Source organism: Aegilops tauschii, chromosome 1 (genome assembly GCF_002575655.3).
Source record: "Aegilops tauschii subsp. strangulata cultivar AL8/78 chromosome 1, Aet v6.0, whole genome shotgun sequence".
Classification (NCBI taxonomy): domain Eukaryota; kingdom Viridiplantae; phylum Streptophyta; class Magnoliopsida; order Poales; family Poaceae; genus Aegilops; species Aegilops tauschii.
Window position 1 is genome coordinate 474662376 of NC_053035.3, and position 72089 is coordinate 474734464.

At 44.3% G+C, this 72089-nt stretch overlaps 3 protein-coding genes, 1 non-coding gene and 1 pseudogene across 4 annotated transcripts; 1 reads left to right on the forward strand and 4 right to left on the reverse strand.

The window, feature by feature from the left end:
• Positions 1 to 8000: 8000 nt before the first annotated feature.
• LOC109750868 (ervatamin-C-like) lies at positions 8001 to 11063 on the reverse strand (annotated as a pseudogene).
• A 7429-nt stretch (positions 11064 to 18492) lies between these two features.
• On the reverse strand, positions 18493 to 19683 carry LOC109750863 (fruit bromelain-like). Its single transcript, XM_020309801.2, has 2 exons — positions 19200 to 19683; positions 18493 to 19085 (listed from the first exon to the last, which is right to left on the reverse strand). Exons 1-2 carry the CDS (start codon positions 19681 to 19683, stop codon positions 18493 to 18495), a joined length of 1077 nt encoding a protein of 358 aa, XP_020165390.1.
• A 5852-nt stretch (positions 19684 to 25535) lies between these two features.
• TRNAE-CUC (transfer RNA glutamic acid (anticodon CUC)) lies at positions 25536 to 25608 on the reverse strand. Its single transcript has one exon. It is a non-coding gene; the product is annotated as a tRNA-Glu (tRNA).
• A 70-nt stretch (positions 25609 to 25678) lies between these two features.
• LOC109750866 (photosynthetic NDH subunit of subcomplex B 3, chloroplastic) lies at positions 25679 to 27255 on the reverse strand. The gene is made up of 6 exons (XM_020309803.4): positions 26978 to 27255; positions 26781 to 26894; positions 26610 to 26663; positions 26393 to 26455; positions 26157 to 26219; positions 25679 to 26069 (listed from the first exon to the last, which is right to left on the reverse strand). Exons 1-6 carry the CDS (start codon positions 27194 to 27196, stop codon positions 26034 to 26036), a joined length of 549 nt encoding a protein of 182 aa, XP_020165392.1. The 5' UTR covers positions 27197 to 27255; the 3' UTR covers positions 25679 to 26033.
• Positions 27256 to 48918: 21663 nt separating this feature from the next.
• Positions 48919 to 49435, forward strand: LOC109750854 (uncharacterized). Its single transcript, XM_020309794.2, has one exon. The coding sequence runs from the start codon at positions 48923 to 48925 to the stop codon at positions 49433 to 49435; it is 513 nt and encodes a 170-aa protein (XP_020165383.2). The 5' UTR covers positions 48919 to 48922.
• Positions 49436 to 72089: the final 22654 nt, after the last annotated feature.

Consider the following 72089-nt stretch of genomic DNA (forward strand, 5'->3'; position numbering starts at 1 on the left):
CATGCTCAAGCTAAATTCCTGAGGGTTAATAGGATTGACATCTTACTATTGTCAGGAAAACAACAAGTGCAGACTTGGAAACGAGGGAGAATAGAACCCGGAAGTTAAGCGTGCTCAGGCTGGAATAGTGAGAGGATGGGTGACCGTCCGGGAAGTTAGATGATTTGGAATGATGAGGGGGTGATTAGAGATTAGAGGTTAAAATAATTCAGAAATTTGAAAATCAAAAAAAAATTCAAAAAAAATCATAAAATTTCCTTTAGTATCGGTTGGTGTTACCAACCGGGACTAAAGGTGGACCTCCAGGCAGCGGCCACGTGGAGGGCCTTTAGTCCCGGTTCGTGTAACACCGGGATTAAAGGGGGAGGCTTTAGTAATGACCCTTTAGTCCCGGTTCCAGAACCGGGACTAAAGGCCCTTATGAACCGGGACTAAAGGCCCTTTTTCTACTAGTGATACTAGGGCATCACTAAATCATCTATTCTCAGCACTGTGTTGATATTGTTTTAGTTTTTATATCATTTTCATTCTTCTTTAAGGGTAATATCAATGACACTAATTTATTCATTTTTAGAAAACTCTTTTATTTGTTTAAAATCTACTATTATATTATTGTTGTTGTATATTATAAATAAGACAATTTATGTGTCAATTTTGTGCAATTTTTTCATTATTTAGTTTTATTTTTTATTATCTTCTTATTTAGGGGTAATTTCAATGACATTTATTCACTCTTCTCCGAGAAAACTACATTATTTTAATTTTTTAGTATTTATATCATTTTATTTACTTTTTAATGGTAATACCAATGCCACTAATTCGTTCCTTCTTAGATTTTTTTCTTAAAGGGTAATGCCAATGCCTCTAATTCGTTCTTCCTTAGAAAACTTAATTATTTTGATTTTGTCTAAATTTTTATTTCTTTTTCTTTCTTATTAGATGGTGATACCTATGCCACCAATTCATTCTTACTTATAAAAATTCATTGTTTTGATTTTTTAGTTTTATTTCATTTTCTTTCTTCTTAAAGCCTAATACCAATGCCACTAATTAATTTCTCCCCTATAAAATTTCATTGTTTTGATTTTGTTTTAGCGTTTATTTTATTTTCTTTCTTCTTTAAAGGGAATACCAATGTCACTAATTCCTTCCTCTTAAGAAACTTCTTTTCTTCTTAGAATCCACTATTTATATGATTATTCTTGCATATTATAAAAAGCGCAATTTCTTTATAAATTGTTTGTTAATTTTGTCACCATTTGTTTTCATTTTATTTCTTCTTGAAAGGCCAATATCAACGCTGCTAATTCATTCTACCTTATAATTGGTAAGGGTAGGTGTTGGCTACCATCCACCTTAACTTGCCAATATTTTTGTCATGATTATACACTTTAGTCTTTTTTCGGGATTATAGCCAATTTTTGGGCACGCCAATGCTCCTTCAACCACTCTAGTTCAATTTTACTGCCAATATTGGTCAAATCATAGACTATAGAAACGTTGATAAAAATCTTGCCTAGCCAAATATTTGGCAAGGCTAGTTGGGCTAAATTCATATACACCCGTTGTATTTATGTTGTCGTCATTGTTTCAACTAGTTCAGTCTGGTGTATTGTCTTGTCCTTCTTTAATGCAAAGTCATCTCGTTTCTTGAAGAAAATAGACCACATATTCTGTGAACATTATTGCTGACGTCGCTAGTAGCATGCGTACATTGATGCTTTCTGCATGTAATCAAACCACCGAGTAGCTTGTTTTGCTTAGGTTATACTAAAAAAGTGACTTGTCCAAAATAAAAATTCAATCACCTGACCACTAGCCATTACAAATCAAACCAGAGCATGGTCTATAGCCTGATGGCAAGTACACACAGCAACCATAGCTCAAAGGTTAGGTCTCAGAGCACAGTAGGGAGGGGAAACAGAGGGCTTACCTATTGGAGTTGTAGCCGGTGCTGCATCACATAACAAAAGCTGGAGGCAGGGCCAAACTCATGTCGTTGCATACTCCGGCAACCCTAAACTCCCTAGGTTTCTGTCTAGTATTTGTGAAGCAGAAAAGCTAGAAGTTCAAACGGCATGGAATACTATGCAACAATACAACAAGCTCAAGATCATTAACAAGAACAATGGGTCAAAATTTGAAGCTTAAGAATAACGAGGACCTTACCAGGTCATCGCAGTCTCCCCCTTCCTTGAGCTTGACAACCCAGGAACTACACGTGCGTATCAGCTTCCCTTTAGCTATCATCTCATGTGATATTCAAAGAACCGCCGAGTTAGATCTCTCTAATAAATGGACCACAACACAAAACAAACCAAATTATAAGTGAGAAAAGTTTCACGGTAGATAAACACTATGCATCACTCAGGAACCTAGTCAAGAAAAAAACATTCCTCATCATCTAAGAATGAAATACACGTAATTGCACATCACCTACACTACACATGCCTTGGTAAAAGGATCAAATAACATGTAGTCTAAGTAAACAGTAGCAACTAGAAACAAGCAACTAACTTCCAGTACCACACTTCTCATCTAATTTTTGACATTGAGGACCTGATTGTTATTTAGCAAGCCTAAGTAAGCAGTTGCAATCTTCAAATTGTCATCATCTTATATCTTGTATTTACTAATTGGAGGCACCACGTTAATCCTTAAAGTAATGGAATTTTGACCATTTGATTAATATATAATCTATATGTAGCCATTGGATGAATGGAAAGACATAATGTCCTATACTACAAACGTACATGAGTCTTCCTCCCTTGGGTCTCTCTACTTTTCCTAAAAAAGGGAAGTATTTCTTTACAACAATGTACATGAGTCTTCCTCCCTTAGGTCTCTCTACATTTTCTAGAAAAAAAGGAAATATTTCTTTAAAATAACAGAAATCTGCGCGACTTCTTTTAGATTTGACGTATGCTCTCTGTTTTCCCTTAAAAAAAAACTCCTAGATTTCCTCCTACAATTGACGTATGCAAGTGCTCCTCCTAGATTTCCTCCTAGAATTAACGTACACGAGTGCTCCTCCCCTTCAACCCTCTCTATTTTCCTGGAACCTCGGATTTGAAAACAAAAATTGACAACCTACATCCGATTGAATCTGGCTCCCCATGGCCTCTCTTTTGCATCACATAGATTTTTTTGGCTCCGAAGCTCCATACCAGACAACACCAATGGCTGAAGTTTGCATCATATCCATGTCAGATTTGCCCAACCATAGCTTTGGCCGGAACCCAATACTCGGCACCAAAACAAGTTTCACTGATTTTATTGCTGCTCTCGCCGTCACCGGGTGCCTACCATATCCGCCTATACGATATTGGTAGCCTATGCTGATCGCCTTCCTCCCTTGCTCAGCATGCATGTTTTTTATTGCAGCCAGATTTTCGCAGGGTTTTCACATAATTTGTTGACCGGAGTCAATCCACCATAATCAAGTACTGCATCGCCCTCTATCCCTCAGGTTTGTCTTCTTCCAAACTTATTCCAAACATAATCCCATGTGTTTTTCAACTTGACACTGCATGTATCAAATTAGAAGATAGAAAATGCGGATAACCCTGAATAGGATGCAGTGCGTATCCACATAATGTCTACGTCCATATTTAGCTAGAAGATGAATCCATCAGAGTATCGCGCTGCAGCCCATTGCTTTTTCATGTCACTATATTAAGAAGGAGAAGCCATAGCATGTAATGCATATCAGCCGGCTACTAATAAGCTCCATCATATCCAAGCTGTGCATGGCTTCTTCCTAGCATGTGGCCAAGAAACGGCAGGAGTCACCAGCCCATCGAGCATTGATGTATGTATTGAAGTTCATCTATGTGTGTCGTTTCTTTTTTTCTCATGCCAATGAAAATCCCATGGTCTGTTTCTTCTTTTTTCTTAGATTATGAACCTCACATGTTCTATTCCATGTGGACGCAACTGATGTTTCTTTTTCACAGAAAGCACCATATTAGAGCATCCACATATGCATGTTCGAATACAAGGCTGTACTCGCCTTACCTGTCTCTCCCTGAGCTCCATCTCATCCCTGACATAATTGATCACAAAACATAACTTAGATGCTTCTAGTGAATTCTACATTGTAACAAAGCCATGTAGAAAATTCCCTGAAAAAAAGGTCATCTGGAAAATATCCTGATTATGACTTCTGTAGTAATTAAATCCACATTAAGCAAACTGAGAAAACACTATAATTTATGTAAATTATTAAGTCTGATCGAGAATATCACACCATGAAGAGAAAACATTCAAGTACTAGGAACCAATCATTTCAAACTGTATAACCTTCAGCAAGCGGCGACCGCCTTTAGGTCTGTGCAGGTAAGCTAAGCGCTCACCTCTCCCTACTAGAGTGCTAAATCATGTCATGTCTACAGAAGTACTTTGCATATTACCGACCATGTGTTACTTATATCTGATAAAGTAAAGATACTTGGAAGTTTGAAGTTCAGGACAACCATTTTGGGCGCAGCAGTTTCAAAGTAATTATCATCACACAGTCTGAAACATTGCTATGCACAGGCTCATCCCTTAATTTTAGAACACATTATTCAGTACGTAGACCTGATATGGCAAGGATAGTCTTATTTGTAGACCCTCACATATACCTCTGTTTGGTTGCATATCTGAAGGCAAAGGCTCTTTGTCTTCATGAGAATATGAAAAGTGAAAGATTGAGCTTTCACATGCTCACGTGCTTTGCTTATATTAAATTCCAGATTATTTGTTTTCTTAGATGATTCCTTTGGATGGCGCACATGGGTAAATATATGAATTTTGTAGAACATGACGTAGTGCACATGATTGTTTTTCAGTAATAATTGTTTACAGAGCAAAACAAAATAATGCTACAGAAGACCAGAACCCAGTACCATAGACATTTATTAAGAAAAACAAGATGGTTGTAAATTGGACAGAATAAATAACGAAATGCTTATATTACATGAAAACATTTCAAAGTATGTCCACGCAACATAAGTGTGTTGTTACCGAATCTGATTATTTTCTTTTATGTATCTGCAGACTATGGTTGTTAAGTATTAAAATGATGTCCATGGTTGTTTTGATATGTTTTTGGATACAACGAGGCTTAAGCATAAAAAGTTATTTATTAACAAGAACTCCATAACAAGAAATAATATAAGAAATTTTAATTAAATGAAATTATTCTGAGTTTTCTTATATTGTCTTTCAATATGAAGACATTTGGGTTATATTTCAGAACACTTGCACAAGTTGGCGCTTTAGTCTACTCTGATGTTCATTTTTGCAAGAAATCTCTGTATCCTAAATGATTTTTTTGAGAGATTATTGCCAAGTAAACATATCCATCATGCATGTTTCTTTCACGAACAAGGGTTTACCTATTGTATTGTTCTGAAAACTAGCCCGTGCAGATGCACGGGTTGATGACTAGTAGATGATAACCATGACATCTAACAGAGCCTAACCATCCACAAGCCGAATCCATGATCATTAAAAGAGAGCAAATCAATCTATAGCATTAACATGTAGTGCCATACGCCAGACAACCACCACAAAACACAAGCACTAGATCATCGGCTCGATGGCCGGAGCGGAGCACGGTATCAGTATGGCCATAGCTCGAAGAATGGGTCCCAAGTAAGTGGTGCAGTATGACCAAGCAGACAGGGAAGAAAGAAGAGACCAATGCTCACGAGTGAATTGCAAAAAACCACCACATTGAAGCCTAGGTTTGCAGAAAACATTCTTCTACGAATTTGAACCAGAAAGCACTGACTTTGAGCCTAATCTTTTGCAAAAAACACTAATTGATTGCTTGTAACATTTTGATGACGATTATGACATGTGGGTCCCATACTTGGTGACTTGGCGTAATGATTCACAATATATGACGTTAGACTGGTCTTTTTTGGAAAAAAAACCTCCATCCAAAAACCGAATATCCCTCCCCTCCCCTGATCCAGATCGGATCTGCTCGTTCCCGCACGTCGTCGCCCTTCCATCCTCCTGCCATTTGACGTCGTCGTCGACGGTGTTCGCCCCGCCAACTGCTAATCCTGATCCTGGGACGCGTCGCTCGCCACCGAGGTCCTGCACGTGTCACTCCGCCTCCTCTCATTGGTGGACCAGCGGCCTCCTAAACGGCTGCTCTGGACGCGAAGGGAGCGGGATTGGTAGTGTCGGCTGCATGCGGATGGGCGGCATGGCGAGAGGACCTCGGGGATGTCCATCACGGAGGCACCTACGGGAGAAGAGCTCAGGGTGGGAAGAGGGGATATGAGAGAAGGAGCGGAGGAGAAGGTCAGGTGGCATGGCGGTGCGGGGCACGGCCGACGTCGTCGTGCGCTGGCAGAACGGTTTGCAGACCTGTGCCGAAGTTCACAGACGCCGCCCCTCCGTCCGCCTCGTCCGTTCGAGGGGTGCCGAGCTCTGCCATGGCCATGCCACTGGTAAGCAAGGAGAGCTCCTCCACGACCACGACCTGAGTACTGTCTCCGCCACCGGCCATCTTGCTCGCACTGGAGTCGCGGTCCTCGCGCGATGAGTGCCCGCGGGGAGCGCTTGCAGGGCCAGCAGGGAGCGCGTGCGGGGGCGGTCGGCATTCGGGTGCCTCACCGGCGAGATGCGAGCTGGGAGGCTGATTGTGTTTTTCTATTATGAATGAAGGGTGTCTATGCAAAATATCAGGGACTGTTTTGTAAATTTAGAACTACCACCTTCTAACGCCATCTGTACTGAACCGTTATGCCACATCAGCAAATATGGGACCCACCAATCGTAATTGTGCTGAAAACAACCTAAGATGTCGATCAGTGCTTTATGCAAAAGATTAAGTTCAGAATCAGTGCTTTCTGGCAGAAATTCGTAGAAGAGTGTTTTCTGCAAATCTAGGCTTCAATGTGGTGGTTTTCCGCAATTCACTGAATGACTCACCTAGATAAGTGATAGCCGAGGAGGCAATCATGGAAGCCGAGGCTGAAATTACGGGGCGTCATTTTTTTTCAAGCACACGCAAGAGAATTGTGTGCTTTTTATATTAAGGAGAAGGAAGAAATTTACAAGATATTATAGCAGCGCTGATAAAACAGCACAATCCACAGATAGAAAGCTACTAAGCCCTAAGTCACTCCTCTCGATTGCCCACCTAGCTTGGCTCTAATCCACATTTGAAATTCCTCTTGGATATGCCGAATCACCACATGAGGCATGGTAGCAACTTTATCAAACACACGTTTATTACGCTCAAGCGAGATGAAGCGTAGCACAAGGCATATACCATGGTGTTGATTCTCCTGCGGCTTCCACTGGGAGCTGCATTGCTTAATTACGGGGCGTCATCAACCCCGCCGTCTTGTTGGCACACCACCGTGCATACATCACAAAGATCTAGTAGTTTTGTGATGCTCAATTCAAACAAATAAACTTAAGCAAACAACATTGCAATTCCTGTCAGAGGCCATCTTGCCTCGTCTCCACCTACCCTCGCTCCATAGTCCATAGTCCATACTCGGGCTCGCCGGGGACACCCCGTTTGGTCGCAGCGTGCCCTTCTCAGCCTCGGGGCTGCATCTTCTTTCTTGCAAAATCGGCTGACGCAGCGAAAAACAATTTCACCCACATGTACAATTAGTAGCAAATGCGAAAAAAAATGAGCATGATATATGGTTTCACGTGCAATGCACCACGTACAGTATGTTGTATTACGGTGGAATTGACGATGATCTGTACGTTGTATTACGGTGGAATCGACGATGATACGTACTGTACGTTACCATACACTTACACACGGTGAAGTACATCAATGCTGCTGCCTCCCACTAGGTGAGCTTACTTAATTCCGAGCGTACGCATGCATCCAGATGCATGCCGTAGGTACATTCACCTCGCCATTTTTGGGTAGGCGACGTCGAGTGCGATGCCGCAGAGCCCCGGGCCACCGACATCGCGGCGCATGCAGATGTAACCGCCCTCGCCCCATGTTTGCCCCCACGAGTTCTTCACGATCCATTACTTGACCCCCGCGTCGATGCCGTAGCCGACGATGGTAACAGCGTGAGCGAGTGCTGTCCCGCAGGGGCCTGAGTAGACGCCGCTCCTGTAGAACTGCATGCCGCTGCCGACCTCGACGGCCACACCAATGGGCTGCCCGGCGACGGCGCGCTGCATTTCGGGCTCGTTCCTGGGCGGGATCACGCCGCTGCCGCTGATCTGGACGACGTGGTGGGCGGACTTGACGCGGTTGCAGGCGCCCCTCACCGCCGTGTATGGGTACTCCGCCTCCGTGGTGAGGCCACTGTTCTCCACAATCCACTTGAAGGCCCTGTTGTAGGAGCCGCGGTTGCACCCACCGTCGTACTGGTCGCAGTCCACCAGCTGCTGCTCCGAGAGGGCCACCAGCTTCCCCGTCCTGATCCAGTTCAGGGTCTCAATCGTCGCAACCGTCACGAATGCCCAACAGCTGGCTGCATTCATTCATCCAGGGACAAAACAATGGTTAATCAGGGTGCATGTTTCACAAATCACAAGCTAAGGTTGAATTGGGAGGTTTTCAGTTTTAGAAAACTTTCAGCACCAACCGAAATCATTGAAATTCAATGAATTTTGGTTTGTGTTCTGGCCAAAAGGCCGAAATATTCACTTGAAGTTAAATAGATACTTCCTCCATTTACTTATACAAGGCCACTATAAAATCTATGTTTTGCATCTATACAAGGCCACCAACAGTAATCAAGGAAAAAATTAATGATATTTTCTCATATTAGCAACTTATTTACTACTTGGATGCTTGTAGTCATAATGACACTAGTTACTTCCTCCACTCAGTTTCCTTGCATGCATGTTGCGTATTAATGATCCCAGTAAACGAAAAGATAAGTAAACTTGCAAAGTATGCATTAAATTTTATCTTCGTACCTGTATTCTTATTTTGTGGCCTTGTATATAAAAATAGAGGGAGTATTTGATTTTCATGTCTACTATAGAAATTGCTGAAATATTTTGGCCTAAAGGCAAGTATTTTAAAGACAAGTGAAATCAATGAAATTCAGTGAATGTCATGGAAATCCAACTGAAAGTGAAAACCATGCTGAATCAAGTTGGGGATCTATCTTTACGTACAGCATGATGAGCTTTGAGACTTGGGCGGCGTGACCGCGCCTTTGGCCCTCTAGTCCATGCTGGGTGGAGGCGGAGCCTCCAAGGAGTTATCCTCGCCACCAGATGACCACAACTCGGCGTCGCTACCGGTCGCGGGCATCGTGATGCCCGTATCATCACCGGCGCCATCACTACTAAAAAAACAGCTATAGCCAATATGGACACTAATGACGCACCGTGGGTGTGGTGCGCCATTACTAGCCCACGGTGTGCCATTAGTAATTTGGCCCAAACATTCCCCCGAATGCAACCCCCCCTGGACCGCCTTTTCAGTTTCAAAAAAAAAAATAAAAGAAAATGATAGAAATGTCAAAAAAATAAAAGAAAATAAGATTCCCATGTGATATGTGGTCTAGTTGTTAGCAAAATTTACAAACATGAATTTTCGACTTTTTTGCAAAATCTCTCGAGAATTTGTAAAATGGGCATAACTTTTGCATGCGAACTCGGATGAAAAAGTTTTTTATATGAAAAATCATCTACTCGAAAAGTTACATCCGAATTTAACCTAACAGAAAAAAAGATACGGGGCTTTTAAGATCTGGAGAGGCAAAAAAATTCGAACTTACTAATGGCGCACCTGCCCATGGTGCGCCATTACTATCTTCCCGCCTTCAAAATTCAAAATAAAAATAAAAAATAAAAAAATAGTAATGGCACACCTGCCCACGGTGCGCCATTTATATGCCGTATATATGGCTGGGCGTGGTCCTCTCCTCCTTACCTCTTCATTCTTCTCCTCCACTCCACCTCTCCTCCACTCCATCTCCTCCTCTCCTCCACTCCATCTCCCCTTCTCTCCTCCACCATACTACCCTCCTCCTCTCCGGCGACCTCCTCCTCCTCCTCTCCGGCGACCTCCTCCTCCCTCCTCTCCTCCCCTCCCCTCACGGTTTCTCCTCCCTCCTCTCCGGTGATCTCCTCCTCCCTCCTCTCCGGTGATCTCCTCCTCCCTCCTCTCCGGTGATCTCCTCCTCCCTCCTCTCCGGTGAGCTCCACCTCCCTCCTCTCCTCTCCTCCCCTCCCCTCACGGTTTCTCCTTCCTCCTCTCCGGCGACTTCCTCCTCCTCTCCGGCGATGTAGGCGAGCGCCTCTCCGGTGACCTCCTCCTCCTCCTCTCCGGTGACCTCGGCCCTCCTCTCCGGCGAACTCCTCTCTAGCAAAAGAACGTACAAGATACAAAAACGAGAACAAAATTTGAAAAAATATCGTGCAAAAAAAAGAGCAAAAAATGGACAAAAATCGCGATCCAGATCCAAATTCAAAATTCAAAAATAGCAATGGCGCACGGTGGGGTTAGACGGTGCGCCACTACTATTTTCCCGCCTTCAAAATTCAAAAATACTAATGGCGCACCGTGGCCTATACTAATGGCGCACTGCCTGGTGCGCCATTAGTATACCAGATACTAATGGCGCCAAGTGATGTTTTGCCCACTAATGACGCACTACGGTGTCAGATACTAATGGCACCAGTGATGCGCCATTAGTATTAATTACTAGTGGCGTGGTACTAGTGGCGCACCAGTAGTGCGTCATTAGTAGGCAAAATTGGTGCGCCACTAGTAGGCATTTTCCTAGTAGTGCATCGTAGGATGAAGCGTAGCTCGCCAAGAACTCCTCCTGGGTGAGGTCGGCGAACTCGTTCTCACCGAGCTCGTAGGTGAGGTCGCCACGCCGGTTGGTGGCGTCGATGTACTCCATGTTGTCGCGGTACACCTGGAAGCGCCGCAGTCTCTCCTCCACGCTCAGGTACGACCGGTTGTGCGTGGCCTGCCACTGGCGGAACCTATCCATCATCAGCATGTCGCCCACGTCGACCGAAGTCGCCGGGAAGGCGGCAAACAGGCCGCGCACCAGCAAGATTGCAGTGATCGCCGGCCATGCTCCTGGGGAGAAAGCCATGTCGACTGAACGATCCACGCACACTGGCTTGTGCTCAAGCATGCATGTGTAGACGTGTTTTTATAGCGCTCGCCGGTGGATCGCGGGAACATGTCTTTCGCCGGTGTCGGGATGAGCTCATCGGCCGGCGACGAGTGCATGCAGTGCATGTTTGCAGGTGCTGGCGATGCACGTAGCTCGTAGAGGAATGGTAACGAGCCACATTTTCTCTTGGTCTCATCACGCAGCGGTGCATACATATGTGCATGTGTCTTGGCACACGAAATGGTGTTGGTTCGTTACGTTGCGTTGCCGTGCACACTAGCCAACATATGAGACAGCAATGTACCGGTTTGTGTACCACCTTAGTGCACCTTCGCCTTCCAGTTCTGTCGAAGAACACGTCGTCAGCTTCTTAGTATTAATATTTAGAGATAAACGTCACAGGATCTTAAACCTAGCACTAGAACACCTAATGTACATATGACAAAGAGATTTCGGATTTCCTACGGTATTAAGCGAAGCCTTGTTTTCCTCGATGCAACCACCTTGCGTTACCTCGTTGGCAGGAGTAGTGGCTGGCAGTGGAGATGGTCTTCGCCTCTCTCAACACCACATTAGGATCGACAGTTAGAGGGTACTCCACAACTACCGTGTAGAAATCATTGGATTAAAACGATGGGGTCCTTCTCCTTCTCTATTAGGTGTCAGAGAGTTGGGACCAAAACTAAAACGGTTGGTTGGCACCTCCGATCACACGGTACATCCGTACGTGGGGTGTGGTGGGCCACATCCCATTAACTTTCTCTCTCTTGATTGTTAGCAAGATCAAAATCCAACATTCTCCCCCTTGATCGTAAGGCTAACAACCATCATAATCCCACTCTCACTAAAAGAACACACCCAGAGCGTATGTGCCTATAGTACATCGGGCCATCTCGAAATAAAAAACATACCTCTTTATAGGAGTTGGTTTATTTAAGGGTCCAGCTTTCCAGATTAAAAGGATTTCCAAACCCATGTCGACAACATAACCATAAAAAAGGGTAGTAAGTCATCAACAAGAGGAACTGCAAAACTTATATAAATATTCATCATATATCTTTGATCCTGGACTCTATCTTTCACAACATGGAACATACTGTCAATGGTTTTGGTTACACCGAATGACTTATAGTTACTCACATAGAGGACTGCGTGATCATAATCGTAGTGAGTGGTTTAGAGTTGTTGTCTATCACTATTAACTTCGGGAATAATATTCTGTTGACATATAACCTGCTCAGTAGCCTCTAACATGCCAAAAATAGTTTGCATCGAGGATGATGTCGTGGTTGTCCTTTAGGAGCTTTTCCACGATAAAGCTCCTTGTGTGAGGGTGCGGATGTAACATGGCGTGGAATTCTTAATATCCACATACCTCGCCAAAACCATGTCTGAGTAACCCACAAATATGACGTTACCAAACTCATTATAAATGAGCATGTAATATTCATCGCCTTTAATATACTGCAAACCTTGACAACGCTTTCTAGTGGTCTAGTTCTGATTAAGTACAATTTTGCCAAGTATCCCAATCACAAATGAGATGGTTCGTTCATGCTTAAAATGTAAGGTGCTTTTGTCAGATGAAACATAAGGGACCAACATTGTCTATAATTGGTGCCCTGGACACCCAAATGTCCAACTATATCACCCTTTAAGTTTAGGAGCAGGTGAGGCAGAGTACTTGCGCATAATGTATGGCTTTCGTATTATGTCCATGTATGTAATCATAATAGGACTTATACTCCTTTGGACCTATGTATCGATGAATCTCCATACAAACCCACGAGACAACACCAAGATCCTTTGAACTTAAAACTCATGGTTTAGCCAGTGAGCTTTCATCTACATGAGGCGGTGAACTTACACACCCGCACTTAGTTTCAACGCATGTCTTATAACAAAAAAATACTTCTTCATACAACACGCCTTATCTTATTTTATTTTCTTTCATGACAAAACCTTTTGGTTGGGCCAGATAAACATTCTTAATTGAGTCAAAATAAGCGCATATCATCAGTGGCGGAGACAGGGGGTGGCCAGCCAGGGCCAGGGCCCTCCCCGTGGTCATGGTTTTGCTTGTATCATGGCCATGAACAGTGAAATTTATTTTAATATTACTCTAATTGCCCCCCCCCTTAAGGTGAGATTTTAAAGGATCCTGCCTCCGCCACTGCATATCATGATGGTAACACAAACATCTTAACAATTCCTTAGTCCAGACAAGAGTAAATATGTCATATGACAAATCTCAATCATTTTAACCTTTCAAGATTTCCCTCAGAGTCACATTCGAATTTGTAAACCATTTTTAGCCTACCATATTTAACCCATTGAGGAAACTATATAAAGTTTCATACACCGTAAGAGCTCATAGCCTTCATCCCACATGGCAACAAGCCAATAAGATGAACATTTACACACATTATTTATCATAGGGAAATGATGAGGGTGAAGACTAGGTGTTGCATTAGTGATTTCATACTCCTCAATCCACTTGATGAGTAGGAATAAACATCTGACTGATAGTCAGTTGCTCCTCAAGATTTGTGTTCCTGGGCTCAGGTTCCGAGTGATTACTTTATTCTTATAGAACATATATTATGCTCCAGAGTCTAATGTATTAACAAGCATACATTTTCGTTCTAATCCACATCACCGTGGGGGCAGAAGATGAAAAATAACTTAATGAAGTGGGACACATGATTATAAATAGCTTTGGTCACAAATATAATCATATGCCACCTACTACAATAATATCATAAGTTGATAACTGACATAAGAATGACAAACTTGCCACTTTAGCATCTGTGGTTCATATTATTCATAAAGGGGTAAGTACTTGACAGGGTCACCGAAACAAAGATAAATAGGCTAGAAATTGCCATAAAAATTAGAAACATCTGACTATTTATTTTAATAGACTAAAATTATATAGTCATGGAAGAAGATTTCAAGTAAAAAATTACCAACCATTGCCATTATATTTATAACGGAAAAAACAATTCGTTCATGCTTCTATCCCTTTTCTTTTTTAGCACCATGTGGAAGTTGAATGGGTTCTCTAAAAAACGCTAGACACGTTCCTCTAAAAAACTGTTGTGGCCGAAGCCAGCCTAACTTACCCGCAAAAAAGTCCAGCCTAGCTTAATGTAAAATTTATCTGATATAGAACACTCATATTGATAAAATGGATTGAACTATTTACTAGAAAAAGGGGGCGCCCTGCCCATTTTAACCAATCCCGAATTGATGACCTATGTATAGGAAAGAGACAAAAATTGGATTTGAAGCAAAATAGAATTATATTAATTCCCATTTTCCACTTATTTAGATAGTTTTTCTTAATGAAATTGTTATATGCACCTATCCTAACCCATAAGAGGCACGAAACTAATGCACATTCTCCTTCGGTCACCATCTTCCTTCGTAAAAGTTACACGTGCGCGCGCACGCACGCGCGCGCGCACGCACGCGCGCGCGCGCACACACACACACACACACATCCTATAGGCCATACATTGTAGTTTGTTAACGAACGCTTGCGGGTGCTTACGAGCTTAACAAGCTTTAAACAAACATAGCCAAACATGTTTTTTTGCTCGTTCAGCGCAACGAGCTTAACGGGTCGAGACGAGCAGCTCATTAATCCACCCCTACACCCCACTAGTAAGAGCTTTTTTCATAAATATTAGGATAGTTAATAGCGGCATGTATGACATGGTGAAACACTGCTAGTAATTGGGTTACTAACGGCGTGTATGTCATGGTGGAACCTTGCAAGTAGTTGGGTTACTAGTGGCGTGTGGGTTACAAAGCACGCTGCTAGTAATTGAGTTACTGACGCTTGTGAGGTGCGTGTAGTATTTCTGTTATTAGCAGCATGCACATAACAACTTACCAGCGACACCATACTAGCAGCATGTGTGCTGCATGGCTCTTGTAAGGGTTTTAGCACGCCGCTAATAAGGAGGTATTGTACTAGTGTAGCATTAGACACATAGATTTTGGGGTTTCTTACTGGTATTGAGGGGAGCCTTGTTTCTACTCGATGCACCCTTTGTGTAGCTCATGGTTACACCTCATGTTCTCCAACAACATGGAGATGGTCGGGGAAAAAGAGCAGGAGCATGGAGACGTCGTTAGCAGCAGTAGCGTCGTTAGTACTCACCTTGCGGCGGCTGGCGGTGGGGGTGGTCTTTGCATCTCTTAGCACAACATTAGGATCGACAGTTAGAGGGAACCCCATCTACCGTGTAGAAATCGTTGGATTAAACCGGTGAGGTCCTTCTCCTTATATATTAGGTGCCAAGAGAGTCTGGACCCAACCCAAAATTGTTGGTTGGCACCTCCGATCACAATGCATTCGTACGCAGGGTGTGGTGAGCCATATCCATTAATTTTCTCTCTCTTGGTTGCTTGTCAAGATCAGAACACAGTCGTGGCTTGCCCTAGTGTGGCATGACTAAGATGTGGCTTGAATCAAACACTCATCTAAGTTATTCAAACTTGCTTAACCTTAGGTGTGACAACGGCTACATACACCAGCCAAGTAGCATATCGTTCTGCCCACAATGCCGGCTGCGGTCACGGGGGCCAATGAAGCACCTGGCCGCCAAGAGGTTATCTCCGCGATCTAGTTGGTGCATCCCTTGTCGCATGCCCCGGTGCAATCTATGTGGATGACTATATGGCCATGGTTGACGTCCTAGTCGGTCTCAGCGTGGTGCTTCATGTTTGCGGCCACGATCTTGACGACCTACATGATCGGCCGGGTCAAGCATCACTGTTGCACTAGCCCGGCGCTTCTTCCTGACATTCCAGAAGTCCACCATGCCTGGTGCCTCAATGAAGGAGCACGCCGGCAAGCGCTCCCACCGTAAAACGTACCCATCCAACTCCATTTCAGGCCAACCAAGCCATCCTTGAAGTGCCTTGGAAGCGTGGCGGCCGTCTCCATGTCTCGGCGGCATAATATCGCCCATCGTTAGAGTTTCTTTTAAAGGGAGAACGGAGGCTAGACTTTCTTTTATAGTATTTCCTTACCGATTTACACGTGCTTTTTCACTGAAAGATCTGCTCGTAAGTTTTTCTTTTCTAATGTGTACGTGATCTTAGATCACTAAAGTAGTGATCTAAACGCTTTTATATTAGTTTAGGGGGGAGTACTTTGGATATGTGTCCATGTTGGGTTCATATTGCACATATCATTGGAAAGACCTGGACGTATGTCTTTTCTTTTTCTAGTGTGTACGTGGTCTAGTTTAGGTGTGTGTCTATGTTGGACTCATATTGCACGTGTCAATGGTGTACTTGTTTGTACACCACTATATTGTACTCCCTCTGTAAACTAATATAAGAGTGTTTAGCTTACTAAAATAGTGATCTAAACGCTCTTATATTAGTTTACGGAGGGGGTACGTACCATTATTATCTTTTAATCTCAATCATCATAACTACGACCAAGGATATATTTTTGGCATACGTGGAGCGGAGGAACATGGTGGCTTGTTTGCCTCTTGCAAGTATCGCTCAAAAAAAATTCTAATGCTATAACCATCAAAGTTGATCCTATGATGCCTCAAATTATTACTGATTGTCAAAGTGCCTTCATTAGAGAGGTAATTACACCACTGGTGCTTGAACTTGCCACGAATGTGCACTTTAGTGCCTGAACTTGAAAAATACATTGAACTGGTTCCATAACTTGGCATGGACGTGCAAATACGGTTCACATCTTATATGTATACGTCCACGGTCCTGACGAGGCACCCCAAGTGTCCTGGTTTATGTGAGAAAAAACCTGGAATTGTTTTCTCCTTACATAAAAGACCTCGGTGAGAAACAAGTATATATTCACACGCTTGTGGTGAGGGATCGAACCTGTTAACTGTACCTTTATGTGGGAGTGGCTAACCAGCAGACATGGTGAAATTTGTTGTCATAAACAAATTCCAGCAGGTTGAACAACATAAACAAATTAATTTATTCGATCAAAAATAGTGCCGGGTCAATTATTTGAACCTGCACCCTAATACTATATAGCGGCCACAAATACCACTCCAACCAAGAACATGTAATTTTACAAAGAATAAATTTCTCTTTATATAACATAATGCGCTCGTGTGGGTAAAATGGACCATTTTCAACATTTCAGTTTTTTCCCGTTTTTGTAAAACTATGTAAATTATAATTGTGTGTTATAAGTGATATATATATAATTAAAGTAAAGTAAATTAAAAATTCATATGATTTAATAAAATATCTCCACAAATAATTTTAAAAATAAAAATATTAAATATTAAATGAAATTAATTTTACAATTTTTAAAAGTTCTCACATTTTTAATGAAATATTAAAGTAATTTAATAAATTTTTGTATATTTAAATAGATTCCCATATAATTCTAAACATTTCCATGTTATAAATAAAATGTATGTAGTACATTAAAGTGTTCATACTTTAAGAAAAAAAAGTGTTGTTTTAAAAAGTTTATATAATATATAAAAGTTTGTGTGTGTTTTTAAAAAAAGCGAACCTAGTGCGCCCTCAGATTGCAGATCCTCACTGAATAATATTTGAATAAAATAAACATTTTTATAATTCGTAAATATTTAAATTGTATGTTTTAAAATAACACATGAATTATTTTTAAAATGACATGTAAAATTTAAATTCTTTTTGAAATCATGTTTGTTATATAGTCATAAATATTAATTATACTTTAGAAACATGAGACCTTTTTGGTAGAAGTGGTATCCAAGGCTGATATATAACATTTTGTCGGATGTTTGGATCACAGACCCGACACTATTTTTTGCTGGATTAATAAATTCCTTTAATTTATGTTGTTTCGCCTAGTGTACATAATGGTCATGAATCCAGTTTTGACTATACAACTGTGCTGCGGTCGACTGGCTAGCCGCGAGCTAACAGTAATTCACTGGTTCGATTCCCTACCAGTCTAGCTTTTAGTTTTATTTCAGCCCTTTATCTGTGAGGTCCTATTTCTAGGAAAATAGTTTAAAGGGGTTTTCCAAAAAATAGGCTGCACGCCCTGCTATTCAGTAGCTGACAGCGGGCCCCATGCCATGCCGGAATGCCTTGTCAGCATCGTGTGCGTATGCAGAAGAGATTTGAACTGTATTTGCACGCTCATGTCAAGTTATGGAACTAGTTTAATGTATTTTTCAAGTTTAGGCACTAAAGTGAACATCCGTGACAAGTTCAAGCACCAACGGTGTATTTACCTCTTCATTAGATGGATAGTGTTATTGCCGCATGAGGTATTGAAGGAATACAAGTTCAGCAAACAATAACGGGTGGTCCTGAATCAATCCGAGTAGGCGAGCTCACTTAATTGGGAAGGTACGCATGCAGATGCATGACATAGGTACATTCACATTCACGCTTTCGCCATTTTGGGGTAGACAACGTCGAGCGCGATGCCGCAGAGCCCTGGGCCGCCGACGTCGCGGCGCATGCGGATGTAGCCGCTCTCACCCCATGTCTGCCCCCATGAGTTCTTGACGAGCCAGTACTTGGCCCCAGTAGGGGCGTCGACGCCGTAGCCGACGATGGTGACGGCGTGAGCAAGATTTGTCCCGCAGGGGCCCGAGTAGACGCCGCTCTTGTAGAACTGCATGCCGCTGCCGACCTCGATGGCCACGCCGATGGGCTGCCCGGAGACGGCGACCTGCATTTCGGGCTCGTTCCTGGGCGGGATCACGCCGCCGCCAAGGATCTTGACGGTGTGATGGGCGGACTTGGCGCGGTTGCAGGCGCCCCTCACCGCCGTGTATGGGTAATCCGCTGCCGTGGTAAGGCCGCCATTCTCCACAATCCAATTGTAGGCCCTGTGAAAGGACCCGCGGTTGCACCCGCCGTCGTATTGGTCACAGTCCACCAGCTGCTGCTCCGAGAGGGGCACCAACTGCCCCGTCCTGATCCAGTTCAGAGTCTCGATCGTCGCAACCGTCACGAACGCCCAGCAGCTAGCTGCATCCATTCATCGAGGGACAAAATACTTAATGGTTAACCACCGTGCATACTTAACAAGGTAAAGTTGAAATGGATCAGGCGGCCGGGGGGGGGGCTTCAATCTTTACGTACCGCATCCTGCGCCTTGGGACTTGACCGGTGTGACGGCGCCCTTGGATCTCCAGTCCCAGCTGGGAGGCGGAGCCTCCAAGGAGCTATCATTGTCGCCGCCGGACGACCACAGCTCGGCGTCGCCACCGCCCACAGGCAACGTGATGCCAGTATCATCACCGACCCCATCGTAGGACGACGCGTACCTGGCTAGGAACTCCTCCTGGGTGAGGTCGGCGAACTCATTCTCGCCGAGCTCGTAGGTGAGGTCGCCGCGCCGGTTGGTGGCGTCGATGTACTCCACGTTGTCGCGGTACACCCGGAAGCGACGCAGCCTCTCCTCCGCGCTCAGGTACGACCGGTTGTGCGTGGCCTGCCATTGACGGAACCTGTCCATCATCAGCATGTCGCCCATGTCGACCGACGCCGCCGGGAGGGCGGCGAACAGGCCGCGCACCAGCAAGATTGCAGTGATCGCCGGCCATGCGCCGGGGGACAAAGCCATATCGACCGAACAATCTACACACGCCGACTTGTGTTGAAGCATGCATGTGTAGACGCGTTTATATAGCGCTCGCCGGTGGAGCACGGGGACATGTCTTTCGCCGGTGTCGGGGATGAGCTCACCGGCCGGAGACGAGTGCATGCAATGCATGTTTGCAGGTGCTGGCGATGCACGTAGCTCGTAGAGGAATGGTAACGAGCTACATTTTCTCTTGGTCTCATGCATGCGGCGGTGCATATATCTGTGCATGTTTTGGCACACGAAATAATGTTGGTTAGTTAGGTTGTTTTGCCGTGCACACTAACATAGGAGTATATGCCAACTGCAATGTACCGGTTTGTCCACCGTCTAGTGCACCTTGTCGCCTTCCCAGTTCTGTCAATGAGCACGTCCTCAACCGTACTGCCCGGTTCATTGACTCGATTTATCTTTGTTAAAACTCTAAATTCACTAGATAATTTCCCTTTTTTCAGGGGTCACTAGAGGATTTCCTACACGTTACTGCAGAACACACTGACATGTAGCTATGATTTTTTTTTTTGAGAAACAGCTATATATGTTTTGATGTCTACTTTAATACATACACGTTGTACATTTTCGTATATATCTAACACATTTTTATGTATATTTAACATTTTTAAAATACATGATTAAAAAATTTCAATTTTGTATGTGATGTGTTTTAGCTGAGAACTTGGCGCTTTGGTACGGTGTGATTTTTGCAAAATTGCGCGGCTTCTCGCATCTGATGATGGAGACGGACTGCCCGGAGGTAGTAAGCCTCTAGAAATTTCGCCACAATAACCGATCTGTTGGGGCACCATTACTGATGGAAATTGGAGAGCTAGCTTCCTCTTTTTCTTATTTTGATATTCAACATGTAAACAGGCCAGCCAATGTACCAGCCCATCTCTGCGCAAAGCACGTTTGCTCGTTGATGGTCACTGAAAGTTGGGTTGATTCTAGATCATCTTTCTTGCTCACCAGCTTGTTGCCTGATGATGCCACGAGCTCGTTTATTGAATAAAGTTATCAACTTTTGACACAAAAAAATATACATGATTAACATTTTTACAAAAACATGTTTTGAACATTTTCTTGAATACATGATAAACATGTTTCAAATACACGTTGGTACATTTATGGAATGATAAAAAAAAACCTTTTTTAACTATACAAACATTTTTCTTACATTGTACAAACACTGTTTTCAAATTTTACGAATACATCTATGAAACTCATGAACATTTATTAAATTTAACGTACATTTTTTAATGCATTAAATGTTTTTTTATCGCATGAACACTTTTTACTTTGCGTAAACTTTTTTTAAAATGTCACTTATATATTTTTTGGAAACATGTGACAATGTCAGAAACATTTTTCGTACACATGAATACCATTTTCTTATTTTCTCATGCACATTGTACATTTTTCATATACTTAAGAATCATTTTATATACACATTTAACATTTTTTAAATGCATGACTAACATTTTTCCTTTTTTATATAAAGTGTTTTTTGTAATATATTATATATAATATTTCAAAATATAATAAATAATAAATAAAATTTGAAGAAAAAATAATTGAAAAAACACGCATGACAGCATGATGATGCCATGTGGTTTCTGGCCAACCCAGTTCCTTGCAGGCGAGCCTCCATAGGAGTCGCTGCGGGCGGCACATAGTCACGCCCTTGTTGTGCATATGAAGCTTTGCGCTGCCTGATGAACAACAAACATAGGCCAATGCTCAAGTCCGGCCTGCATGGCAGCGTGCCACCTCCCAGCAGAACACGTTAGATGCTTCGCATAGTCGAATACAAGCATGCTGATTGATCTTTCTTGTACCATGCATTGACTTGGAGGATGAAAGGAACGGCCATTGTTACATCTCATGTATGCAGTTGATGGGTACGTTATGCATGGATCGGTCCCATGTGCATGTCAATTCATGGTTGAGCTTCCATGGGTGAAATACAGACTCAATGTTTTGTATTATTCAAAATTACCAGAGGCTTATACATATCGTATGTGTTTTTGCATACATAGTTTATGTTGGCTTTTGACATTAGATGGATATGCGTCGTATTGTTTGCATAGTTATAATAATCTAATATACTTGTGGTGATGTCACTTTAAAGAACAAATAAACAAAATAAAGATATAAATAAATAAATCCCAAAATAAGTTTTCTTAATAAGAATGAATTAGTGGCATTGGTATTATCCTTTAAGAAGAAAGGAAATGAAAAAAATATGAGAAAATTTGCCAGCATAAGCATATAATAGTGAAATCCAAAAAATATTTTTCTAAGAAGGAAAGGATTAATGGCATTGGTATTACCCTTATACAGAAGATATTGAAAAAAAAATCAAAATAAAAAAGGTTTTTAAGGAAGCATGAATTAGTGACATTGGTATTACCCTTTGAGAAGAAAGAAAATGAAAGAGAATTGAAATAAGTAATGACATAATTTGTACACAATTTACATGGGAATTGCATTTTTAAATATGCAAGAATGTGAATTTTTGCAAAAAAGACTTTTTCTAAGAATGAATGAATTAGTTACATTAGTATTACCCTTAAAGTAGAAAAAATGAAATCAAAATAAATCAAAATAAAAAAATTAAGTTTTATAAGAAAGAATGAATTAGTGTAATTGGTATTAACATTAGAGAAAAAACAAAATGCAAAGAAAAACAAGTGATGACAAAATTTGCACACAATTTGAACAGAAATTGCACCTTTTATAATTTGCAGAAATATGCATATAATAGTGCAATTTTCACAAGAAGAAGTTTTGTAAGAAGAAATGAATTAGTGCCATTGGTATTACACTGAAAGAAGAAATAAAATTAAATAAAACTAAAACAAAATCAAAATAATGAAGTTTTCTAAAAAAGAATGAAGCAGCGACATTGATATTACGCTTTAAGAAGAAGGAATATTACACAAAAATTGCACTTTTTATAATATGAAAGAATAAGCAGTGTTTTTTTTTTGCTAAAAAGAAGTTTGCTAAGAAGGAATGAATTAGTGGCGTTGGTATTACGCTTAAAAAAGAAAGGAAATTATATAAAATGTAAAAAAAATCAATATAATGAAGTTTCCTAAGTAAGAACGAATTAGTAGCGTTGGTATTACTCTATTAGAAGAAACAAAGTGGAAAAAATAATGACAAAATTTGCACACAATTCACACAGAAATTGCGATTTTTAAAATATGCCAGAATAAGCATATAATAGTAGTTCACAAAAAATAAATTTACTAAAATGGATGAATCAGTGGCATCAATATTACATACCCTTAGAAAGTAATAAAAACTAGAACAAAATCAAAACAATGAATTTTCTAAAAAAGAATGAACTAGTCACATTGCTATTACCGTTCAAGAAGAATGAAACTGAAAAATATAATAATAAAACTTGCAGACGACTTTGCACTAAACTTTACCTTCCCTAATATGCAAAGAATAAGCATATAATAGTGCAACTTTCACACTATAGTATAATTTACACACATATTATATAGTGTTTGTATATGATTTACACTCAGTCAAACATCCCAAAAATACAGAAAAATACTAAACAAGAAATGGAATAAACAAAAGCAAAAAACATACATAAAAATAGGCAATGTGTAACGGGCTTCAAGCCCAATAGAAACACCGACTGACGGCAAACAGGGGCAAGTTAAAAATTCTGCCCAAGAAGCCATGGAACAACACAAGGAAAAAAAAATAGCGCATCTTGACAAAAGAAACAACAGTCAAAAAACCGACTTACCCAAATTTAAAAATCCGGAAACTTATGTACAACTAAAGTAAATTTTGTTTGTACCCCAACAACAATTACGCTAGGTTAGAACTTAGCTTAAGTTACACTCATTTGCATCTTGCAAGTGTTGTTAAAAAAACAAAGGCTATAACCATCAAAGTTGATGCTGTCATGCCTAAGATTACTATTGACTGTCAAAGCATCTTCATTAATGCGGGAAACATCATGAATGGGGTGTAGTTACTGCATGAAGTATCGAATGAATCCAGGTTCAGAAAACAATAACAGGTGGTCATGAAAATTGACTTCAAAAAGGCCTATTACAAGGTCAATTGGAATTTTCTTTTTGAATACACTTAGAAAAGAGGTTTTAGTGCAAAATGGCTTGCCTCGATGAAAAGTTTGTTCACAAGGGACCCTCAGTGTCAATATCATTGGCGAGGTGGGTAGAAACTTTGGCAGCCACAAGTTAGTGAGATCAGGGGATCCTTGTCTTCTTTTCTTTTAAATTTGAATGCTGACTACCTTGCCAACATTGTTAATCGGGCTCAACAAAATGGCCAGATCACTAGACTGGCTATTCACTTTGTTGAAAAAGGGATTTCAGTTATGCAGTACGTGGACAACTATCCTATTTATTAAATATGACGTAGGAGGAGCTAGGAATTTGAAACTTCTTTCATAGTATCTGTTTGAGATGATGTCTGGCCTAAAATTCAGAAAAGTGAGGTGTTGATGGTATTGGAGGATGCTGATAAGTTGGACCAATATGCCACTTTGTTTAGCTGCCAAATGGCTACTTGCCTCTAAATTACTTGGGTGTGTTTGTTAGTTCTAGTAGATTGTAGGTATCTGATTAGAAGTTTGTTTGACAACTCTCCAATTTATCACATGTCCATATATATTATGTGCAGAACGACAGTGAGAAATTTTGGCAAGATCAGAAGGTGCTTTGTGTGGCAAGGAGGTGCTACAGAAAGGAGATATTATTTGGTGAAGTAGCCCCTGATCTGTAGACCTAAGGAGAAAGGGGATGGGGTGTCTGAATAATCTTCCCAAATTGAATATCAGCTTAATGTGCAAGCTGAGGACCGCCCTTGGCAGCGTTTTATTGGGGCTAAATATCTAAAGGTTTGTATCTTCGAGATTTAACACAGGGTGCATGACTCTGTTTGCTGGTACGATCTTATGCATTTGAGGCCCATCTATCTTCAGGGGTGGCTGGTGACTGCGGGTAATGGGGTGACTACTGATTTCTCTAACTCATGGTGTGGTACTACACCCTTGAAAGATCAGTTCCCTGGTTTGCATGCTATTTGCAATGACGCAGGCAGGTCAGTGGAAGATATTGCAGGAAGGAGATGGCAACTCAGTTTACGAAGGTGGCTGGATGTAGGCCTGCAAAATGCCATGTGTGTTTTTCATAAAAAAAGAACCTCACAAACCTAAATGGATATGGACCACATCGGGAGTGTTCCCTGTCAAATCTCTTTATGCCCACATTGCTTACAATGGTCTTCATAGATTTGTAAACACTTGTAGAAAGGCGAAATAACACTCAAAAATTAAAACAGGTCATGCTTTGAAGGAAAACTCATTCGTATGCTTGCGCATTTATCAAATAATATTGGGCAGGGCTCCATTCTGGAGATGACATGGATGCATTGATGGCTGGAGCAACTGCTCTTCAGGAGGTGGCTGTGAATGTTCATGATGCTACTACTCGTCCTTCTGGTGGCATGCTAAGGATCGAAGATACTCGTGCTCAGGCGAATGAAGATAGTGGTGTGTATATATGATTTAGGCTTGATGCCGGGCATAGACGTTGCCTTTGTGGGGGGGGGGGGGGGGGGCTTGTAACTTCAGTGCGCAAGCATTAGGCGGCACTTGTAGTTTCTCTGTACCTCGCTAGTGTATCAAGACATGTTTTTTCTTCTGCACTGCATGATGCTGGTTGTCTGTAGATAGTGCGGGTCGTATGGAAAACGAAAATGTTGTACGGAAAAAATATTGGAAATATAAAGGAAGGATACCTACAAAAAAACAAAGAATGCATATGGCAAAAAAGGAGTTCCGTCGCCGGGACTTGAACCCGGGTCTCTCGGGTGAGAGCCGAGTATCCTAACCACCTAGACTACGACGGATCTGGTTGCTTCGTTGATACACTACATATAACAATTCCTTAGCGAGCATCTGTTGCAAAACGGAGGCAACTAAGGAAACTGGAAACTGTTACTGGTTCAACACAATTTGCAATTTGCCATTGGTTCCAGGAAGAAAACCAAGATATGGCTTTAGATACACACAAATTGTGCTACTAGGCCCTATCATACAGATACAGGGTACTAGGGATATGCCCAGAACATGTTTGTAACTGATGCCAGCAGCAGCAGCAGATGCGTTCTTGCTCTGTTCATCTCTGGAGTGAACAAGTGCACACGCAAGCTGTCAGTAACTTGTTGCCAGGATAGACATCTTTAATTTGCTCAACACTTGGTAGCAGGAAATACATGGCACTGGATGAATCACATGCCGTCGGTATATCAAATGTGCATGCAAAATTGTTCAGTCATTTCTTCCACTGGGGCAGCCGTTGGACGACAACCTGCAAGAGAAAACACACAATCTTTCAGACAAAAAATGACGCTAACGACGTGCAGAAGACAGCGCGTGGGGCTTAGCGAAACCATGCCTTGCCGGAGTTCTCCTTGTTCCCGACGATCGTCTGGCAGGTAAGCCTCCATGACTCCGGTTTCTGAAATACAGTAGTAGACAGTAAGATGCAGAGTGCACAGTTAAGTCGCAGCTCCTCTGTATGTGAACCACAGAGGAGACAGCAGCCGCAGCTCCTCTGTATGTGAGCCACAGAGGAGACAGCAGCAGAAACTAAGAACCAGAGGAGAATGTGGAATAAACATGATTGCGTACCTTCTTCAGGTAACGATTCTCGGCGTCCGTCCTTGGGCTCAGCAGCTCCTTCCCGTCGATTATCTGCGCACAAAGGTTCACACTCTGCTGGCATCAGTTACGGTTCAGAGCAGCCATTGTGCACAGCGAGATAGCGTGCGGTGCGGTGCCATTTTCAGTTGCGGTGTTGCACATGATGCAGTGAATTACTACTTGGGAAGGCGAGGGAGCGGTGTACCTCGACGATGCAGGTGCCGCAGCTGCCTCCGCCGCCGCAGTTCATCAGCTTCCCCTGCAGCGCACGCGCACGCACCAGGAACCATTAATTAACAGATAGTGGCAGTGGAAAAATCAGAAGGGGAAATTACGCAAGAGAAGGTGAGGAGGTTAGGGAGGGACGGTGGCTCACGTATGCCGCGTAGAGCTCGATCTTGTTCTCGACCATGACGTCCCGGAGGAGCTTGTCGCCGCTGACAGCCGCCGCCCTGTCCACCGGGTACGACCCGTCGGCGCCCGGCTTGGGCTGCACGCACACCACGGAAAAGCAATTAAACCTCGGCGCCTGGAGGTGGGAGCTAGCGGAGAACATCTAGGTCGAGGCCTTACCCCGACGAACTCGAGCTCGATTTGGGGCTTGGGCGGCGCCGGCGCCGGTGCGCCGGGCGACAGGTCGGGCGAGGCTGCGGAGCATCTGATGGGGGACACGGCCGCGGCTGAGCGCGTCGGCCTGTAATGGCTGCTGCCTGCCCGGGCGGAGGCCGGGGTGGCTGTGGGGAGGTGGAGGGGGAGGACGGAGAAGAGCGCCGCGGAGCTCGTGGCCGCCATGCTCTCGCTGCTCTTGGTGGGGACGTGGCCGCGTCGGTTTGTTCGGGAAAAAGGCACCGGTTTTATCGCTACACCGTCGCCGCGCGGAAGGTGTGGCCGTCGAGCCTGCACGGGCCACACCTGCGCCTGCTCTCGGGTTGGATGGAAATTGTTGGAAACGTCTAGTTTGTAACCTTTTTTTCTCAAATTCTAATTTCAATTTACATCTTAAAAATAGTACTACTCCGTTCCATAATGCAAGACATTTTTTGACCGGTGGGAGTAGGTTCTAATTTCGAAGTTGCCTTTCCGAACTTCTCCTTTCTTGGCCAAAAACATCTACTCCCGCTACATGATAAGGGGGATGTTCATATCTCCGCCTCCCGCTGGCGGTTCCCATTCCACTCCGCTGCTCCGGCATCAGAAAGCAAGGGAACTTCGGTTTTATATATTCTGCGTGCAGTTACAATTAGGTTAGGGTTTGGTGTCATGGTGTAATTGTTTGGATGGTGGCGACAGTGACCCATCAAACAGTCGTGCCTCGAATTTCATTTGCATCTGAGCAACATTGTAGACACGATGAGTTTGTCGTCGTTGGGCATGTGTTTCAACTTTAGCCTTTAGGTGGTGTAGAAGGTCATCAACTTTGATCTTGTTGACGGTGTCGAGTTTGTTTTGTCTGCAAATTGTTTTCACTCGGCGGCATATGTGGAGGGGGTCGCCAGTTCCTCTAGCTCTGGCGACCGTAGCATGACCATTAACACATATATAAGGAAGTCCCTTACTGATTCGGCTTCTTCTCCACATCCCATCTGTGTTGCATGTGGTGAATGGCTTCCGGGGCAACATCTATGATATATTTCTTCCAAAGGTTTGAGTACGCGACTTAGTAGTTGCACTTCCCGCATACATTCTCTCCGTCAGCAATGTGATGGTGAACAAGCGAGCATTGGGGAATTAGTCCAGAATGATATTCTTGTGGATTTAGATATAATTCCAAGATTTCCTAGGGTATTTTCTATAAAATTGGAAACAAATGTCCTCCACATGTTCCATTTGCACTTATTTTTATTATTTAAATAATCTAGGAACTGGTGCTAAAAGTCTGGTTGCTTTGCGCATGCACCTTCTCACAAAATGAGCTCCATCAAATGAAGATTTGTCATCACGAATGCATAATAGTGATTTTGCATATTCACTTGTGATGATGAATTTTCCACGGATCACCGCAAAACAACTCCAAGGTAAACATAGACTATATAGAGCGAAGTGCACTAGGTGGATCGCATAATGGTGATTTTTCCTTTTTGAGAGAATAATGATGAACAATGGACGTGACAGTTTTATCAAACATAAAGCATTAGACACACAAAGAGAATCACAGTAGAACTACAAGGTGAGATGTGACGCTCAGCACGATTTTTTAGTTGCTCTTGATCCATGGATGAGAAATGACACACGTGGTAGGAGAAATGGACATTGAGGGCATGTTCGACCAAAGACCCACCAAACGATGGTCTTCATGAAAAAAATATGGTAGGCATCATGTGAAGCAAAGAATCTATCAAACTAAAACTACCATTCTAGCCCCCCCCCCCAAAAAAAATCAGAGCCCATGCCACTCCTATCGAAGAGTTTGTGCACCCATAGGTTGCAGAGCAACTACCTCTGCTATCTTACTTATAACTCAAAAGCTTGAAAGGCAGATATGGTTGTACATGCGTCATAGTCAACGATCAAAATGTTCTTTTTTATAGAAGACAATAGGTACCTACTACAACTAAGTTAAGTTAATTAAAATATTTAAAGTAAGTTACAACAAGCCAAGAAAAAGAAAAGGTGAATTATTAATATAAGTTGGTGACCCACTCAACAAGACCATCATAAGAGACATTTTTTACCCTATGAAGAAGAAGCATAAGCTCATCTTTAGACATGCTTTTAAAAATGAAGTCATATCTCAATGCTCAAGCTTCTAATGTGCTCTTTGATGCTCTGAGCAATGTAGTTATATTTCACTCATGTCGTTCCGGGATGCTCATGAGTTGTGGACGAAGCTTCAAGACAAATATGGTGTGTCCTAGATTTGTGGGGATGATTGTTCTCCCTCCACCTCCGGACGTGTTGTCTTCTCAACTGCCTCTACTTCACCTACATGTGGTTTGCCACAAGGTAATGATGTGGTGAGTAGTGTTGATCATTGCAATGATGATAGTGTGCTTATTATCGATGATCCTTCACCACTATCTTATTGCAATGCTTCTTCTTTGGACTTTAACACTTCAAGCACTCCAAATGTTTCACATGCTTGTGTTGATAGTCCTTGCATATCATGTAGAAATTGCTTGACTAAATCTCATGATGATATGCTTGCTATGTCTTGTTGCCATGATAAAAATGCTTTTATTTCCTCTAGTTGTTGTGCTAACAATGTAGAGGAAACCCAACACTCCATGGAACAAGATGTGGTCTTGAATGGTGCCTCAAGGGATCCTACATCATCATCTATTGCATTTTGCCTTATGGCTAAGGCGTCAAAGGTATCTCCTACTTTGAACCCCAATATGTCGCTTGATGATGATGTTAATTCTAATGATGATGAGGATAATGATGAAGAGAATGATAATATTGCTTCCTTAAAAATTAAGGGCAAATGATTTTTAAAGCTCTTCACAAAAATAAACTTGCTCGTTCCAACTTCATGGAAATCATGTCTATTGCCATCGAGGGCAAGAAATACATTGAGGAGTTGGAATCTCATCTAGAGGAGCATGAGGTCACCATTGAGAAAATGGAAGCTCATGAGCGTGATTACGCAAATGAGGTCGCGGAGCTATCTCAAGCTCTTGAACATGAACAAACCACCTCCGAATCTCTTGAGGAGACTTTTGCTCTAGAATTATCTAGAGTGAAGGAATCTCATGATAGAGCTCTTGAGGTGGCCAATGATTTTGAAACTAAAAATGAGAAGCTTGAAGTTGCGCATGCTAAACTCCTTGAGGACTTTGGGCACCTCGAAAATGGCTCAAGGGTCATTAAGAGTGAGCTCATCAAACTCACCGAGTCTCATGCACAACTTAAAGCTTCATATTCTAAAGAGCTTGCCAAGTTGCCTTCTTCTCTTGCTATTATTGATGATGCTTGTGCTACTAACTCTATTTCTAGTGAAGCATCCATTTTGAAGGAGAATATTGAGCTACGGGCTCAACTTGAGTTGCTATCTAGCAAATATGAGAAGTTGGAAGAAAATCATGTAAAGCTCACAAACTCTCATGATGATCTTCTAGTATCCCATAATGTGCTAAAGATAGCTCATGAGGCTATGTCTAAGGTAACTTCTAGGAAGTCGCATGTGGATACTAGCACTACTTCAAGTCAAAATGCTATCTTGCCATGTGCTAGTCCTTGTAATTCGTCTACTCATAACATTGGTACTTCTTGTGATGAATTACTCTCCTTGCCTTGTTGCTCTAACGATGAAGCTTATACTTCCTCTAGTACTTGTGTTGATGCTAACCATGTAGAGGAAATTAAAGAGCTCAAGGCTCAAGTCACTTCTTCGAAGAAAGACTTGGAAAAGTGTCATGAAGGGAAGTCCACACTCAACAATATCTTGAGTGTGCAAAAATCCCCAATGACAAAGGTGGACTTGTATTCAACTCCAATAAGAAGAAGAAGTCCAAGAGAAACAAGAATAAGGGCCAAGAACAAGTCAAGAATTCGGCCAAGATTATTTGCTTCAAGTGCAAAATTAAAGGGCATCATGTTAGGTCTTGCCCATTGAATAAGAAGCCCATTAATGACAAGCAGCAAGGGAAGCGGCCACAAATTCATTCTCATGCTCAACCTCAAGTTGAAGAAAGGCCTCTTCCCAAGAAGACTCAAGCTAATGCTTCTCAAGTTGAGAAATCAAGTGGAGAAGAAAATGAAGAGTAGACATTGCTACATTTGTCGTGAGAAAGGTCACGTCGCTTCTTCATGCACTAGTGGTAACTTATCCAACCCAATTATTATTGATGATATCTATTCTCTTGGGAAGGATAAGGTTGACAATGTGTTTGCCAAGTTTGTTGGTACTCAAAATGTTGTCAAGAAAAGAACCATTTGGGTATCCAAGCCTATTGTGACTAACCTCTTAGGACCCAACTTGGTTGGGGACCATCAAGCTCAAACTTGATCAATAGGTGTTATTGGAGGGCGTTGGAGACTTGGCTACATCATGAAGAATTAAGGGGTCTTCATCATTCATATTGTCTCAAGCCAAGTTAATTGGGTTATCAAGTTTCTATCTTATATCCAATATGCCTCCTTGCGGTAACTTGTACTTAAATTGTTTACATTGAAAGTTACTTGCCCCTTTACATTAAATTGTTTACATTGAAACTAAAACTAACATAAAGCATTAGACACACAAAGAGACGATCACAGTAGAACTACAAGGTGAGATGTGACGCTCAGCACGATTTTTGAGTTGCTCTTGATCCATGGACGAGAAATGACACACGTGGTAGGAGAAATGGACATTGGGGGCATGTTCGACCAAAGACCCACCAAACGATGGTCTTCATGAAAAAAATATGCTAGGCATCACGCGAAGCAAAGAATCTATCAAACTAAAACTACCATTCTAGCCCCCCCCCCCCAAATATCAAAGCCCATGCCACCCCTATCGAAGAGTTTGTGCACCCATAGGTTGCAGAGCAACTACCTCTGCTATCTTACTTATAACTCAAAAGCTTGAAAGGCAGATATGGTTGTACATGCGTCATAGTCAATGATCAAAATGTTCTTTTTTTTATAGAAGACAATAGGTACCTACTACAACTAAGTTAAGTTAATTAAAATATTTAAAGTAAGTTACAACCAGCCAAGAAAAAGAAAAGGTGAATTGTTAATATAAGTTGGTGACCCACTCAACAAGACCATCATAAGAGACATTTTTTACCATATGAAGAAGAAGCATAAGCTCATCTTTAGACATATGCTTTTAAAAATGAAGTCATATCGGCAAATCCAGATGCTTCAAATAACCAAGATGATTTAACCCATAAAGAAAGTGATATTGAGAACATTATTTAGTCTAAACATATTGTCCAAAAGATATCTAGAGAGCTTGATATTCAGGAACATATACTTCGAGTACATCGAGCAAAGGGGCATTCAAAGAATATATGATCTCTACTTTCAATCAAATGTTGATTGTACATGGCAAATTCATAGGAAGGCGAGTAAAAAGTTTTCCTTTGGAGAGATGCCCTTGTATTCAGTTTCTCAATGAGCACAAACAAAAAGAAAACTTGATGTTTGTGATGAACAAAATATTTGCATAACTATTTGAAGACAACTAGAGTGACATGACGACTTTAAAAAGTTTATAAATTATAGAAGTGGAAAAGGTAGTGCCCCAACTGTATTCCCAAGAAACAGGTTGTGCATATAGATTCATGCCTTATATTTGTTGCCAAAGACACAAAAAATAGAGCAGAGGCAGCCTGAGACAAATGCAAATAAAAAGCATCTATTAAGTCATGATCCAGAATCTGGTCTATAAAACTATTGTATCCAAAGCAAATGAGTACTTGTGCGGCTTATGCAGAAATAGCTCGGGTGCAATACACTTGTCTTGCCAAAACAAAATCAAATTGCCGTCACTAATTATAGAAAATCACCCTATTGAAACACATGAAAAGAAAGGTGGAACCTCTCGGCCAGAAAGAAGCTTTTGTGTGACCCCAATATTGGCTGCATGTAGTATACTAAAGCTCCCAACAAGAAGAACCCAGGTAAAATTTGAAGGGTTGTCGACTTTCTGTAATATTTTCAAGATCAGGGCAATGTTATGATTATCCAAATCTAGCACCCATAAGCCTCCTTCACATTTGGGCTTACAAACTAATTCCCAAGCAGCTAGGGGGTCTTTTTAGTCAAATTATAACCTAGCCGTAACAAATGACTTTTGTATTCATCCAGCTGCTCTATTGCTCATTTGGGAATTGGATTTGTACTCGTGAAGGAACTAGGCAAACAAGATAGAACTGAGTTCACTAATTGCAACCTTCCACCATAGGTGAGAGAGTTGAAATATCAAGCAAATGTCATTGTTACTCTTTGGAACATGGGAAAGAAATCTTGAATTATTAGCTTTCTGGGCCCAAGAGGCAAACATATATAAGAAAATGACATAGTCCCTATTCGATAATTTAGAGCACTAGTCGGTGTAGCAGTATCACTAGCTTCCACATTAATGGGAACCAGTTGTGGTTTTTGAAAACCGATCTTTAACCTTGTGGATGTTGTAAATTCTTGCAAAATCCTATGCAAATGCAGAAGCAATATCAGTAGACATGGTAACAAGAGTAACATCAACATATTACACCACACGAAAATCATGATAAGAGAGCAGAGAAATATGTCACACTAGGAGATAATATGTCATGGCCTTATTGATCACTCTTTGTAGAAGGTCTCTGCAGCCAGCACAAAGAGCGAAGGGGGAAATGATCCTCTTACCTAACACCTGTTATGCAGTTAAAAACCTTGCATCGTGTCTGATTTAACAACACATATGAGGTGCACAAATAAAGGATAAAATGAATCTAATGGCACCACGTATCCCTAGATACTTTACCTAGATACTTTATTCTTGATAGTATTAAGAATTCTCAAATGTTTAATTTTTCAAAAGCTTTCTTGAAATCTACCTTCAGAATGGCCACTTCCTTCTTTGTCTTGTGATAGTAATATAAATATTCAAATCCCACCCTAAACAATCTCGTATAGTTCTCGACTTAATAAAATCATACTGATTTGTGTGAAGTAGCTTCAAAATGATGATTGAAGCTTGTTGGCTAGAAGCTTGCTTATCAGTTGAGAAATTCAGAAGAAGGGAGACTTAGCTGTAGATTTAGAGTGATGTAAGATCCATCTTTCTTTGGAGTTAGAGTGATGTAAGATCCATTATTCCTCTGTAGATTTAGCTGCCCTGTATGAAATTGTCCACAAAGCATATAAAAGTCTTCTTTGATAATATTCCAACACTTCTTTCTTAAAACCATGGTTAAATCCATCTAGGCTAAGAGATTTTTTTGAAGGTAGCTCAACAAAGGTTCTGTCAATTTTTCTCGCAAAAAATGATCAATCAATTTCTTAATGAGTGCGGGGTGCTTTCAAGGACGAAAAGACATCATAGTTATGTAGAAACTTATGTAGGTCACAAAACATGTTATGAACTTTAGATTGACCAAGTATGTCCATATAGGCGATTAAAGATGGATTATCCATTTGAGTTATTAAGACTAGGAATAAATTTCCTTCAATGTTGAATTGTTGCGTAAGAGGGAACGAATTTTGTGTTTTCATCTCTAAGATTTGCCCATTTAACTTTTCCTATTTAATGCCAATATGATTTTTGAAACTAAAGCAATTATGCCTTGTTATCATGTTGCTTCCCCAAGGGACAAGTCATGTGGCGCACGAGCTCTAGATTACTCAATGCCATCAAGTAGTAGAATCTAGGTATTGATGTCCTGACCGATGAACATTCCTAAGGTCAGCATGACTTTTAGCCCGACTATTTAGTTTGTAGCATAACAGTTTGAATTTGGCACGATCCTACTAGCAATATCCATTTAGAAATCGGGCTATTCCAGGCACAGAAATGACTTACTCAAAACCCTGAAGTTCCATGCAGTAATTCTTAAAGTCGGAAAACAGGGGACTTGGGATGGTTGTTTCAGTTTTCATAACACAAGGTACATGATCAGAAGTACTTCTTGCTCAATGATCAAAATGTTGTGGATGTGTAACTTCATATATTCTTTCAACTTTCATAATCCTAAATCGTATAATGTCTGCTTATGTCTAGTAAGTCAATTTTTGGAAAGTGTGGCTTGATTTACTTGTGCTTTTCATAATCAAATTAAACATAGGAAACTTGCAACCACTTGAATGTGGGGGAACACGTATTTTCTTAGCCAAAAATTTCAATTTTGGTAGGCCCTACAATAGGATTATAAGAGCGATGTATATGTTATTGTCAATGTGTTGGGCACGATATTTGTTGGAAGGATAAATATAACCTGCTATTGCTTGTTATGGAATTGTTGGCAATGATCGACTAGCATGTGATGCCGATTTTTCTTCTTTTTAAAAATAGAAGCATCTCTTTAATTCTTTGCAATGTACGTAGGTGATACGCTAACAAAAGAGTTAAGAGCTCATGACCTCCCTATCGAGGATGCACTATTAGACTTTCCAGTTTGCCCTAGTGCCCAGGGCACTTGGCAAAGGCCAAAAACATTTGGCAAAGACTTTGTCGAGTCCCACACTCGGTAAAGACGACTCGACTGGCCAGCAAAGTACATGGTAATACAAGCTATGTTGCTCAAGATAACTATAGGAGTGCATACTCCTCATGCAACTGTATACCTAAGATGTTGTTTTCCCACAAAGGGTAATATATTCATATTAAGATGATACCTATTACTCACGGCATCCGCAATGACAGAATATCAAGCCCAATTTGACATCTAAGATGTTGTGATGTTAAGACTATGTTGGGTCGATGTTTGTTACTATGAAAAACAATCTGGTAGCTGAATAAATGTTGGTTAATTAGTCAGTCCTTCCCAAAATTTGTTCCTACTAGTTTTGATACGGATACCAAGGAGCTCCCAACGTGTGTCATTTCGACATTAACTCGCAACCGAGAAGCCACAGTTTTCATCATACGGAGTAACATATATTCTAATATAAATTTTGTCAAATTCAAACAAGCTTAACTTAAGGCAAGATGAACATGCCTTGTAAATCTAGATAGAGTGATATTTACAGGGAAGAAGAGGACTACGGGTTTTGCATAAATTCAAGCATGTAATGTTTGCTATGTATCACCTCTGTTTTGAAATATAAGATGTTTTGGATATTTCAATATGTACAACATACGAACTAAAATGAGTAAACAAGCACACTAAAACGCGTCTAGAATTCTAGATACATCTGTTTCAGGAAAAAGTTAGAACGTCTTATAATTTGGGATAAAAGGAGTGCTTATTATTCTCGTCTTCCTTTGCTAAACAATTTCATCCTTTCCGCAAGACTCGTTGTCTAAATGTCATATCCACTGTATAACTGGAATCGAAGTCATGCACCACTGATCTAGAAGAAGGTGCAGTGTCACCCGACGCTGACAAAATCAGTTAATATCTTCCTGCTCCAGCGTCCAGTTCTCATCTTGACTAAAAGCATCTTGACCAGAGCTCGGCATACATACATCTATTCTGAACTAAACACAATACGTACCGTAAAGAAAGACAGTGCCGTCCATTCTTGATCGCACGCAGTTAGGTTGACCGGCACTACTATTCGCAGCTGACGACCCTCACCGCACGCAGACCACGAAACTGTTTGGCGATTTCTGTGCTGGTGACACTTGACCACCGTCGGAATGCATGCCCTCTCGCCTTTGAACAGGTCTCCTTGGCGCCTCGATCGCTATATATATAACACAACTTAGAAGTGTTGGCACCAGCCCCCACGCACGCTCTCTAGCACTCGAGCTTGTTTAAGCATACATGGGAAACGCCCTGCCGCTGCCATGCACGTGCAAGGAGGCCACCAACAACGTCGGCGGCGGCAGGGTAAATCAGGACGGCGGCAAGGAGAAAGAGGCGGCCGGCCGACCGGGGTGCCGTGTGGAGGAGCTTGCAGCGGGCGAGGATGGCGGGGTGCGGTTGAAGGTGGTGATGACGAGGAAGGACGCGGCGGAGTTCATGGCCAGGCTGGAGAGGCGGGCCGCGCAGAGGAAAGCCAGGATGGAAGAGCTCGTCAATGGCGGCATGATGAGCCCATGCAGGGATGCATGGAGGCCTCGTCTGGCGACCATACCCGAGAATTAGTAGCAACAGTGCTACACGTACGCGTACGGAGGGACCACGGGCGTTTCACATGCTGATTAGCAATCTGCCTCCGATGTTTGACCACGGGTTTGTAGGTTTTGCACGTAGGCATACATTTTTGGGAAAGGCGTGACAGCTCCAGGGTGCAGGGGCACCCTCATGAACAGTAACTTCAAACAATGTGAAAAAAAATCAAAAAAATCTGAATTTTTGTGGATCAAATATGATCAAACTTTTGATGTTCTTGCAAATTTTCAGCCAGAAATAACACTCGAGGAGCGCTCACAAAAAAAAAACAATTACTGCTCAAAAGTACACATAACTTTGAACACTGTTTTTTTTGTGAGGGCTCCACAAATGTTTTTTCGATGCTGAAACTTTGCATGAACGTTGAATGTTTGATCATATTTGATTCCCCAAAGTTTCAGATTTTTTCGATTTCTTTTCATATTGTTTTGAATTTACTGTTTATGAGGGTGCCCTGCACCCGGGAGCTGAAAGTCCAGTCTCTTTCTGGCTACATTTTTTGGGTTGTAGTGTAGCCTCCGATGTTTAGATTCTCTTACGCTTCAGTTTTTCCTTTTTTGAGTTATAAGCTTCAGATATTTTGCTAGCTTAACTCAACGCTAGTATTCATCCGTGGTTCTGTCGGTGGAAAATTCAGACATTTTAAGTCTGTTTCGAATCATGACGACGTACATGAAGTCATGAACACACACTCACACATGAAAGTTCCTGTAAAGGCGATTGCCAAACTTCTCACAAACAGACTGAAACCACTCATCCCCAACTTAGTGCATGGGGATCAAACGGTTTCATTTCAGGCCGTAATATTGCCGAGAACTTTGTCTACGCTACTGATCTCATTACCACTCGCCACAATAAAAAGGTGCCTACGATGATAATTAAGCTAGACTCCCGGAAGGCGTTTGACTCCTTTTCTCGGCCTTGTCGAGATAAAATACTACTCCCTCCGTCCCAAAATAAGTGACTCAACTTTGTACTTATTTTGGGACGGATGGACTACTTACCACAGGCTTCCCTACTGCATTCAGGCTTTGGGTACAAAACATCCTTCTCACTGGTAAAACTGCAGTTCTACTTAATCGTGTCCCGGGACCCCGAATCAACGTGTAAGAATGAGTTGCATCAGGGCAACCCCCCCTCTCTCCTTACCTATTCATCATCGTAGCCGATATATTGCAACAGTTAATCTCTCGGCAGCTTCATCTATCCCTTCTTCACCACCCCCTTTTTGCCCACTTACCTCCCACAACACTACAATACTCCGATGACACGTTGATAATCACTACGGCTTCTCCCTCGGCGACTTCTGCCCTTAAAAGCATCATGTATGACTTCTCGTTAGCCACTGGTTTACATTTAATTTCTCACATACTTGCTTTGTCCCACTACATACTTCCCACTCTGATCAGACCGCCATTGCTACCGTTCTAGACTGTCGTATTTCCTCCTTCCCTCAAACCTACTTAGGCATGCCTCTCTCCCACCCTCCCCCCCCCCCCCCCCCCCCCCCACCCAAACCCTTTCCTGCCATTATTGAGCAATGTAAAAAATTGCTTTCTGGTTGGCGAGCTAAGCTATTGGCCAATGGTGATAGGCTGGTTTTAATTACGGTGGTTTTGATTCTCTGCTCATTTACTTTCTGACCATTTTTGCTTTTCCTTAAAAGGTCTTAAAACAACTGGATGCTCTTAGACGCGCTTTCTTCTAGACTACCGAGGATCACTACTTAGGGGCTCAATGCCTCATTGATTGGAAATGTTTACAAACCAAAAAAAGGTGGTTTAAGCATTAAAAACTTGCATGTTTAAAATAATTATCTTCTCATGAAGTTTGCTGCCAAATCCTTGCCTCCCTCTCCTACACCTTGGTTAGATTGGCTTTCCCTACAACACCCCAATGCTCTTGTGATGCCAGATTCTCACCCCTCTTTTCTCTGCGAAACCATAAACACACAAGTGTCATCTCTACAAAAAATTACCTTAGTGCTCATTTCTGATGGGACTGCAACTTATTTCTGTCTTGATACTTGGCTCGCTTCGACACCTTCGGCCACCTGTTCCCTTTCCTCTTTTCACATTCCACTGATCCTTTTGTTAGAGTGGCAAATATTATGTGTTTTGGTTTGGAATTTAACCTGTGTAACCACCTAACTAGTGTTGCTACCCTAGAAATGGTTTCTCTATTGTATTTGCTGCAGGATTTTAGGCTCTCAGACGAACCAGACCGCTTCCTCAATGGGGGCCATGCTTTCATGACAAAGAGAGCCTATGAGTTGTTAACAAAAGAAGATGATGAAGACAGACACACTCAAATCATTTGGCAGTTCAAGGTGCCAAACAAGATTAAGTTATTTGCTTGCTTCTCTTCAAGGGTAGGCTCAACACAAATGAAAACTTAGCTCATAAATAAATCACCGCAAACCAAGAGTGCCCAAGATGCTCTCAATTAGAAGACACGGATCAACTCTTTATCACTTGTCCACTGGACAACAAAATCTGGCAAAGGCTAGCCATTTATCCCAACTCCTCAAGCACCTCATCACTTTGGGAGGCAACAACACCACCGGGGCTTGACAATGATACATGGCCTTTTATTCTTCTCGCTATTCTATGGAGAATTTGGGATGCCCAAGATATACACTCCTCGCTCACTCTTAAACTTATTGTAACAGACTTAGATTTGTGGTCACACCGCTTGCCTAAGCAGTGTGATAAGGACGATGTCTCCTCGTGGCGGTGCTTCCTCTCCTCGGGTTCTTATGTGCCCATGTAATCTGTGAAAGTTCCTACGGCTTGCTGCTTTTGAGTAATATATTTAGGTGGGGGAACTCCCCCTATGATTCTCAAAAAAAAAAAACTCATGATGCCTACATGAATCCGCGATCATAAGTGGACTCCAGATACCGAGGGTATCTGTAATCGATCTCCAACACTAAAGTCCCCAAATTCTTTCCCAAACCTAACTTGCAAAAAAAACAAGGTTTTAAAGGATGCGTTCTAACTAATCCCCATAACTTAATCCTTGGTTTTTGCTAATTCGTACCTATTTTGTATTACCTTTGTCCCAAATTAGTTGTTTTAGATTTGTGTAGATATGGGTGTACTTAACACTAAAGCGTGTCTGGACATAGTACCAAAACAAATCTGAGATAACTAATTCGGGATGAAGGGAGTATAAAAAAGTAAAATAAAATTTTAATTATATTGCCACATTATTATAGAAAAAAGGATGGAAAAAACTTGAAATGATAAGTGCCACACGTCAGGTGCGTGGCACTCCGACCCTGACGTTTTTCAGTAGAAGTTTTATAGGGTTTGACTGGAGGATGCTCACCGCAAGTATATGCCAGCACCTTTGAGTTCGATCTCTCCTAGCTTCTTGGTCAACGTATTCTTATGCATACGTAACAGTCGAACCAATCACCGTGTGTCCGTGTTCCATGGCGACCTGTTCAAAGGCTAAACAAATCGTACGTAATATTGATGACTGGTCCAGGCCAATCTTCGTATAATTTAGTTATACTATACGTGATGACATGAACGTCTTTGTTATTGATGTTATATACATGTGGATCTCTCCTAGCAGTAGTAGTATGTACGTGTGCCAACGCAACTGTCAAACCCAATCGCCGCGTTGACAATAAGTTCAAAGCTAACTAGCTAGGCGTGCATCCACAAAATGTTCTCCACCCATTAGGTTCAGACTTAAGATGATCAGCTTTATAGCCATTTATCTACTGATGATGAAACATCAACATGGTATTAACGACCGGTCCAAGCCCACATCGCTATATATAAAACACGCACGCACAGAGGTGTCGCTCAGAAATCGGAAAGTCGAAGCACACAACGATCGCCACTACCTCCTCCTCACTCTCGCCGCACTTGCTCGAGCGTGTGGCTACGCACACATGGGCAACACGCTGCCATGCATGTGCAAGGAGGCCAGGGTGGTGCACGCCACCGTCGCCGGTGCCAAGAAGGTGAAAAGGAAGGAGCGGCCGGCGGCGGCAAAGAACATCTTCGTCGACAGGGATGATCAGGACCGCGGGGACGAGGAGGGGGTGGAGAAGAGGCCGGCGTGGCCGCGGTGCCACATGCAGGAGGTTGCCGTGGGCGAGGACGGCGCGGTGCGGTTGAAGGTGGTGATGACAAGGAAGGACGCGGCGGAGTTCATGGCGAGGCTGGAGGAGCGGGCCGCAGCGGAGAGGAAAGCCAGGACGGGGTGTCTCAGCCACGGCGGCGCCGTCACGGGCCCGTGCCGAGATGCGTGGAGGCCTCGTCTCGCGACCATACAGGAGAACTGCTAGCTACCTATCTCCGTGTTCTCTACTCTGCTCTCTGCACGCATGGTTTGGCGACGTGTACCGTTACACGTTTGTAAGTACACTGTACACTTTTGCAACATGGAGCGACTATTTGTAAGGTCACGTCAAAACAATATTCGCGTAGTCGATTTTAGATCTCTTTTTAAGGTGCATACTTCTTTTCAACTCCTCTTGCTCCATATATATCAACATCTCCTGCATTACCTTGCTCCATATCCAAATTATGACTAAACAGATGTGTGCTCTGTTGTGTGGAGTAAAACTGGATTGGCTCTGGCTCCTCAACTAGTACAGCTCCTTCTGATATTTTGGATGGTGACTTGTAAACCACACCAGCATCACTCACCTCATATACGGTGCTCTCTCCAACATTGCCTATAGGAACTTGTTGATCACAAACATAACCTATGTTTAAATCTGCAGGTATGGGCCCACTACCCTTAACTACTATCAGGTTTTACTATGTTCTACCCCGCAAAAAAAAAAGGTTTACTATGTTATGATCGATCTCGGTTGGCAATGTGGTCCAGTATCTCATCAACCTTGTCATCATCACATATCTCCTCCAAACCTGCTATTCCCAACCCAACATCCCTCACATATATAATACATGCAGTCTTTAAGTCCATATCATGTTGTCTCTATGAGTGCTAAAAAATTGAAAAATGTGATGCCTGAAACACACATAGTCTTTTCCAAGTTATCCCGATCATGAAAGTGGAGTCTAACTTCCCAAACATCATGAGACAAGCTACAAAACAAAGACACTACACATTAATTACACAGTCCGTAACAAGTACTTAAATACCTACTAATTAATTGCATTACATAACCATTTTAACTAGCAATCCATACCAAGTTATGAAAGATTCAATTAAACAGTACATTACTACTACAAATAATAATAATGACCAATTTAAATAAACATTGCATGCCAACTACTTGAATTAATAGAGCCAATAAGGAAACACTATAATTATAACTTTACTGTTTACTAAACAAGGTATAAATTGTACTTTAAATTAGACTATATAATTGACAGGGCAGGGCAATAGCAATGTTCACTACCATCAAATTGACAGGGCAGAATCCCCAATTTGTATTAGAACCCTAACCCTAAACCTAGAGTTTCGTTCGGAGTTGAATGCCCAGTTTAGTTTAGAACCCTAACGCTAGCTAGAATCAACATAAAATGAGGGGGAGAAAGCTTACTCAACACCGCCCAACGCAGATGCCCGCTGGTGGCTCCCCGTCGGAGTCGCCTACACAGCACGGGCAAAGTGCAGACAGCACGGTACTCGAGCGACGGCGACGGCGCTATGCTCTGCGGGGCCTGGCTAGGGTTAGAGCTCCCGCAGACCTCCTCTGGTGGATTTGGATCTCGGTCGCCAAGCAACCCTCCTGCACCATCACCGCGTGCGCCATCCACTCCTCTGCTGGTGTTAGGGCTCGCCGTCGCCATGGATGAGACAAAGAGAGAGAGTGGAGAGCGCGGGGAAAGGGGGAAATGTCAAGGCGGAGGGGAAAGGATAAACCGGGAACCGGTTATGACCTAGCAGTGCCGTCAAACGTCGTTAGTTCGTGTCCATTACACACTTAATCCGCGTCATAAAAACGGGACCCACATGTCATAATCAAGGTTAAAATGCCCAAACAGACGAGTCAGTGTTTCCTGCAAAAGATTAAACCTAGAATCACTGTTTTCTACCAGAAATTCGTAGGACTGTGTTTGCTGCAAACCTAGACGTCAATGTGGTGGTTTTCTACCATTCATTCTTTTTTTCTTTTCTTTCAAAGAGAACTGCACGCGTCAGTTGCATGGTTGTCTTGCTAGCTAGCTCTCTTCTTGTGACCCTTGGGGACGAGTATCTACTATTAAAGGAGAATCGAAGGTCGTGATGGTTCGACCTCCTTCGCTCCCCCTGTCTCGTTCGGTCCTCCCCCTCGTACCACCTCCCTCGCACGATTTCTCCGTAAAAAAATATTAGCCACGACCGCCGCCCCTTTGTTCTCCCAACCCCTCGCTCCCGATTCCCTCACGGCCTCACCCTAATGATGCCCACCCACGATCTCCCCTCTCCGCTCCCAACTCACCCGATCGCAGGGAGTCTACCAAGCAGTTTCGTCTTCCACGGTTCCATCCCATCAGCCACCGCCGATCCACTTACCCCGTCCCATCTTCTTGCGGATCTCCTCCCGGCCGCCGCCACCATCTCCCGTACAAATCTTCGGCTCCATCCCCCGTGTCTCCGCCTGCATCGACTTCTCCTCCTTTGCGACATGAACGGCGATCGACTGGTTGACCGTTTCATTCTCGCCGTCGGTGGCCGCCGCCCTGCAGCTGCTGTTCCGGGCTTGGAGCTCCCTCTCCGTGTTGCTGCTTAGAGGAGCGGTGATGCTATGCATGGCCATGTTGATTATGGTGCTCGCCCATATGGCCTTCCTCGGGACGGTTAGCGCCGCGGCAAAGATGAGACAAGCCGCTGGCGGTGGCAGCGGCCGGCCATTCTGCTTTGAGAAAAAGAGGATGTGGCTCCGCGACCTGCTTCCCCATGGTGCTCGTCCAGATCCTGATGAACAATGAGAGGTATGTACACACGCATAGCTTGCTTAGTTAACACAGGTTATTTAGCGTAAAGACGATTGATCGAACGACCTCAAGTGTTGAGAGAGTCACAGAGATCGAGCTAGCTAAACTTTGAAGAGGAAGTAGTAGTTAATCTCATGTCATGGCGTCCACGGAGAAAACAGGTGTATCAACTATCGATTGGGGGCAGCTTACAGGCTCACGTTGTCGGCCCACCGATTAATTGTGCAGGTCCTTTGACGACTCCGCCGACCCGTCGCCAAGGTAGGTGCCATTTCAAGTCTTCAAGTTTATAAACGGTGCATCTGCATGCATGTAGGAGCTGGTGAGGGAGGAGTGTGAACGATGGGCCAGGAGCGGCGTCGACGTGTGGTACGAGGCCCGCCGGGACAAGGTGTGGTATGCCTACGCTCGCCGCGCAAGTTCGTTGCCATCTTCGACGTATCCTGCGCCGGAGTTCCTCGCCAACACCGTGCCGCTCCTCCTCCGCAACCCAGGCCTCACGCTCATGCAGGCGTACTTGGAGAGGAGTTCAGTACGTTCAGCTCCTGTCCAATTGCATATGCATCCCTCGGAAGGGTGGTTGCCAATTGTAGAAGCTGCTGCTATAACTGTATGTAGTGAATGCAGACGAGTGCCTGCTGATGAGGACGCAAGAGATGTCCATGGACTACCATTTCAAGGTGGAGAAGCAAGCATGGTCCTCACTCTGCTACTTCGAATACAACTGGAGTCTCACATGTGCTTGTTGATCCCTAATTTTAGGTCTTGGTATTTAGTTTTGCTTGGTTTGTTTGGAACTATAGGTGTTTGTCACAGACATGAGCCGGACTAAAGACAACATGCAGTTAACCTTGAGTCAGACTAAAGAGTGAAGACAACATGCAGTTAACTTAAGTAAGCGGAGACAAACATAAAACAGTAAGGTACTTTGTTACCAATACATCTCAGATGTTGAAAGAATATTAAAAGAGGTAAGACTTGCACCTGTACTAAACAGTTTGAATTGGCTCTTGGGAATCTTTAAAAGTGAAAACCATGATGTTGATATATCTGTGATTGATAGTTCATGCGGTGCTGCACAATGGTAGTCAGACTTCAATAAAAAGGACAAAAATTGAAAAAGAATAGTTCATCATCTTTTGACTAACTTTGGATCTAGGCCAACAGTTCAACATCTTCTTTCACAAGTTTTCAAAGAAATAATTCGAAATCTGCAGATGATCACTACAGCGTCAAATCCAGATGCCCTTTGACATCTTATGGGTGAAACTGGATTGTAAAAAGTAAATCTTATTAGCGGTGTCCCAATCCTCAAATTGATATTTTTTATACTGATGTGCAGACTTCCAAATTGGGAAATTTTCGATCGTGATATGATTTGGAGAGTTGATGCATGATTTCAGATGGCTACCAAATTGGAAAAATTTCAACCTTCACCAGTATAGAGGTATTTCACACGTGCAGGTTTGGTTCATGATTGCAGTGCATGTCAGATTCAGTTTGTGCATGAAAAGTCTGTATATGCGTATACCAATAATGATAACTTTATTTTCAAATTACCGAAAAAGGGTTTCCCCCGCTTTGTATTCCAATGCAACCAGCCAACATAGGATACATCTCGACGCTGGGGCGAGCAGCACAACAAGCCCAAAGACAAAAAAATAAGAAGAAACATAATGCCAACAACGGCAGATCGACAAAGCACGGAAGGCCCGCCACCGCTGCGCCCTCCAGAAACACCCCACCACCGCCCGAGGCTCCGAGTGCCGCATACCAAGCAACACCTCCAAGAAGGTATGCGACGCCGACGACGCTGCTGCCCGAACAAGTCCTAGGGTTTCCCCCGGTATGCGGAGGAAAGTAGGGGATGGCTACCACCGACGCCCTTCAAGAAGGAATGGTGGCACCCGCCGGTGTCACCGCATCGGCGCCGGACGAACCGGCAAGGATTTCTCCCGCACACCAAACACCACCGCCCATCCGGAGCCAACCATCCAAACTACCACCCAATGCGCCACTGCGGTTGCGCCGCCGCCCACGCCGTCTCACTACGAGGACCACCACGAGGCCGAGAAGACCGGAGAGAAGCGCCACGCGACGAGAACAACAGCACTAATGCCGAGCGGAAGGGAACCACCTCCACCGCCGTCGTGCGAGAAGTCGAGCCTCCGGCACTGTCGCGGTAGCCGACCGGACACGGCAGCGGGGCATACCAGGCCACCCCTGGCCCGGCCAGGCCCGAAACAGGCCCGCGAAGCCCCGCCGGCCGTGCTGCAGCAAGCTGGCATCGGTGCCGCCAGCCCCCGTCGCGCAACACCGCTCCCCTGCATCCCGGGAGTCACGCCGCCAACCAGCCCCGCCGCCGGCCCGCCCAGGCCCAGATGGGCCCCGTAGGGCCTAGATCTGGGCCGAGCGCCGCCGCCAGGACGAGCCACAGCGCCACCCCGCCGCCAACGACGGCGCCGCCACCCAGCCGCCCGCCTGCTCTGCGACAAGGAACCCCGCTGCCAGCTGGACCGCCGTATTTTCAAATTCAAATGCACCTATTGTCCGCGTGACAAGTGCGTGAATAAATTAGTAACATGTTGCCCACATCAGGCTTATAATTTTTTTTTGAATAATGTGTAGAAAATATTGATGTGTACTTCCCGCGGCGAGTGAGCCAGAGCGCATGACGTATTCTCATAGCCTACCGCCACCAGTCAAGTACCAAGGTGGTTCTCAATCGATATTGAGCATGATGAGTACTTCCTCTCTCGTCGTGTCGCTGATACAGGCCCCATCTGCATGTGATCTACTTTTTTTGATAGATTGGAAAAGGAGATGCTTTAATAGGAATAAAGGAATCAGAAGAGCATGACAGAGAAAGACATTGAACGGGCATAGCAGAAGAACCTTTCATGCAAATGTCATTATGTACATTTTCGCTGTTAGAACCTGAAGAATACTTTATGTATTTCCTATGATTGGAGTCCGTTCTCGTAATTTTCTATTAACTAGGCATGTCGGTTGTCCACCTTAATGTTCCTGTCAGTCTGAACTCATCACATGTTCTCGATTTTCAGTCATGCTTTCACCTTTGATCTACAACTGTGTGAAATCAAAACATATGTCTGAGGCTCAATGTAATGTTGAAACTTGGAGGTTATCAAATCATATGCTTTTGGGGCTGTAAGAGCTTAAACTAACTATTGCATACATTTTGGCTCTAGATTTACCTTTTGTATTTGTCCATGATGAAGAAAAGGCGCACATAGAGCTGGATTTGTTAAGCTTCTCTATTCTCAAGGAGGTCAAAGGATCCCTCCTGAGAAAGAGTCAGTAAACATTCCTCTTTTGCAAGTCAAATGTATTTTGGTTTGGAAGTAGTATATGTTGTTTAAGAGGGTCTATTTTCCAGAAAAAAATGTTATTCTCTTGTTTCTATACACAAAATTTTGCCACTTCATGTCGTTCATGTTTCCTTTTAGTTAGTTGTGACCAATATTGCTTAAGTTCCCTTTCAACAAACTAATTGCCAAAAAAGTGATGAGAAGAATTTTTTGATTTGTTTAAAATATATAATATGTAATACAAGATTTTGAAAAGAGGGCTCACACTGTGGCAAAAAAGGTGAAGGGAAAGAAATGGCAATGAGAAAAATATCGCTTTATCTTCTTGCTAGGAGTGAGTGGTTAAAGAGACACGACAATTGCCTATGAAGGAAGAAGCATGAGGGAAGAAGCGTAGAAATCCAAATCACATATTGTCATGTTCGACGCACAATTCTTAATTAAAACAATTATTTAATAACTATGCATTTTGTTCCTCCGTGGCAACACATGTGCATTCAGCTAGTAAGAGTAGTATCATCTCAGAAAAGAAAGATACCACGGTAACTTGAGTCACACATTACAATTTCCAAAGGTAAAAACTCAAAAAGAGACGTGCATGCATCTATACATGGCAAACTCTACTTCATCTTTGGGTTACCATCATGGCCACCAGCGCCCAAACATGTCTAGCGCTGGCCAATGGGCGCAATGCCTTGAGGCTGCAGACATGCATGGCCCATGCATGCATGCAATGCGTTGACGGAAGGCGGATAATATTCGGCCGGGCTTTGAATGCATTGTGTGTGACACGATCGATGGGATGTGCTCAGTCTGTGAGAGTTATGACACTGACGTGATGATCAAACCAAACCAGTTGGTAACATTTCTTTGGTTGAAAAGAAAACGGAAATCAAAGAAAAAAGAGATGCAGTCAAACGAAGGAAATAAGGTGGCAAAGGCCGCGTACGCTTTCGGGGCATCGGTCACGTACAGCCGCTGTCTTTTTGCCTCCTTGGCCATGTAGGCTTGCAGCTACTACGTACCTAGCTAGCACCTTAGCTGTCCCATGGAGTAAGTTAATTAGAAGCAAACCAGACAGTACTCAGTAGCTAGATACTACAGTGACACGATGGAAATATATGCCGATATATGTAGTTTGTGTCTCCTCAACTCGTAGGGGCCTCTTTGGGTGCGCATGATGTCCTGTCCTGAGGGAAAGTGGGCTGAGCACATTGCCAACACATGTCACATAGTCTTCCCCGAAACGGAGAGCATTGTTCTGAGGGCATCTCGCCTGCCACATCACCCACTATCCACTCTCCATCCTCACTACTCTACCTTTGACTCCGCGTGCACTTGTCACTTCCGGCTGTCCATCCATCCTCACCCATTCACTCAAACATGTGAGTGTGTGCGTTGTGCTTGAGACAGTGGCAAGCTAGCCAGTTTGGGTCCGAGGAGAAAAAACAAACAAGTACCGTGTACATGGTGGCCACTGCAGGAGAGGAGCATATATACCAGCCAGTAGCCACCCTGCACCACGCGCATCACACATACACCGCAGCAAACGAAGCCAGTAGCTGGCCACCTTTGATGGAGAGCAGGGGCAGCGCGAGAGGAGGAGACCGCGGCCACCTCGACCACCACCGGCAGGTGCTGCTGCTGAGGCCGGCTGCGGCATGGAGCTACGCCTCCGCCGGCGGCGGCGCGTCGTGCCCGGCGCAGAGGTCGCCGTCGTCTTCGTACACGTGCGGCTACTGCAAGAGGGAGTTCCGGTCGGCGCAGGCGCTGGGTGGGCACATGAACGTGCACCGCCGGGAGAGGGCCAGGATCCGCCACTACTACTGCTCCGCCTACCCCGCAGCTCCAGCTCCTGCTCCTGCTGCTGTCCACAGAGACTGGGTGCCCAACCTCAACTTCTCGCCGCCGCGTTGCCCCAGTGGCGACTATGGCGGCACATCCACGGCGACCCCCGCCGTCTACAGCTTCTTCTCCACCACGGCGGCCGCGGAGGCGGCCAAGGCTGCGTTGGTGGTGGACCTGGAACTGGGGGTCGGAGGAGGGGGAGGAGGTTTGGATCTTGAGCTTAGGCTTGGCTGCTCCTGAGTGTTGACTCTTCAGGATTGACATTATAATCCATCCATCAATCTATATCTATCTATCTCTGAAATGTCTGCATGCACGACTACGTACGCGTGCATGCATGCTAATGTTAGCTGGCTAGAGAACGAGAAACGCAGTGATGTTCTAACTATGTAGTAGTATGTCAGATTTGGAGGAGTGTATTTGTTCAAGCACGTGAACAATTAGTTTTAACTTGTAGCTTGATTGGTTGGTTTGCAATGAAAACTTGCATCCTTTGGAGCTTGTTCAACTATGCATGTGTCGGATTTACTCCCTCCGTCCCACAATATAAGACATTTCTACAAGCTATAAGACGTTTTTGCGACGGAGGGAATATTAACTTTTGTGTTACTACAAAAAAAATCAAAGGATTGATATTTTATCGTAACAAAAGTGTTTACATCTTGCCAAAAAGAAAATAATAATGAAATATTAGAAAGAACAAAAAATATACTAGTCCGCTCGAAACTAATTAGAGGGGGTGAAAGGTTGGAGACCATGACGCTGCAGTGCATGGGCCAAATCGCTCTACTAAGCAACATGCAGTGAAAATGAGACAAATACTGAGAGGAAGATGTGAGCGCGTGAGGTTCCCCTGGATTTCAGGTACCTAATCCTTTGACTAGTAGTAATCTTTGATTTTGGGACCCCTACAATTCGGAGGCCCTGTGCAACTGGGGAGCTCCTATGCAACGCTGTAGGCACTCAACGCCGCCTGCTCGTGGGATGGCCCATGTGGCGAGCGCTCGATCGCTTCATTGATCGCCACGCGTCGCTCGCTCGAGCGTTGTTTCACCTGTAGCTCAAAAAAACATAGCGTTGTTTCACCTCCGTTGAATTTAAAAAACAAAAAACTGTAAAAATTCGCAAAATGGAAATTCTGAGAAATAAAAAATGTTTATGATTTTGAAAAGGTTCATGAAATTTAAAAAAAATCATCAAATTTGGAAGAAAACTCCTCAAATTTGAAACATATTCATAAAATTAAAAAAAGAGTTCACTGATTCTGAAAAAAGTTCATCGATTCTAAAAAAAAATATCCATTTTGAAAAAAAGTTCATCGATACTGGAAAATTTTCATCGGATTTGAAAAAAAGTTCATCAGTTTTGAAAAAAGGTTCACAAATCTAGAAAAAAGTACATAAATTTTGAAAAAGGTTCATTAGATTTGGAAAAAAAGTTCATGCATTTTGAAAAAGTTCATCGGATTTGAAAAAAGTTCACCAATTTTGAAAAAAAGTTCATCGGATTTGAGAAAAAGTTCATTGATTTTTAAAAAAAGTTCACAAAAATGTTTAAAAAGTTCGTTGATTTTGAAAAAAGTTAACCAAACTTGGAAAAAGTTCATCAATTTTGAAAACAAATCATTGATTGGAAAAAGATCATGAATTTAAGAAAAGAAAAAAACAAAAAAAGAGAAAGAAAGAAAATGGAATACGTAAGGTGGCATTTCCTATACATAGAAATATATAACATGAAGTAGGTATTCACAAAGCGACGAGGTGGTGTAGTGGTCAGTGTGCTTCACTCGGAAGGAAGAGGTCCCGAGTTAGATCCTTGTCGCACAGTTTTTTGAGTTTTAAAAACAGAAGAAAAAACGTAGAATGGGCCAGCCGGGGGGGGTTGCAGGCGCCCGTCTGAAGCGCCAAATTGGATCTACCATGCAACTGCTCCGGTCGCACATGTCAAGATACGAGCCGGTTCTTCAATTCTGCCTATATGCGATGTTTGTATGCTACATGTTCTTTTAGGGCACGCCGTTTGTCATTGGTGCGCGCGCACGTGTGTGTGGGCTATTCGGGCTCACCGGGCACTAGTTAGTACTATTATAGATATAATTAAAGAATAATATATCAACATGGAACTTTTCACGCAGCCGCCTCCTCCTCCTCCAAGAGAAGCTATGGTTTGTGCCTCTCGCCAGCTCCGTCGCAGGTCCGCCTGGTCTCCGGTAGCCCTAGGGCCATGGGGCGCGATGGATCCTGGCAAGGACCGGCGGGAGAGCTCCGTTGTTAGTCGTTCCTTTGAGATTTGTTTTGGTTTGTGTCCTGCTCGGAAAGATGAGACGGCAGCGGCTCCCTGAAGATGGAATAAAGGTCTCCCCGCCTAGTCCCAGTTCCGGCGGTGCATTTAGCATCGTTGGTGGGCGTGTGGAGGTGTATCTCCGGCGGATCTATCCTCGGTGGATTTGTTCGGATCTGGTTGTGGTTTGTCTATGTTGGTGTGTCTTCAAGTTGGATCCTTTCGATCTACGTTATTCTTCATCGGCGGCGGTTGCTGTTCTGCTGTGCTGGTCCTACGAGGCCTTTAGCACGACGACTTCCCGACTGTCTACTACAACAAGTTGTGCCCGACTCCGGTGAGGGAGGGGTCATGACGGCGGTGCGTCTTTGGTTCGCTTTAGTGCTTGTAGTCGTCGCTAGGTGGTCTACGGATCAGTATGTAATTTTTATTATTTCTGGTGTTCCTTGTACTGCTATGATTAAAGATGAATAAATTGAAAGTTTTCCCACAAAAAAATTAAAGAACAAAATTATGTGTTATGTACCATTTCCAAAAGAAAGTGAGTCGTGTTGCTCGAAATTGATGAAAGATGTGTTTCTCAAAAAATAACTTCTTTTGCATAAGGTCCAAGACTTGTCCAGGTGGCTTAGTGATCCGAACCTAGAAACACGCAGAGCTCCAACCGTCAGTTGGCAAAGCTGCATCCAGCAGCCACCATCGCTAGCAGAGCTGCAACTGTGTAGCACGGATCTCGAATCGGCTGTAACCGTGGAGTACATAGCTGGAATCGGCGATTGGAGAAGCTACAACCATGGATCACGGAGCTGGAATCGGCGATTGAGGAGAAGTTGCAGCCATGAAGCACGGAGCTCGAATCAGCGATTGGAGGAGCTGCAACAGTGGATCAAAGGAGCTGCAATCGGAGATTTTGGAGAAGCTACAACCAGTTGTGGCTGGAGGCGACCCTTCGACAGCGAAAACCTAGAACCGTGCTGCATGGAGCTGCAACCCTCAGATGGGGAGCTACAATCAACGATTTTACGGGAAGGGGATCTGCAAACGTGGATTGTTGTGGGCGAGGCGGTGAGGGATAGGGCGCCGTTGCGGTGGGCACAGGCGACCGGCGTGGGGGCCGCGGTGGACGGCGCCAGCGAGGCTTGCCCTGTTGCACCTGGGTTCCAAAGGACTAGGGAGTGTCTGCACCCGCGCCACGTCTTCACGTAGGGGAAGGGAGAGAGGGAGGAAAAAGCGCAGACGAGACAAGACAATGCATCCAACATCCGAGGAGGCGAATGATCTGGCGCTTGGGCCGGTCGGCCGGCGCCTAACGGTGGGCCAAAATATAATGCATACATTCATGAGCGTACTCTCGTCGCAAAGCACGGGCACTCACCTAGTCCTAGAAAAACTAACGATAGGGGCGGGGGTTGATCTAGAACATGGCAGTCTCATCTGATGAAGACAAAATTAGTTAATGTCCTCTACTCGAGTGTCCATTTCTCATCTTGACCAGAGGGCATAAACCCTGAATACATAGATAGTGGCATCCATTCTTGATCGATCCTACGCCGTACATAGATAGTGGCATTCTAGAAATACTCGATTCAGAACTAACAATATTCTTGATCGACCTACGCCGTGCTTGACCAGCGCTAGTTTTTTGCCCGCCCCTCACTGCACGCAGGCCACGAAATCATCTCGCGATTGCTGCGCTGCTGACACTTCGACGCCTCATCTTTGAACGAGTCTCCTTGGCCCGCCTCCGTGTCTCATCTGCTCTGCCACTTCGTCTCCTCCACCTCGGCGCCTGATCAATCCCTATATAATAACAAACACAGAGAGAGAGAGAGAAGTGTCACTCAGAAACCGAAACACACGAACGTCTCACCTCACTCTCTGGCACTCGACCTTGGTTGCGCAAACATGGGCAACGCCCTGCCGCTCCCACGGATGTGCAAGGAAACCAGGGTGATGGACGCCACCGTCGCCGGAGCAGCCAAGATGGTGAAGAGGAAAGAGCGGCCGGCGGCGGCCAAGGACGCCGTCGCCAGGGCGGATCAATACGGCGTCAAGGAGAAGGAGGTGGCGTGGCCGGAGTGCCGCGCGGAGGACGGCGGGGTGCGGTTGAAGGTACTGATGACGAGGAAGGAGGCGGCGGAGTTCATGGCGAGGCTGGAAGAGCAGGCCGCCGCGGAGAGTGAATCCAGGACGGGGGAGGTCCTCGCCGGCGGCGCGTTGAGCCCGCCGTGCGAGGTTGCGTGGAGGCCCCGTCTCGCAACCATACCAGAGACGTACTAGCAACTAGCTTCCTCTATCTCGGCTTCTCCACGCATAGCTTGACTTGACCACGTCGGGCGTTTTGTACGTACTGACGTTGGCTAGTAGCTGTACATTATCGGGATACTAGCGCTAGATATTTTTTCAGATGCTCAGATCATGTACGTGGTTGTTCCTCTTGTTTTCTGTAAGATTATCCCTGGCCAAACACTTTTGTTAGGACATTGACAGTGAAGCATAAATTTGTTTTACATGTTTGCTAATGGTCAGTTGCCTGAAATTAAAATGGGCGTCGGTCAATTGTGTTGAAAAAGAGGGCGGGGCAGTGAGTCGGATGCGGTGTCACCGTCGAGGGTGAGTAAAAGGGAGCGGCCACAAGACAGTCGACTGAATTTTTCGAACGGGTCAGTCAGATTCTATTTCAATCTTTGGATCAAAATCTAACGCACAGCCTTCGTTTTCAACCTCGCGCAGCTTGCTCTTCTTTCTCACCCACTGTCTCACCCAACCGCCCCTTCGGACCATTGGCCACCACCGGCCGTGCTGCCTCGCCGCCCCGCCCTGCCCTCAACCTCCTCCCACCGTCATTTTGTCGCCGTCCTCGGCCATCCCTCTAGCCCCGGCGATGGCCGGTTTTTTTCTCCGGCAAAGACCCACCACCGCCCTCATCTTGAACCCTAAGATAGATACTGGGGTGATGATGGTGAGTCCCTACCTTCTCTCTGGCGAGGTCACTCATTCCTTCATTCAAAATCGACTGACCCGAATTTGAAATTCAGTTGACTGGCATGTAGCTAAACTAAAGTTTTAAATAGCCGGCTATAGCCCTGCTATATCGACTTAAGCAAGGTGCCGTTAAATAATATTTATGTACAATTGTCTAATAAAGTTACAAAACAGTGCGGCTATAGCTCACGAACGAGGTACCGTTATTTGACATAGCCCGCAATGAGTGTCAGACGTAGGGACGGTTACCTGCAAGAAGGGCGTAGAGAATGGCCGGAGCGAGTCAACATCCAGTATCCCCGTTGTATCAGTACACGTTGCGTCGATGGAAAATGCAGGCATTTCACTACGTCAGTTCCGTGTCACGACGACGTACCGTATGTACGTGTACAACAGGACGCTCGCCGTTGCCATCATAGGTGGACTCCGGGGACCGAGACTGTAAGAGCATCTCTAACATACCCCTTAAAATCACGATCAGCATAAGTGTTTTGCGGGCTGAGGAAAACGGACTATAAGGATCGATTTTAACTGCGGCCGAACACAACCCGTAAAAAAATATTCTTTATATATACCATCTTCTTTCTCACGTCCTTCCCATCTCGACTTTCGTCCTCTCGGCGTGTGCGCGTCCTGCCTCCGCGACCTTCTTCTCGTGCTCGCCAGCGAGCGCGGCCGGGCTGGGGCCAGCAGTAGTGCCGACTGCAGCAACAGACGGCTGCAGCGCGCGGGCGGAAGCCAAGGCCGCCGGGGCAGCGCCGGCGGCGGCCGAACTCCTCCGTTCGCTAGCTACACGCGCATCCATTGAGCTGCTAGCTAGCTAGCTAGCTGATCCATTCGAATCGATTCGGCTGGCTAGCTAGCTCCTCGTCAAGAGAACCGCGGGCTGGCGCGGCGGATGACCGGCAGGCTCGGCGGACGACCGACGGGCTTGGCGGACGGGGCGGACGGCTGGCGGGCGCGGCAGTCAGGGCCGGCGCTGCGGCCGGGGCGTGCGCCGGCGGCCGGGGACGGGCGGATGGGAGCGAGCCATGAAGTTTCCGTTGGCAGTTGGATTCCCGCCAACGGTCTTTCACGTATACAGGTCATCCTCGGGTCGTCTTCGAAATCCTTATTTTCACGGGTTCGGTCGGAATGTTTTCCGTGCCCCTTAAATTTTTTTACGAGTTGAGATGGTTTACGGGGTTCTGATCATTTTTTCGTCTAAAACTGTAAACTGACGGTTATTTTGCAGTTTCGTGCGTTTTGCGGGGTCTACTAGATTTGCTCTAACATATGCCCGCACCTTGAGTTCAACCCCTCCTGGCCATATATTCTTGGTCGTCGTCTTCTTCTGCCACCGCTGCCAAACCAATCGTCATGTTGCAGACCCGTTCCAAGGTACCTAGCTAGCTAGACGCGCATAAACAAAATGTTCTCCCTCCATGACATGACAGGTTCAGACCTTTTGATGACCTATATATGGCCATTTAACTACTAAGTGCTGATGAAATAAATGGGCTGTTTGGTTTCAGGTCTAACCATGCCACATTTTGCCATACAATGTTGCCATACTTGGCTAAGGTTAGTTTCTCAAAATGAGAGTCACAAGTTGGCAAGTCTAAGGAATTCTTGCCACACTTTTTGAGTGTATGTCATGTGGGACCCTAGTGTGGCTTGCCTAAGGTGTGGCTTGAACCAAACACCCATTCAAGTTGGTCAAATTTGCCTAACCTTAAATGTGGCAACCTTTGGCAAACTTAGTCTCAAACCAAAGAGCCCCAAAATCGGACCTAGAATCATAGGCTTGGGGTGCTACAGTTTAAAGTTTACACTAAACATAATCATAATTTCAATAAAATAGTATGAAAATGGCAACAACTTGACGGATATTTAGTGTTAAGTATACAATAAAATTTGTTCTACAATTTTGGAGGGGGTGCCATCTATGACAGGACACTAGATCCGCCACTGCAAAAATGTTCTCCATCCATGACAGGACAGGAAAAGGTCGACTCCCACCCCGTGACCCCCGCGTCGCGTCCCCTGGCGGCGGTGGGGAACCATAGCCTGCGCCACCGCGGCCCCCTCCCACCCCGCCCAACCTCCTCGCTACCATCGGAGGAGTGGTCGGCGAAGCCGCGTCGGCTCCCAGGAAGATGGTGGCGGGGCGCCTCCGCTGGCCTGCCCCCGTGCCCCCCTCCCCCCTCCACCACACACCTCCCGTCACGCCCCGGCGCCGGTGCGCATCCGCCGGCTTCCCTCTCCTCGGCCCTCGACCGCCCCTTCCCTTCAGGCTCCGGCTGCCCCTCCATTCGTCGGTGCATCCTCACCCCCCGCCATACTCGCGCCAGATACGAGGCCGCTGCCAGCACCCCTGTAGTTCAAATTTTGGCTTGCTGTTGCATGTACACGTAGTTCAAATTTAAATTACTGTCAATAAATGGCTAGAAACTCACTTTATGTCTTAAAAAGGCCAAACGAACCCTGAAAATTTTCAAATTTTAACATAACATTTGTATCCGTGAATGGTAACAGTAAAAAAATGTTTTGTACAATTTAAACACTATCCGTTGCTATTGTATCCAATATTAGTCTTTCAAATCAATACAAAAATTCAACTACATCATACACAATTTCTTATAGGAACAGTTTGGCATGAAAATTCATGGATGTATTTATATTACGCCACAAGTCTCATTGGCTTCGTCGAGCTCAAGTGTCGCTTACCCGCAATCCCTATTCCCCAACCCCTTTCAGAAAAATATATGTCGTGGAGACATTTCATGAGAGCGTGTATGGTTGCTGCCTCTGCCACGGGACCGCAGCCGCATCCGCCGACAAGGCTGCAGCATGCAGCTTCTGAGACGGCGGCTGCAAAAGCCGAGAGCGCTCGACCAACCGTCCGGGGGCTTCCGCGAACTGAAGAAAAAGAAAAGGAAAAAAAGTAATCCTAGTTGGTTAGTGCGGTTCTTGCTGAAGGAAGAGGTCATGAGTTCGATTCACGGCGCCCGCATTTTTAGGTATTTAAAAAAATATCACCCTACCCTTTGTTATGAATGGATATGAAGAGATCTCCTCTTTCCTCCGATCTTCTATTATTCTAAACCAATACCGTAACAATGACAGCAGCGTCATCCATGGTTGATCGATCCTACGCTCCGTGCTTGACCAGTGCTATTTTTTCCCCTGGCCCTCACTGCACGCAAGCAACGAAATCATTTAGCGATTGCTGTGCTGGTGACACTTGGCCACTCATCGATCGAATGCGATCTTTTACTCCCTTCGTTTCATAATATAAACGGTTTTGCTAAAACTCATTCGAATGAGAAATAGATTGGTCTCATTCACTTTTCCAACCGTCGGATCCAGCTGCGCCGCGATTAGTGTTTGTCAACGTGGAGAGCTTCGTAGCGATGTGTGCGCGCCCATCTGATGTTCGGCTCGTGACCCGGCCCCTTTTTTTTGTCTTTGCAGTCCGGCCCGGACTGTTTTTGACGCAAAAGCCCAGGCCTGCCTAGAATAGGATCTGCTAGTTTTTTATAAGCAAATCTGTTGCTAACGGAGTGGCTTCAATTTTTTCTTTTTTTGGGCAAGCAAGAGAATCCTGACTGCTACACATTGCTCCAATATTTATATCAGCGGCCTCCAGTACTGTAGTGTCATGCCCTTTCTTTGTTTTTTTTTGTTATGGGAATGCAGACCTTAACTTTTTATTGTTTTTTTATTTTCTTCTACAGCACATTTTTGTGTAATACCTTTTCCTTGTTCTAATTCATCCCAAGGTCATGTTTTTGTGTTTTCCCCATGTATGTAGGATGGTGTGCCCAATCTGCCATTCGCATTGTGGGAGCGATAACGAGCAGAGTTTTCACATTGTTATCCGTGATGACTCTGAAGCTTCAGCGGTAATCTTTTTTCTTCTTTTCTTAGTTGTTTTTTTCTTGCCGTCATTTTATTAACATGAAAGCATTTTTTTTTCTTTTTTTGATATATTTCATGTTTTTCCTTTTCCTTTTTTCTTGTTTTATCAACAGAACATTCCATGCACTGCAAGGAATAAGTTTAAGCAGGTGTCTGGGTTGAACTTTAAGGTAGCCGGCGACGGCATTTTTTTCTTCTTAGTTTTTTGTTAGTACAACCCTCCCCCTGAGCGTAACTGCAACTTAGCACACCCAAGCGTAACGGGGGAGGGTTTGTCGGCGTCAATGAAAATTGGTTTCCATTTTTTTGTTAGGGTTTTTTGTTGTAGTCTCAACCGCCCCAACCCAAGCGCAATCGCAACTCAGCACACCCAAGATCAAATGGGTGGAGGGTTGTCGGCGTCGATGAAATCGGTTTCCATTTCTTTTTGTTAGGGGTTTTCTGTTGTTGTAGTTGCAACCGCCCCAACCCGAGCGCAATCACAACTCAGCACACCCAAGCACAACCGAGGGTCGGGGCGGAGGGTTGTCGGCGCCGATGAAATCGGTTCCATTTTTTTGTACTTGCAACCGCCCCAACCCGAGCGCAATCACAACTCGGCACACCTAAGCGCAATTGCAAGACATATAACATGACCGCGACCGGGGGTCGGGCGGAGGGCTGTCGGCATCGATGAAATCGGTTTCCATTTTCTGTTTGTTAGGTTTTTTTGTTGTTGTAGTTGCAACCGCCCAAACCCCAGCGCAATCACAACTCAGCACACCCAAGCACAACCGGGGGTCTGGGTTGGAAAGAAAGTTGTCAGGGCCAGTTACATGTGTGTTGGGAAACGTTGCATGGAAAACAAAAAAAATTCTACGCACATGCAAGAACTATCAACAAGATGCATAGCAACGAGAGGTTTATGTGTTCTGTCATTTTGTCTTTATTGCAAATATATTTTGCTTTTTTCCTCTTATTTCCTAACACAGTTTTCACCTTTTTTCCTTTTTGTTTGTATTGGTTGATATCACATAGAAAATCCCGAAGAAATTTGTTCAACCATTGAACTTGGCTCCAGAAGGGGTTGTTGATATCACATATGTTTTGTTTTGCTTTCTGTTTTTGTTTTGTAGTTTTGTAATTGCCCTAGTTGCAAGTCCACCATCGACTCGCAACTGTGGGTGCCTGCATGCCACTTGCAAGTAGAACATCGACTCACAACTAGGGTTGTTTACTCGATGCCACTTGCAACTCAACCATCAACTTGCAGCTCGGCCTTTTGTTGTTCTTTTGCAATTGCCTAGTTGCAAGTCAACCATGGACTCGCAACTGTGGAGGCCCGCATACCACTTGCAAATTGATCCTCGACTCGCAACTGGTCTATTTTTTGTATGTAGTTTTTGCAATTGCCCTAGTTCCAAGTCAACCATCGACTCACAACTGTAGGGGGCCTGCATCCCACTTGCAAATAGACCCGCGACTCGCAACTAGTCTATTCTTTTTTGTAGTTTTGTAATTGCCCTAGTTGCAAGTCCACCATCGACTCGCAACTGGTCTGTTTTTTTTTCTAGTTTTGTAATTGCCCTAGTTGCAAAGTCCAACATCGGCTCGCAACTGTGGGTGCCCGCATGCCACTTGCAAGTAGACCATCGACTCGCAACTAGGGTTGTTTACTCGATGCCACTTGCTACTCGACCAACAACTTGCAACTTGGCTTTTTTGTTGTTGTTTGCAATTGCCCTAGTTGCAAGTCAACCATCGACTCGCAACTGTGGGGGCCCGCATGCCACTTGCAAATAGACCCTCGACTCGCAACTGGTCTTATTTTTTACTTTTCTAATTGCCCTAGTTGCAAGTCCACAATCGAGTCACAATTTTGTGGGTGCCCCGCATGCCACTTGCATGTAGACCATCGACTCGCGACTGATCTATTTTTTTCTTGTTGTTAGGCCTTTTTGTTGTAGTTGCGACTGCTCCAACCGCAACTACGGAACATATAATGTGACCGCAACTAGAGGTCGGGGGATAGCTGTCGGCACCGATGAAATCGGTTCCAATTTATTTTGTTAGGTCTTTTTGTTGTAGTTGCAACCGCTCCAACCCGGAGCAATTTGCAACTCAGCACACCCTAGTGCAACTGCAGGACATATGATGCAACCGCAAGTAGGGGTTGGGGAAGGGTTGTCAACGTCGATGGAATACAAGCAACTGTGGGGCCCGCATGTCACTTGCAAGCAGATCATCGACTTGCAACTTTGGGTGGTTACTCGATGTTAGTTGCAACTCAACCCTGGACTTGCAACTAGCCAATTTTTGTGTGATGCTTCGTAATTGCCCCGGTAGCATGTCCACAATCGTCTCGCAACTGCGAGGGCCCGCATGCCACTTGCAAGTAGACCATCGACTCGCAACTACTCTTTTGTGTTGTTGTATGTTGTTGTTTTTGTTCTTGTTCTTGGTTGTTGTTGTTATTGTTCTTGTGTTGGTTGTTGGGGGTGTTTACTCGATGCCACTTGTAGCTTGACCTTCTACTAGCAAATGGTCTACTTGCAAATAGACCATCGACTCGAAACTGGTCTGTTTTTTTTTACTTTTGTAATTGTCCTCCTTGTAAGTCCACCATCGAACCGCAACTGTGGGTGCCCGCATGCCAGTTGCAAGTAGACCATCGACTCGAAACTAAGGTTGTTTTACTCGATGCCACTTGCAAGTAGACCATGGACTTGCAACTGGTTTGTTTTCTGTATGTAGTTTTTGCAATTGCCCTAACTGCAAGTCCATCATTGACTTGCAACTGTGGAGGGCCCGCATGCCAATTACAAATAGACCCTCGATTCGCAACTGGTCTGTTGTTTTTTGTAGTTTTGTAATTGCCCTAGTTGCAAGTCCACCATCGACTCGCAACTGTGGGTGCCCGGATGCCACTTGCAAGTAGACCATCGACTCACAACTAGGGTTGTTTACTCGATGCCACTTGCAACTCGACCATCAACTTGCAACTCGGATTTTTTGTTGTTGTTTGCAATTGCCCTACTTGCAAGTCCACCATCAACACGCAACTGTGGGGGCCCACATGCCACTTGCAAATGGACCCTCCACTCGCAACTGGTCTGTTTTTGTTTTGTAGTTTTTTAATTGCCCTAGTTGCAAGTCCACCATTGACTCGCAACTGTGGGTGCCGCATGCCACTTGCAAGTAGAACATCGACTCGCAACTAGGGTTATTTACTCGATGCCACTTGCAACTCGACCATCAACTTGCAACTCAGCTTTTTGTATGTAGTTTTTCCAATTGCCCTAGTTGCAAGTCAACCATTGGCTCACAACTGTGGGGGCCCGCATGCCACTTGCAAGTAGAACATCGACTCGTAACTAGGGTTATTTACTCGATGCCACTTGCAACTCGACCATCAACTTGCAACTCAGCTTTTTGTATGTAGTTTTTGCAATTGCCCTAGTTGCAAGTCAACCATCGACTCGCAACTGTGGGGGCCCGCATGCCACTTGCAAATAGACCCTTGACTCGCAACTGGTCTATTTTTTGTATGTACTTTTTGCAATTGCCCTAGTTGCAAGTCCACCGTCGACTCACAATTGTGGGGGGCCTGCATCCCACTTGCAAATAAACACTCGACTCGCAACTGGTCTGTCTTGTTTTGTAGTTTTATAATTGCCCTAGTTGCAAGTCCAACATCGACTCGCAACTTTGGTGTCTGCATGGCACTTGCAAGTAGACCATCGGCTCGCAACTAGGGTTGTTTACTCGATGCCTCTTGCAACTTGCAACTCGGCTTATTTTGTAGTTTGTTTGCCCTAGTTGCAAGTCCACCATTGACTCACAAATGTGGGTGCCCGCATGCCACTTGCAACTCTACCATCGACTTGCAAACTCATTTTTTTGTACTTTGTAATTGCCCTAGTTGCAAGTCCACCATCGACTAACAACTTGTTTGTTTTTTGTCTGTACTTTTGTAATTGCCCTAATTTCAAGTCCACCATTGACTCGTAACTAGTCTGTTTTTTGTCCGTACTTTTGTAATTGCCCTAGTTGCAAGTCCACCATTGACTCGCTACTGTGGGGGCCCGCATGCCACATACCATCGACTTGCAACTAGGTCTTTCTGGTTTGTTGCCACTTGAAAGTCGACATTCCCCCTTCAACTCGTTCATTTGTTTTTTCATGCCACTTGTAAGTGGACACTCGACTTGCAACTGGTTTATTTATTTTGATGCCCACTTGCATGTGGACATTCGGCTTGCAACATTTTTTTTGTTGATTCCAGTTCAAGTCAATGGTCAACTTTGCAACTGGGTTTTCTTGTTTCATGCCACTTGCCGGTCGAGGGTCGATTAGAAACTGTGGGATCATATTTTGTTTGTTTGTTGCCACTTGCAAGTAAAGTGTCATTATTTGCATTTTTTGTGTTTTGTGATCTTACGGAGTCCACCATTTTTCTTTTTGACTTGCAACTATGATTCTTTGTGTTCATGCCTCTTTTTTTGCAAGTCCAACCTTTTTTGATTCGATAGTTTATATTTCACAAACACTTTTTTCCGTATCTTTTTGAAGCTAAAATTTTGCAACCAAGCGCCAACTAACTTGAGAACCCCTAGTTGTTACTCCTTAGTGAACACACAACTATATTTTTTTCCTTTTTTCGTCTCTTATTTTGTTGATTTTTGTTTTAGATGCACTAGTGTTTTTTAGTGACCCTTTTTTTTAATCTCAATTTTTTTACAAGGACAGACCCCCAAAATGCTTTCTGTATGTGTTTTTAGACTAAACACAGTGTTCTGTAGTCAACTGCCATTTTTAAACTTTTTTAGGGGGGTTTTCTGCAAGATCTCCACAGCAACAATGGTTCTCCGATGAATATCCACACAGACACATTTATTTTTGCATTTATTTTGTCCCCCATTTGTACTGTTTGAATCGGTGGCGCAGAGGAGGAGGAGGAGACGGGGACGACAAGCTCGAAGCCTTTGGCGAACGAGATGGCCGTGGACGAGCCTCCCGCTCCGCACCTCTGCTCGACGCACGGGGCATCCGATTTTGAGATGGCGAGGCAAATACATTTTAAAACATTTTTAATACATAATGAATGTTGTTTAATGATATTATACATTTTCAAATGCATCTTTATATTTTTAATACATGATAGGATTTTTTTTATATGTGAGAACACTTTTTGTGAAATATCATAACAAATGTAAAAAATATATATATTTCTTTTTTTTCTACAAGGAGCATGAAAAATAGAAAAACTTAAACAGGAAAAATAAAAAAAAACTTCAACATTTTCTATAAGAAGCATAAAAACCAAACAGAAAACCGGTAGAGAACTGCACATTAGAAAAGTTATACAAAGGACAAACTTAGGCCGGACGTTGCTTGTGGCAACGCTGCTGCTGGCAAAAAAACAATCCCAGCCAAGCACAAATCGTACTACCAGAGAAAGAAAACCAAGGTAGAAGCAACTGGATCGTGCGATGCAATTTCGCGTGCGTGTACAACAGACATCCAAAATGCAACAACCAAAAACTGACGGGCCAAACCGGAAAACAACAACTAAAACCAGCCCAAACTAAAAACTGGCCCAGTGGACGAAAGAAGTCAAAGGGGGGACTCAACCGGGCTGCAACAACAGGGGATGACGTCATGTGAATGAGACCATACTTATGTCTCAGCTAGATGAGTTCTAGGCACTCCTGGCAACGCCCTGCCGCTGCCACACACGTGCAGGGAAACCAGGGTGGTGGACGCCATTGTCGCCGCCGATGCCAGGAGGGTGAAGAGGAAGACGCGGCCGGCTGCGGCCAAGAACATCGTCGACGGGGCGGTCAACACGGCGTCGAGGAGAAGGAGGTGGCGTGGCCGGAGTGCCGCGTGGAGGATGGCGGGGTGCGGGTGAAGGTGCTGATGACGAGGAAGGAGGCGGCGGCGTTCATGGCGAGGCTGGAGGAGCAGGCCGCCGCGGAGAGTAAATCCAGGACGGGGGAGATCCTCGTCGGCGGCGACGGTGTGATGAGCCCGTGCGTGGATGCGTGCACTAGTAGAAAACTGGGCTTTGGTCACAGGGCAATATTCACATTAGTCCCGGTTCAGTCACGAACTGGGACTAATGCGAGCATTGGTCCCGGTTCGTGCGGCCAGGGGCCTGCCGGGCCTCGTGGGGGCATTGGTCCCGGTTCGTCCGGCCCCTTTGGTCCCGGTTGGTGGGACAAACCGGGACCAATGGGCCACGCTCCTGGCCCACCACCCTTAGGTCCCGGTTCATACCACAAACCGGGACTAAAGGGCTGGTCCTAGTTGCGGCCAGTGTTTAGTCCCGCCTCGCCAACCGAAGGGCGCTCACACCAGTTTATAAGCCCGTCCCTCTCTGCCATGTTGAGCTCCTGTCAAAGTGAAAATAGATGCCCTTATACAGGGAATTTGACCTAAATTCACAGTAAATTTCTTTGAATTTCATAGAAATTTATTATGAATTTAGGTTGAATTTTCTCTATAGGCGCATCTATGTTCATTTTTTTATAGTAAATAAAATAAATAAACCTTAATAAAATAAATAAAAATAAATAAACCTTAATAAAATAAAATAAAATAAACTATAGTAACTAAAATAAATAAACCTTAATAAATTAAATAAAAATAGCAGCAGTAAATTAAATAAAAATAGCAGCAGTAAAATAAATAAAAATAAAATAATTAAAGTAAAATACATAAGTAATTAGAAATAAAATAAATAAGTTTTTTGTTGTAAGTAGAAACAAAACAAAACAAATAAAGCAAAAGAGAAAACTAAAAACAGAGAAAAAATTATGCCACCTACTGGGCCACCACGGCCTAAATACGACTTGAAACCCATCCATGGGCCAGGATTCAGGCCCGCAGAAGGCCCAGTAGGCCCCACAGGCAAAGCGAACGGTTAGGCCCGAAAGCCTGCAGTTGAGAGGAGCTCGAGAGGGTGGGCGCAGCAGCGCTTATAAACCACTCTCGAGCCCTCTCAACTAGCGAGGTGGGACTAAACTTTTGACGCGGGGCAGCACAAGGCCTTTGGTCCCGGTTGGTGCCACCAACCGGGACTAAAGGGGGTCATTGGTCCCTGTTCGTGGCACCAACCGGGACCAAAGGCCTGTAGTCCCGGTTGGTGCCACGAACCGGGACCAATGAGTTCCCTATATATACCCCATCGCCACAGCAGAGCACTCCACAGTGCTCTGTTTTTTCTGGCCGGCGAGGGGAGGGCATTTGGGTGCTCTAGCTCACCTCCTATGCACATGAGGTGTTCGATGAAATGTCTGAGCCACACTAGTTAATCTTTCTCCTCTCGAAACTCGACCTCCGAGCTCCATTTTCCCCGAGATTTGTCTAGGTTTAGCGGTCCGTCACGTCCCGTCCCCGTCTTCACCGCCGTCAATCGCCCGCGCCGATCTCGTCGCCAGCACCACCGTGGTGAGCCTCTTGTTCTTATCTTCTTTCTGAAAGGAAAAAATTCTTACTTTAGATAGTTACTTGTCTAATTTTGTTACTTTTATTATTCCTTCTTATTACATAGTGCGATGGTTTTGGTATCCGCCCCCGTCGGCCCTCGTCCTGTCTATGATTCGGATGTGGTATATATTATCTTTTTATAACTATTTGGTTCATTTATTGTTTATGACAAATATACCGACCAACGTGACATAGATTTTATTTATCTAGGAGGTGGTTGAACCGGAAATTCTAACCGACCCTATTGTCGAGAGGTTAAATTTAGTTGAAGAAGAAAACAATTACTTGAAGGAAAAAATAAAAAAAAATTGAGGAGGAGAAGATGATATTGGAGTTGCATGTTGCGGATGTCGTCGATGATCACAAGATCAAGATGGATGCAATGCGCTTGAAGATTAGAAAGATTAGAAAATATGCCATTCATACCGAGGCTTGGTATCATTATGCCGTTGGATCAATTGTTACCTTGGTTGCGATTATGATCGCATTTGTTTTCGCATTGAAATGTTTTACATAGTTTCAATGTATTGTTTAATTAATTAGATGCTCTGGAGAGCTATATATATGTTGTTAGATGAGAACTATGTATGTACTTTGGTTTTAATGTGATGATGACCTTCTATTAATTTGGTCACTTAATTATCTATTCATGATGTTCTGTAATGGTTTTTGACACACTTAATTATATATAATGCACGCAGATGAACCGGCAATGGATGTACGGTGACAGACACACCTCCGAGTACATTAAGGGCGTGCATGATTTTCTCAAAGTGGCTGAGGCAAACAAGCAGAATGGTTTTATGTGTTGTCCATGCCCTATATGTGGGAATACGAAGTCTTACTCTGACCGGAAAATCCTTCACACCCACCTGCTTTACAAGGGTTTCATGCCATACTATAATGTTTGGACGAGGCACGGAAAAATAGGGGTTATGATGGAAGACGGCGAAGAAGAAGAGGACGATGACAACTATGTGCCCCCTGAATACGGTGATGCTGCAACGGGGGAAGCTGCTGAAGATCAAGAGGAACCAGACGATGTGCCCAATGATGCTGCAAGGGGGGAAGCTGCTGAAGATCAAGAGGAACCAGTGCCCGATGATGATGATCTCCGTCGGGTCATTGTCGATGCAAGGACGCAATGCGAAAGTCAAAAGGAGAAGCTGAAGTTCGATCGCATGTTAGAGGATCACAAAAAAGGGTTGTACCCCAATTGCGAAGATGGCAACACAAAGCTCGGTACCGTACTGGAATTGCTGCAGTGGAAGGCAGAGAATGTTGTGCCTGACAAAGGATTTGAGAAGCTATTGAAAATATTAAAGAAGAAGCTTCCAAAGGATAACGAATTGCCCGACAGTACATACGCAGCAAAGAAGGTCGTATGCCCTCTAGGATTGGAGGTGCAGAAGATACATGCATGCCCTAATGACTGCATCCTCTACCGCGGTGCGTACAAGGATCTGAACGCATGCCCGGTATGCGGTGCATTGCGGTATAAGATCAGACAAGATGACCCTGGTGATGTTGACGGCCAGCCCCCCAGGAAGAGGGTTCCTGCGAAGGTGATGTGGCATGCTCCTATAATACCACGGTTGAAACGTCTGTTCAGAAACGAAGAGCATGCCAAGTTGATGCGATGGCACAGTGAGGACCGTAAGAAAGACGGGAAGTTGAGAGCACCCGCTGACGGGTCGCAGTGGAGAAAAATCGAGAGAAAGTACTGGGCTGAGTTTGCAGCTGACCCAAGGAACGTATGGTTTGGTTTCAGCGTGGATGGCATTAATCCTTTCGGGGAGCAGAGCAGCAATCACAACACCTGGCCCGTGACTCTATGTATGTATAACCTTCCTCCTTGGATGTGCATGAAGCGAAAGTTCATTATGATGCCAGTTCTCATCCAAGGCCCTAAGCAACCCGACAACGACATTGATGTGTACCTAAGGCCATTAGTTGAAGAACTTTTACAGCTGTGGAATGGAAACGGTGTACGTACGTGGGATGAGCACAAACAGGAGGAATTTAACCTGCACGCGTTGCTGTTTGTAACCATCAACGATTGGCCCGCTCTCAGTAACCCTTCAGGACAGACAAACAAGGGATACCACACATGCACGCACTGTTTAGATGACACTGAAAGTATATACCTGGACAAATGCAGGAAGAATGTGTACGTGGGCCATCGTTGATTTCTTCCGACCAACCATCAATGTCGAAAGAAAGGCAAGCATTTCAAAGGCGAGGGAGATCACCGGAAGAAGCCCGCCATGCGTACCGGTGATCACGTACTTGCTATGGTCAATGATTTACACGTAATCTTTGGAAAGAGTCCCGGCGGACTAGCTGTTCCGAATGACGCTGAGGGACACGCACCCATGTGGAAGAAGAAATCTATATTTTGGGACCTACCCTACTGGAAAGAGCTAGAGGTCCGCTCTTCAATCGACGTGATGCACGTGACAAAGAACCTTTGCGTGAACCTGCTAGGCTTCTTGGGCATGTATGGGAAGACAAAAGATACACCTGAGGCACAGGAGGACCTGCAATGTTTGCACGAAAAAGACGGCATGCCTCCGAAGCAGTATGAAGGTCCTGCCAGCTACGCTCTTACGAAAGAAGAGAAAGAAATCTTCTTTGAATGCCTGCTCAGTATGAAGGTCCCGACTGGCTTCTCGTCGAATATAAAGGGAATAATAAATATGCAGAGAAAAAGTTCCAGAACCGAAAGTCTCATGACTGCCACGTGATTATGACGCAACTGCTTCCAGTTGCATTGAGGGGGCTTCTACCGGAAAACGTCCGATTAGCCATTGTGAAGCTATGTGCATTCCTCAATGCAATCTCTCAGAAGGTGATCGATCCAGACATCATACCAAGGCTAAGGAGTGATGTGACGCAATGTCTTGTCAGTTTCGAGCTGGTGTTCCCACCATCCTTCTTCAATATCATGACACACGTCCTAGTTCATCTAGTCGACGAGATTGTCATTCTGGGGCCCGTATTTCTACACAATATGTTCCCCTTTGAGAGGTTCATGGGAGTCCTAAAGAAATATGTCCGTAACCGCGCTAGGCCAGAAGGAAGCATCTCCATGGGCCATCAAACAGAGGATGTCATTGGGTTTTGTGTTGACTTCATTCCTGGCCTTAAGAAGATATGTCTCCCTAAATCGCGGTATGAGGGGAGACTGACTGGAAAAGGCACGCTTGGAGGGGACTCAATAATATGCAGGGACGGATATTCTTGGTCTCAAGCACACTACACAGTTCTACAGAACTCTACCTTGGTGACCCCGTATGTCGATGAACACAAGAACAGTCTGCGCTCCAAACACCCGGAGCAGTGTGACGACTGGATTACATGTGAACACATCAGGACTTTCAGCAGTTGGTTGGAAACACGTCTCAGAGGTGACACCACTGTTTGTGATGAGTTGTACTCGTTGTCCAGGGGACCATCTTCGACTGTATTGACTTACAAAGGATACGAGATAAATGGGAATACATTTTACACGATCGCCCAAGATCAAAAGAGCACCAACCAAAACAGCGGTGTTCGCTTTGATGCAGCAACCGAGAGGGGAAAGGACACATATTATGGTTACATAATGGACATATGCGAACTTGACTACGGTCATGATTTTAAGGTCCCTTTGTTTAAGTGCAAATGGGTCAATCTGTCAGGAGGCGGGGTACAGGTAGACCCACAGTACGGAATGACAATAGTGGATCTGAACAATCTTGGGTACACTGACGAACCGTTCGTCCTAGCCAATGATGTGGCACAGGTTATCTATGAGAAGGACATGTCTACCAGACCGAGAAAAAGAAAAGATAAGGAAGAGAATACATCATACGATGAGCCAAAGCGCCACATAGTTATTTCAGGAAAAAGGGACATTGTGGGAGTGGAGGGCAAGACAGACATGTCTGAAGACTATGAAAAGTTTCATGAAATTCCTCCCTTCAAAGTCAAGGCTGACCCAAGCATCCTGATAAACGATGAAGATTATCCATGGTTACGGCGCAATAAACAAATGACACAAGCGAAGAAAAAGTGAAGACTTTCTCCCGCAACTATTATGATGATACCATGCCAACTTTGTAACAGACGAGTGTGATACCATTGTCCGTTTTGTACACGAAGTGCATCTAGTTTTTGCCGTAACCCTCTCAACTTTCTTGCACATGCTATGTGGATGAAATGATGATACCATGCCAACTTTCAACCTTTTCAGAGTTTATTTGAAATGCTTTTCAATTTTAGGGTCTTATAGCTCAAAATAATTAGTAAATGCATGAAAAATAACAGGCCAAAAATTAAAAATTATGCCACCCACTGGGCCACCACGGCCTGAATACGATTAGAAACCCATTCATGGGCCAGGATTCAGGCCCGCAAAAGGCCCAGTAGGCCCACAGGCATGTACAGAGAGGTTAGGCCCGTAAGCCTGCTTTAGAGAGGAGCTCGACAGCTCAGGCGCACCGCACCTTATAAACAGGTGCGGCTCTCTCTCAGCTAGCGAGGTGGGACTAAACTCCCACCACCACGCCGCTGTGCAAGGCCATTGGTCCCGGTTGGTGGCACGAACCGGGACCAATTCCACCCTTTGGTCCCGGTTGGTGCCACGAACCGGTATTAATGAGGCTGTGGCCCCACGAGCACCTTTAGTACCGGTTCGTGGCACGAACCGGTACTAGAGTTTCTTACTAAGCAGTTTTTTAGTCCCACCTCGCTAGCTGAGAGGCACTAGGAGCGGTTTATAAGCCCTGAGTGCAGAGACGATGAAAAAGAGGCGCAATGCTCACCATCACGTTGCTTAGCTTCAAGCCTTGAGGAATAAGGTAGACTACATGGAGCTATGTGCAGTGCAGTCTACACTATTCCGGAAGGCTTGAAGCTAATCAACGAGCATTGCGCCTTTTTTTTATTTTTAATAACTTATTACAACTCCGGACTTCTTGTGTTACGACAAAATAAAATAAACTTTAATAAAATTTATGAAACTAAAATTAACAACGTATTTTCTGTTCAAAACATTATAAGAAACCTCTAGTATTATTGAAACTAAAATCATATAAAATTGATGCAACTAAAATTATCGAAGTATTTTCTGTTCAAAATCATTAAAAGCAAAAAGAATTTTCATAAAGAACTTTTTTTGATAGAAACTTTAATAGCAAAAAGAATTATCATAAAGTAAAATAAATAAGTAATTAGAAACAAAATAAAATAAAATAAATAAGTTTTTTGTTGTAAGTAGAAACAAAACAAAATAAATAAAGCAAAAAAGAAAACAAAAAAACTAAATACAGCAAAAAGAATTTTCATAAAGAACTTTTTTTGATAGAAACTTTAATAGCAAAAAGAATTATTATAAAGTAAAATAAATAAGTAATTAGAAACAAAATAAAATAAAATAAATACGTTTTTTGTTGTAAGTAGAAACAAAACAAAATAAATAAAGCAAAAAAGAAAACAAAAAAACTAAATACAGCAAAAAAATTGTTGGGACGCTGCCCGCTGGGCCTTCCAACCCTCGGGTTTGCAAATACAGGCCCAGAAGGGCTAGAAGGCTCAACGGGCAGCGCGCCAAAGTTAGGCCCAGAAACCTGCTATAGAGAGGAGTTCGAGACAGCAGCCGCGCCGGGGCTTTTAAACTGGTGCGGGCGCCCCTCGGCTAGCGAGGTGGGACTAAACTTTTGGCCGCGACGCGGGCAGCAAAAGGCCTTTGGTCCCGGTTGGTGCCAAGAACCGGGACTAAAGGGGTGCATTGGTACCGGTTTGTGGCACCAACCGGGACCAATGCCCCCCTTTAGTCCCAGTTGGTGCCACCAACCGGGACCAAAGGCCGCCGCTTCCCGCCCTTTGGGCTGCTGAAAAGAGGCCTTTGGTCCCGGTTGGTGGCACCAACCGGGACTAATGCCTACCTTTAGTCCCGGTTGGTGCCACGAACCGGGACTAAAGGCTTCGCTATATAAGCAAACACTTAGGAAATTTTTCAGAGTTCATCTGCAGTTTGCCCCGACGACGCTGACGCCGCCAGGCTGCCCCGACGCCGCCCGCCGCCCCCGCCGTCGCCGTCGCCCGTGCCCGTCGTCGCCGTCGCCGTTGCCCGCGCCCTCGCCGTCAGCCGCGCCCCTGCCCCGACGCGCGCCGCCCCGGCCCGTCCCCGTCGTGGCCGTCGCCCTGCCCCGCCCTTCGCCGCCGTCGCCCCCTACCCCGAGCGCGCGCCCACTGCCCCGTCGCCATC

Excerpts from the sequence above, each read along its gene's own strand:
- LOC109750863 (XM_020309801.2), bottom strand. The coding sequence starts at position 19,683 with ATGGCTTTGTCCCCCGGCGCATGGCCGGCGATCACTGCAATCTTGCTG. Across the intron at positions 19,086-19,199 it reads GTCCCAAGGCGCAGGATGCG|CTAGCTGCTGGGCGTTCGTG; the intron begins GTACGTAAAGAT and ends GAATGGATGCAG.
- LOC109750866 (XM_020309803.4), bottom strand. The coding sequence starts at position 27,196 with ATGGCGGCCACGAGCTCCGCGGCGCTCTTCTCCGTCCTCCCCCTCCAC. Across the intron at positions 26,664-26,780 it reads TCGAGCTCTACGCGGCATAC|GGGAAGCTGATGAACTGCGG; the intron begins GTGAGCCACCGT and ends CGTGCGCTGCAG. Across the intron at positions 26,456-26,609 it reads GCGGCACCTGCATCGTCGAG|ATAATCGACGGGAAGGAGCT; the intron begins GTACACCGCTCC and ends CTTTGTGCGCAG.
- LOC109750854 (XM_020309794.2), top strand. The coding sequence starts at position 48,923 with ATGGAGAGCAGGGGCAGCGCGAGAGGAGGAGACCGCGGCCACCTCGAC.